This window comes from Nesoenas mayeri, assembly GCF_963082525.1.
Source record: "Nesoenas mayeri genome assembly, chromosome: 1".
NCBI lineage: Eukaryota > Metazoa > Chordata > Aves > Columbiformes > Columbidae > Nesoenas > Nesoenas mayeri.
Genome location: NC_137541.1, coordinates 4,745,517 through 4,817,605, shown reverse-complemented (window position 1 = coordinate 4,817,605; position 72,089 = coordinate 4,745,517). Strand labels below are relative to the sequence as shown.

Genomic DNA, 72,089 nt, shown 5'->3' with positions numbered 1-72,089 from the left:
GTCTGAGGCTAATAGCTAAGTCAAGCCTTGTAGGGAGATGTAGCATGTTTATTATACTAGACAATTAACTTGAGAAAAGCAGAGCTGCTTTTCAGTAGCAAGCCCTCCTACAGGTTTTATATATCTATGATACAGATATGGATATATACCCAAAGCAGTGCTTTTGTGCATGAGAACCTACTGTTTTCTGCTACTGGATAACTTGATCTAACAGACAACATCACCTTTCCCTATAAACCTGCCTAATAAAATGACTGTCTTCATAACTGAATAAAATGATCTACTTGATTATCCTCTGCTGCCTGGTGGCCAAAAATGTCTTTCAAAATATCCCTATAATATTCTGCCTTTTCACATGTATTCTGCATGTGAATGAAGTGAATGTAAGTAATGAAGTTAAAACTCTTGGGTGCAATCGAATCCTTTTTAATTGTAACTTCAGTGCAACTAACTAACTTCTCCGCTGTGTTCCCCAGTAGTGTGATACTTTACAGGGGCGGAAAGCTTTTTATGGGCTCTTTTCTAAATTTCCACCAGCGAAACAACAGTAGCAAAGAAAATGACTTCAGCAGCTGAAAGCTGCTCAATTGAGTCATGGTAATAGCAGATTATTTAGTGGGGTTACTAGAGCAGGAAGAGATAAAGTTTCACTGAACTTGCTATTAAAAAAAAAGAAGGCGGCAGAGGGGAAGGAGAAGCAGAACTATTTGCGGTGAACAGGGCAATGTTCTGACTTTTGTATTTTTTTAGGAGCCAAGTTGAGGGACCAACAAGGAGCACCAGCTCCAAGGAGGTTCCTGTCCCACCTGGTTGCGGTAGAATAGGGCTGCATTTAACTGGAGGTATCAGATGGCCTCCTGAGAAAGCTGCTTTACTGGAGCTGCCGTTGGCTGAAAACCTGACATCAGAGTTGAATCTAGATCCCAGTGCAGGGCTCTGGTTGTTGCCTTTGTCTCTTTTGTGGTGTCTAGGCTGGACATGAGACTTTGACATCCACCAGCCTTCACTTGCCAAAGCTCCCTGAGCCACGCTGATCCCCTCACTTCCCTCACATGACTTTTTTGGCCAACCCCTATGAAAACACCTGATGAATTAAGCAAATCATGCTCAGCCTGTGCAGAGGTTTCTGAGTTAAAAGTCTCTCTCCTTTAGGATGATGCTAGAGTTGCACGGGCATACGCGATGCAGAGCTTGGTTAGACCTCCCCACTTCTACATGTCTTTTGGGATCATTTTCAAAGCCCTACCAAGGATTTAGGGCCCTATGCTGAACCTCCATCCTGCACCTCAGCAGCCCCCCTGTGCCCAGGATGTTTTTGTAATCGCACCGCTACACTGGGTAAAACTTTTCTTTTCTTTGCACCTAGGAGAGCTATGAACAGAAGGTTATTACACTGCCAGGGTGGAGCTAACTGATATTTTTTTTCTGCCTCAAGTGTGTTTCCTTTCAAAGAAAGTCACTCAGTTGAGTCTCAGAGCTTCTCACGGGTACACTGTATGTCTCACCATCACATCAGAGGTGGAGGCCCTCAAAGGAAAGGCTTAGAGGGAGAGACGAGGAAGGTGGGATGGAGGGAAGGAGAACCCCAGCAGCTTAGCCTCCCAGCATGCCGAGTTTTTATTTTTCCTCCTTGGGATCTTTTCCAGGTTAGTCTCTCTATATCCTCCCACTGTGTTCTGAAGAAAGTGGTGTGGTGGCAACTTTTTGGCTTCTTCTTATTTGGCTTCTTATTGTCTAAGCTTAATTGCAAATAGCTCCACAGCGAGGTGAAGTACTAACCACCTTCCAGGGCTTTGTCAAGTGGGCTGCTCTATAGGAGCCGCTCTTGGCTTTTTTTTCATATATATTTGTGGATCTCAGTTAAAACACTAGGCTGCAAATTCTGCTGTCGCTTCCCATTTTGCTGAAGCCAAGATTTGTGTAAGCAGAGTGTTGTTCTTTGCCTAAGCTTTGAAAAAACGATTCTCAAAACAGAAAAGGAAGAGAAAGTCAATACGTTAGTATGAACAACCAAAACTTATGTGTGAAAACATCTGTAGGGTTAACCAGAGCCTTGATTCTATAATCACAGGTACCTACAGCTTAATGTGCATGAACACATGGCCCTTGCAGGGTCACTGATGTGCCAGCTGCCTGTTCTCACATAGAAATGTTTGCTGGATGGTGTTTGTGTTGGCCATCAGAAGGCAGTTGGTGTTAGCCTGCGAGCTCACCGTGACGCTTTGTTTCCATTCCATCGCATTGTTCTCTGTTTGCCTGCACTTGAATCCTCACCAGAGTGTCTTACTCCTGGTTGTAAGCCTGTCTGGAAGGAAAACATTGGCAAACGCAGCATGAACTACAAACCCTTCTCTGTAGCCAGTTGCAAAGTACTTTATGTGTTTGCTTGTTTGTATTAATTTTGTGATTTATAAGGCTTGTTGAAGTTTTTTGTCACCACCAACCAGATCACATGCAGCAGCACAGATAGGGTTTATTAACTTTGATGATATGTGTGGAACAAATGCATGTTGTTTTTCAAATTAAAAGCAGCTGTTTTAAGCAACAGATAATTCCTCTTGTTTGCGTCGTACCTTGTAGCAACACGACTGTTTTTGAGCAGCTCACTGGGGCAGAATTGTGCCATCCCATTTTGGTGATGTTTTTAGTTCTACCTATGTGTAAGAATCCTTTTGTGTGTTTGCTCCTTTTGGGCAGAAATCCTGCATGGAAGAGGTGTATGGTTGTATAGAATGTACCCAAGGCTGGACGACAAGAAAATGGTGCAGTTTTCACAGAACTGTACCTTATCTCTCTTACCACGGTGTCATGTGTGTGGTGCGGATGCAGGGTTTAGTTATCTCTGAAGTGAATTTCTCGATATTTATCTGAGCCGTAAAGAGCCCTGCGATTTACAGGTGATAAACTCTACATAACATTTTTCTGATTTTTGTGAATGGTCATTTCCACATCACGTTTGACCTGTTTTGGGCTGGATTGCTTCTCAGTAATCAGCTGTCTCGACTATTATGTCTTTTAATTTGCTTGTATCCCCTTTTTCTTATCGTTGTCAAGTACAAATGTCCCACTTATCTTCAGGAGATACAATAATGTAGTCACAACTTAGGCATAGGAAATACCAACCCTGAAAGACAAAAAAATTTCCAGTTGATAAACGAGTCATAACAGGGACATTATGAATCTTGTGGCCGTCTGTGTATAGTGCTGAGTCCCATTCTGTTGCTCCTGTGACTTCTGTTATGTCTCCTGAAATTGCCATTTAATCAGAGAAGTGAAAGGAATCTTAATGCTGAGACTAGTTTAGGGCATCCTCACCCTGCCAGGTTGGCAGGGACAGAAGGGTTGGTGGGTACAGCTCAGCATGTGAGCACTTTGTGCTGGGTCCTCTGCAGTGTTTATCCTCCATGGGCAAGTATTTTAACCTGTGATTGTTTGCCTGGCGCTCTGTCACTAAGCTGTCAAGCACTTGACCTGCATGTCAGTCTGGACCTGGCTATTAAAGAGGAGTAAAACCTCCATGCTTTACATCAAGATTGTGGAGAAAGTAGCTCTGAACTGCCTGGGAGGTACTTGAAGGTGAAAAGAGGAATCTCAGCCAGAAGAACAATGTGAAAAACCCCAGGATATCCACAAACCAGGCCATGAACTTGACTGAGCGATGTTACTGGGGCTGGGCGTAGATTTCAAATGAAACAGAGCAGAAAAGATTATTCTGGCCCGTTCTGTTGCCCAAGGCCAGGGCACTCATCAGGAGATGACACCACTTCATGGGCAGAAGAGACTTTTTGTGGAGAATCTGTACCTTTCATGGCATAAAAGGGTTGGACTCGATGATCTCTGAGGTCTTTTCCAACCCAGTCGATTCTGTGATTCTGTGATAACTCTTTATTTGTATCTCATTGGTAATGCCTGCTGAATATCTGAGTTTAGAAAAAGAATAAAACCCTGCATTTTACCCCTACTGATTATGAACTAGAAAAATAGGAAAAAAAAAATTACAAGAAATGTCATTTTTTCTAAGATAAATGTGTATTAGTTTACCAAATTATTGTTGCATTGAAATCATATCCTAGCATAGACAAGATACCTACAATGATGAAAGATTCAGAGAGTTTTCATCCAAGGTTGCCAGACCATGAACAGTTAAAGGAAAGAATTTGATGTGACATCAAAGAGAGGTGCCTATAGGACGTGGTTGGAACATCCTCCATGATATGTAAAGGAATTCAAAGGTGGCAATAAAATCCTTTCTGTACTTAGCACATTATAATTATCAGCAAACATGACAGTAGGAGAACCGTCTCCATAATTACTACTGCCCTGACCAGGATGAGGTAGTGCATGAATGCATAAAAGAGTTTGAACCTAAGCGGTTTACTATTTACATAGGAACGAGTTATAGCAAAGGTAGCAACAGCATGGTACATATGGAAGTAGAGATGGTGACAGAAGGGAATAGAAGGAAGGAAGAAGTCGTGCAGCCTTGTGTGTTGCAAGACCATAGCTCTTCATGGGCATCGTGGTGTGCTCCCAGGTAAGGTGTTAGAAGAGCAGAGTCTAAGCTGGAAGCTTCAGGTTGAGAGATTCAGTTGGTTTTAGAAGACAAGAAAAATAAAGGTGTTTTCCTTTCCAAGACACAGTTGGTTTTTTTTTTAGTTCTTTAGTTGAAATATTTTGGTCCATGACAAAAGTTGATTCTGAACGCTGTTATCCTGTGTCATGAGAATTCAGTTAGAGATGGCACACGCTTTTCCATTCAGTTGATTTCCTGGAGCTTCCAAGATGTACCGTGACCCTTTTACATGGTACAGAAAGGTGTTGGCTCCACCGCCAGTGTCCATGGCAATAGTGCTCATGGAAGATGTGGTCCTGTGGATAAGCCTGGTTGACAGAAAGAATGAGGAAATGAGGGAACATAATCTATAGTTTCTATAAGGCAGTATGGTAGGTTGGCTGAATCGAAACATTTCAGACTTTGTGCCTCAGTTTCCTAGAGTGAAACCTCATTTTTTCTTCAGTTTTTTTTTTAATTGAAAAAGTTGGTTTATATCAAATATTTTTGACAGAATATTCTATGGCAACAAAAGACACCTACTCACCACCTGCTGTGCATGGAGGGTTTTATCATTTAGATAGGCAGGAAAATGATGTTTGAAACTGATTTGAAAAGGTCATTCCAGGTACTGGGGGTAACAGAGGAGAAGATGTGAGCGTGCCTGCTGCAGAAGTGGATCAATGAGTGGAGGTGGTGGAGCAGACCTCACGACAGCAATGTGGGGCAGGAAAAACCCAGTGTAGGTAGACAGTCTGAGAAGAAGGTGCTGATTGCAACGAGGTGGGCAGAAGATAGACAGGTACATGGTGAGAGGTGGGTGTGGGGCTGGAGACAGCTAGCAGATTCCTCCCTACTGCAGAAGGGTGAAGGTTTAAGCTAGAGATTCACCTGTGTTTAGGTCTAGCACACTGTATGGAAATGATCTTCAGTTTTCTTGAAGCTTTGCATCTTTCCTTGGCTTCATTAGCCTAATTCCCAGACATGAGGATTCATGCTTAAACACCTTGCCAGAACAGCTAATACAAGAGCATCTTTGTTCTTTGCTCCTCATAACAAAGAAAGGGACACTTCCAGAAAATGTTCCTGGGACAGACTGAGCTAATTACATCCTGTTTGGTGATAGTCAAGGCATAAGACCTTTCTACCTGCCGCTTCTTTGTGGAAAGAAGTCCATGTAGCCTAGAACCAGAGTGGACTCACTTGGCCTCTGCCATAGTGCAAGCGTTCCTTTTCCTGAAAATCCCACCTTATGGGCAATATGGAGCCACTGCTTACTTTCTGGGTGGAAGGTGAGGTCTCAGGAGATCCAGGTCGACTTAGTGAACCCAAATGTTTATCTTAGGTAGCCCAAAACAAGTCACAGTCCAAACTAAAACAACCCTGCATGATCATGCTTCCACAGTGATCTTTCTTTTCCGTGCTGGCACATCTTTGATGTTAAGCAAAGTATTGGGGCCTGCTGCCCACCCTTTCCTGATGGGCAGGATGCACATCTCCACCTGATAGCTGGTGCAAGCCACAGGATGTGCTTCTGAGAGCAAGCGTGTCCCACTCTTTATTGTGTGTCTGGAGTTAGTGGCTATGCTGCTAAAATAACAGGGCTGAGCACTGTGCTGCCATCAGCAAGACCATTTAAGTGTCAGCACAGTCTCACCTCTGGTTGTGATCAGTTTGAGCAGTACTCTGGCAGGCAATAGCATATGATAGGGACTGTTCCATGTAGGCAGGATGGATTAGGATCTTCAAGGAAGGGAGATATACCAAAGGGATAGATGTGCTTTTGCTCTTGGGACCAGGGAAGGTATCTTGGTCTACTTAGTGTGGGACATGTGTGTCCATGTTCTGCTGATCCCAACAGTATTGCTTCATTTCACAATATCAAAATGCCTAGTTTGGGTTTAGTAGGAACTTCATGATGTTCTACAACTACCTGAAAGGAGGTTGGATCATGGAGGGTGTTGGTCTCTTCCTCCAAGTTGCAAGTGATAGGACTAGGGGAAACAGCCTTAAGTTGCACCAGGGGAGGTTTAGATTGGATATTAGGAAAAATTTATTCCAAGAAAGCGTTGTCAGGCATTAGAACAGGCTGCCCAGGGCAGTGGTGGAGTCACCATCCCTGGAGGGGTTTAAAAGACGTGTAGATGAGGTTCTTAGGGATGTGGTTTAGTGCCAGTGTCAGGCTAACTGTCAGACTCAATGATCTTAATGATCTCTTCCAACCAAAATAATTCTATGATTTTATGACACTATGACCTGAATCACCTGCAGCCTGCGTACTGGTCACAGGACAGAAAGCAGACATACCTTTGCCCTCAGGAAGAGATGTAGCCAGAAGCAGGTAATGAACCTAATGAATTGTCCTTGCGTGCTGCATATAGCAAGTTTTGGACCTCAGCAGAGAAGGTGAGAAGAAATGGCTCTCCCTGGTCACCAGCATGGGCCTGGTCCTCACTGCTGTGTCTGGGCCAAGTGTTGTGGACTAAATCACAGTCCTAAAAAGTCATCTATGAGGGCACAGACTCCTCTAGACTCCTCTGTTTCTTATCCCGATAAGCATGAAGCATTCAAAAGATCTGCTAATGGTACAGCAGACAACTTATAACCCAAACAAATTTTGCTCTAAGGCAAACACAGATTCCTCTTCTGTCATCACACCTGGATATTTCTTTGCAGAGCAACCACTCACCTAGGCCAGGAAATGCAATTCCTGCCTCATATGCCATTGTACCAGAGGTTTTCTGGAAAAAAACAAGTAAACCCAGTCCATCCCAATAAGCAAAAAGGCTATTGCACCACTATAAACGCACACATCTGCTGAGAGTGTGGATTTAATGTAACTCCTCTCGGGGATGCAGGGATCAAGGGTGAAAGAGTACGTGTTCTCAAAGCAGACTGGCTGTAGGGCTTTGGCTGACTCATTTTGTGAAGTTACTCTGGTGTTTTCCAGGAGAAGAACCCCTCTAGCAAATGTACTTGTAACTTTGGACTGCCAGTAAGGTTTTCTTGGGTTTGGTAGGTGTATATTTTATCCTTGTCTGTCCTCATTGGTGCAGTAACTCAACACTTTGGACACAGTTCTTTCCTTGGGACCAAACATGTGGCAGCAGTAGCCTCATTGTCAGCTAAATGTCTCTGTCTGAGAGGCTGAATTTAACCTGTAATCTAAATAAACCACCCAGGTATGTGGCCTTAATTTTATTTTTTAATTAAAAAAGAAAAAAAAAATAGAGAGAAATGCTAGTGACAGCAGGATTATCTGCAACTCACACATGTAAGGTTGGAGTAACTTTACTGAAACATTGAGGCTTGTTTCAGCTTTGCCTTGACACAAGTGAAGTACTAATTCAGCTTGGTCTTTTAATAACCCTGTGATATTTAAAGCAGCAGATAACAATCTACAGGGATACACAGGGACTCCACAACCAGCAACAGGACAGCACATTAATGAAGAGGCCAAGCTTTGGGTTCATTTAGCACTGTAAATCCCCATGAACTTCGCACTGGATTTATGCAAGTGCACTGGGAACAGAAATTTATATTCTATTTTATTGCAATATTAAGCTTGCATGTGACTAATTTTTCACTTGGATTTGAGCCTTTTCTTTTGAGAAGGTCATTTGATTTTGCTATGGAGTTTCTGTGTGCTGGCGAGCCTGCTTCTCTCCTGTGTAAATCAGCCATGGAAGTCAGGAATAGCTGCAGTGGGGGAAGAATCAGTCTCAGCGAAAAAGGAGACATTTTGGGCCTGATATGTTGAAAACAGAAAAAGCAGCTGGGGCTTATAGAGATTTGTTCTGGCTTGTGAATGGGATTTAGACAAGGTCATACCCTACTTATCCACGGAAACCAGAGAGACAAATGCTGATGTGGGAGTCACTGTTCTTTGTCTTGAAGGACTGTGTGCATGCTGAGAGCTGAATTTACCCAGGTTTTCCCCTCCCACCCTTGCAGTAACACTTGCTATTTATGTTTTGATTTATAACATTGGTGAAATAGTGAAGAACGTGCATCCTCCAACTTCCGTTTTCATCGCCTCTGTCCCCTCCTCCCCCTCATACAAGGGGAGGGAGTTTGTCAGAGCAACTACAGATGTTGGTATTAAACCATTTGAGCAAATTAGATAAAGTCTTTTGAAAATGTCTGTCTCTCCCTGTCCCCACCCCTCGTCAAAGCAAGGTGGTTCTTTGTAGTGTGTTTTCTAGAGAAAATGGAAAGGATGGTGCTTTTACCAAATCTTATAATTAGAAAATTCAGTTATGTAGCTTGTGTCATTTTTTCCAGTTCCTAGTTATTAGCATTGTCCTTCTGCCCTGTTTAAAGAGTTCAGAGTCTGTTGCGCTTAGGCAAAGCTGTAGAGCATCATTGTGTCTTCAGCTTATTCATCTCTCCTTGCACTACATATGTCAGTTTACTTGAGTTTTGATGCAGATAAACACCCATAAGCTGATCCCCGAATTTGTTTAAGTGCTGACTGGTGAGACATCATAGCTGGGAGCCAGTCCCTCTCGTCTCAGAAACCTAAATGCCACACATACACCTGAACTATCTGCCTGGTCTCTGTTGGCTCTTTCTCAAGAGGCATTTGAGTTCACCAGGCATTTCACCCATTTTAGTAATTTTAGTTTATATGGGGATAATGAAAATTGAAAACCCATCAGGTCTCTTTCTTTCTGTCAATTATGAAGCGAGCCTGGGTTGAATAGTCCATTTGCAGTTGTATACGAAGTAGTAGACTGAATTTCTGAAGTTAAATGTCAGGAATCCTAACTGTACATTGGTTTGTTTGGGCAAAGAAGAAAGAGGAGGGAACCTCCAGTGTGTCAGGATCAATATGGACCCATATCAATGTGAGAGAGGTGGCCATAGGCTGATTCATGAAGACTGTGAGCCCTTCTTTTGGGCAGAGGATCCCAGCAGTAGAAGCATCACCAGCTACAGCTCATGGGCCTCTCTTGTTAATCACACAGAGGGAGACCATGGTGGTGGATGAAGAGTGAGCAGTGGGCAGGGTCATGGTAGACAAGCAGGACAAGCTTTGGACCACAGTACTGATGTGGGTCTCTACGACCACATCTGGAATATTTTGTCCAGTTGTGGCCCCTCCATTCCAGCAGGACAGGGAACTGCTGGAGAGAGTCCAGCGCAGCCACCAAGATGATGGAGTGGAGCATCTCCTGTGTGAGGAAAGGCTGAGGGATCTGGGACTCTTGAGCTTGGAGAAGAGGAGACTGAGGGGTGACCTCATTAATGTTTATAAATATGTAAAGGGTGAGGGTCACAAGGATGGAGCCAGGCTCTTCTCGGTGACAACCAATGATAGGACAAGGGGTAATGGGTTCAAACTGGAACAGAAGAGGTTCCACTTAAATATAGGAAGAAACTTCTTCTCAGTGAGGGTGGCAGAGCCTGGCCCAGGCTGCCCAGGGAGGTTGTGGAGTCTCCTTCTCTGCAGACATTCCAACCCGCCTGGACACCTTCCTGTGTAACCTCATCTGGGTGTTCCTGCTCCATGGAGGGATTGCACTGGATGAGCTTTTGAGGTCCCTTCCAGTCCCTGACATTCTGTGATTCTGTGATTTTGTAATTCAGTCCTTTCAGGGAATGCCATACATGCTTGCTGAAGTCCCAACAGCCACCAATATGCCCCTTCATGGTACAGCTCCCACTTGCACAGCCTCTCTGAAAAATCAGGCTCTGCACTTCTACATTAGACAACAGCTATGCCATGACCTCAGAAAAATGGACTTTCCGCCTTTTGGGAGTGGTGAGGAATGGGTGGTAACTGATTACAACCTTTGTCATTGCTAGAGCAAAGCACCACCTTGATTTCTTTTGTCATCCCTTCCTTTTCTGATCATAGTAAAAAGAACCTCATATGTCTAAAATAAACAATCATCTGTTGTATCTTTGCAAATGCTGCTATGACTGTAACTCATTTCGTCACACGGAGGTGACTTTAGAGGTGGTCCCTCTTTAGGATTTTGTGAGTGCACCAACCAGGACTACCCTCACTATTGCAACTGGATATCTGAGTGTATATCTGAGCTGTTCTTTGGCCAGTGGTGCGTGCAGGAGGGACAGACATCTTCATTGCACGCTGTGTTGATTAGCTGAGAGTGATGCTGAGATGAGTCCTTCATGGTTCCTGCACATCACAAGCCATGGTATTCTCATCTCAAGATAGCTAGTGTAGGATGAACATTTGTTTGCTTTATGTGAGGTTCTGTGCTACCTCCAGAGCTCAGGGGACAGTGTCAGCTGATTAAAGGAGAAAAGAGTATGAGTTTTGGGGAAAAGAGAAGCAGATACTGTCTGCTTGATCTTGAAAAGGCTCTGGGAAGACCTTATTGTGGCCTTTCCATACTTAAAAGGGGCCTGAAAGAAAGATGGGGACAGAGATTTTAGCAGTTTCTGTTGTGACAGGACAAGGAGTGATGGTTTTTAACTAAAGGAGGGAGATTCAGGCCAGACACGAAGAAGAAATTTTTTACAGTGATGCTGACCAAACACTGGCCCAGGTTGCCTAGAGAGGTGGTGGATGAACCATCCCTGGAGACATCCCAGGCCAGGCTGGACGGGGCTCTGAGCAACCTGAGCTGGTGAAGATGTCCCTGCTCATGGCAGGGGTGGCACTGGATGAGCTTCAGAGGTCACTTCCAACCCAAACTATTCTGTGATTCCTAAAATCAATCTCCAAAGTCCCTTGTGTCACACAGAAGGAAGGTGTGGATGTCCAGTGTGGACTTCAGTTACAATTTGAGGTTTCTCTGACAAATTCGTCCACTTTTTTGAGGAGTGTGTGGTAACACCAAGCACACAAGAAGCTTTGTTCCTGACAGATGGCTGGACAGATCTGTTAAGGATGATGTAGACGTAGTCTGCCAGGAGGCAGAGGGATGAGCAAAAAGCTCTTTTCCTGCCCAACATTTCCTTGATTCTGTGTCTAAATATCTTTATCAGATTTCCAGATTAAATAAAGACATTAAACACCTCTACTGCTGAACAAGGTTAACTGCATGCATTAAATTGTGCCTGTAGAAGGAAGGATATTAATGTGTCCCATTATGGTCCTGCCTCTCTCCTTATGACTTTTTTATTTAAGGTAAAATAAAAAATAAGTGCAGACACTGTCACTAGCAGGAAGTTAAGTGCATTAACAACCGTCCTAATACAAGATAGTGAAGTACTTGAGGCAAACTCCACCTGTGTCATTAAATATATATATGTGTGTATACCTATATATATATATATATGTATATATAAAACAAGAAGTCTGTGAACTAGTGCCAGAGTCTTACAGAAATACAGGAACTGCTGGGCTAACGAACAAGAGGCCAAAGGAAAGGAGATATTGTAGCTATATCTCAGTTCAAGATATTTTTATTTCCCTCACTGAGTTGAAAACCTCTATGAAATAACTTTGTGTGCAGTACTTGAAGAACTGGGTGCTAGTGCTTCAAGTTTGTCCTGTGTTTGTTAGAAGGCAACTAAAACCTGAAAAGAGAATTCAGTATTTAAATACAATGGGTGTAATTATTTTGAAAACATTTGGTTTGATTTTGTGTCACCCAAGTGTTGCAGAAATGGAACGATACAGGAAATTAAATTAACCAGAAGTTCTCTGGTAAAATAGGAAAGCAATATGAATAAGTTTTATAAATAATCTGAACCCAAAGGGAAAAAAAGGCACAAAAAAAAGAAAATATTTATAAAGGGGAGTAAACTGAATAGTTGTGCATGTTTCAGATGGGACAGATGAGGGAGCAAGTTTGCTTTCTTTCAGGGCCACACAGGACAAAAATTAATTAAATGTGAGGAAAAAATGGGTTATGGCCTAGCTTCAGGAACAGGACCTGGAGGGGTTTATTCCCAATAGCGAGTCAGTGGGTCTGCCCTGCTTCTCTTTCCCGTTTGTAGAAATAACAAGGATTTTAGCTTTCAAAATTTTACCTCTCCAGAGGGAGGTAAATTCACTTTGTTTACTGGAAAACAAGAGGCCTATCTGAAAGATTCTTCTTTCGATGGCTTCTTCTATATGAGTAAACTAATAAGTGTCAAAGAGTGTCCCTGAGCATTGGGCTCTCTTTCCACTTCTAGAATGACTTTCAGAGCAGATGACCCTGGACAGGTAGGACATGTGGGGTCCCCACCTGTATTTTACTTTATTTTTGAGCTATCATAACTGTTAGACTTGAATGCATCTGGTTGTGGATAAAACCCTACAATCCGGGTCCTTTTCACTGGACATCAGAACATCAGCTGTAGATCTTACCTGATTTTGACCATCTTTGGGGTAGACGTATTCACAGTGGGGAAACAGAAATTCCAGGATAGGATTGGTTTAACGTGTTTTAGATGTCTTCTTCAGGATGGAGTGATGTACACCCTACAAGTACTCTTTATCAGATATGGTGGGAGCTGGGGTGATATGTGTGCTGCCTATATTCATGTGAATTCACCCTTAATCTCTTCACTGACAGTGAGGCCACAATTTCCCAGTCCCTTTATTCCAAACAAAATGCAGTTGCTGCATGTCATCCCCCATGTCATCATTCCTGCTTAGTGCAGGCCCCTGTGGCCATGTTGGGACAGTTGAATCAGGGAATGGATGCAGCTACAAACTTGCTTGTCAAGTAAAGAAGAGAGGGAATGTTTTTAGAGAACTGTGTTCCCTGATCCCATACCATACACAGACACAACATTCCTGGAAGAGGTTGAGAACTTGAAGTTTGAGAGGGGGTGGAGAGCTGAACCATATCTTTGGACATAGCCTGCAGTTGTTTTGTGGAGACCTAAGGATAGCAAGGCATGAATTCCCTCTTTTTAAGACCCAGCTGTACATGTGTCTGCCAGAATTGTTGTAGATCCCATCCTAGAGTTCAAGGATGTATGCCATGACCACTAGCATTCCTAGCAGCAATTTTCTGCAATTTCCCCAGTAGGATGAATACTAACTCTTTAACAAACGTAAATCTGTTCACCTGTGTTAACTCCACTGCAGCTAAATAGCTTTACAAGATCTGAAGATAATCCTGAGGCTCCATTCTTGTGCACAACAAATGCAACAGGAAGAAAACACTCAAACACAGCAGATTCCAAACAGTCATGTTTGTAGGCTATATATAAAAGACAAGATCCTGTTACTGATAAATGTTACTTGCTCTAAATGTGGCGTCACAAGATGGCCCGGAGACTTTTAAAGAGAAATATCCATTCCAGTGCTTGCCATTGGCCCCAGAAAAGTCTGAAAGCCCCATTTCCACATGGCAGAAGAAATGCTTTTCCTGGCTCTGCTGTGTCTGCAAGTGACGGGGAAGGGTTTGCATGGACAGCATCACAGTATGTTTTGAAATCAAGTTGTCCCATGATGTTTTGGAAGGCTCTTTGGTTGCATGGAGTCTGGGGTTGTACCAATCCCACCAGAGACTGCTGGTCCTGCCTTTCCTTGTCCTCTCCCTCCACTGCCTTTGCAAAATGCTTCAAATGGGGTGAGTCCCTTTTATGAACTGGCTGGTTTGATATCCGTTGAAATAACAGGTGATATGGGTACCCAAAATGGAAGTCAGTTGAGAGTTATTTGGATTCCTGTTCCCTACCATATGGTCTGTGGGATATGAGGAGTCAGGGGGCAGAGGAAGGGATCTCAATCATCACTGTTGGCACTCAGTGTCACTCTCCAAGAACACCCTGAGGTGTGTTGGGTTATGCTCATGTGCAGTTATCCTTCAGCTGTATAAACAGATCTTAGCAAGGTCAGGACCTGTTTTTTTGGCTGGGTGGCACCTTTCAGGAGGTGAAGGCAAGTTCATACCCTTCAGCTATAACTCCTGGTTCCTTTCCCTCTTAGTGATGCTGATCCTCAGATTATTAACTCAATTTGTGTGCACAGCTTTGCCTCAAAAATTGAAGAGAGTTGGAAATATTCCCTCTGACCTCTAGAAAATGAGGGTTTAGGAAAGAAGCATCTCAAATCCAGAAATACTTCCCATCCCCTCTCAGCTGGACTTTATTCAGTAAACTGCCATCTTCACTGCATCATGCATCCATTTTCATTCAGCAAAACACAAAAACATAAATCCCACTAAAGGCAGCTGTCCTTAATGCAGTTCTTCCGCTGACTAGGAGAAGGAGCTCATTTCTTCCTCTGTCCTTAACCACAATTGATTAAGGATATTAAGGAGTTTATTACTTCCTAATGTCATCTGGGAATTATTTCCATACATTGCATTATTCTCCAGAGTGGGCAAATCACTTGCAAAGCAGGGTGCAGTACTGCCAAGCCCCAATTACACTGTATTTGGTGCTTTATTGGAGAAGTTGCAGGTGGCCCTTTATACACAGACACGTTTCATCCTTAGTTTTCAGATACCTTGTAGTATCCTTTCCACTGGGAAATTAAGCAGACACTTTCCATATCCATTGCAGCTGCTTCTAGTGTTAAATTAAACTGCTGCTATTACAGCGAGACATTGCTGGAGCTGAGTTGTGTTGTTCCTTAATTGTTTATGGCTGTGGATTCCAGCCAAGCAGCAGTCCTGTAGTGGCAAATGCTGGAGATACGACCTGGAAAACAGATGTTTGGGCCAAAGCCAAGGTGGTTTCAGGAAAGACAGTGAGAGGGAAGCAGGAAACCAGTTATCTGTCTGATTTATTGGGCAGGGTGAAGAAATTCACCCCAGGGCAGAGTGTTCACACGAGACTGGTACAACAGTAAAGTCCAATTTTAGCTAGGTTTTAAACCAACCTTTGCAAGGCTTAGGTGGACAGCTGTTAATTTGCTAGTGCTAGCACTAGGTGTGCCAAACCTACATGCTTTGCAGCTGGGTAGAAAATTCTCACTTGTTTGCCAGTGGCTGGAGAACATCTCACACAACATACTGGTTTATGTGAAGTTCCAGCATAAGTCTTCTAGATCGGATACAATGGAGGGGACTCTTTTAAGTTTAATGGCTTGGGGAATCTCATCAATGCCGTATCTCTACAGTAGAGGTGCCCCATGTGAAGAGATCATCCTCAGGCATTCCCCTTTGCTCTCAAGGGAGACAAATGAGCTCAGCAGCACATGCTAGCAGTAGGGTCTGAAATAGGTCCAGCTCATGATCTAAGGGTGTCATTTTCTCCCTGTTCCTCTGTCAGGAGCCCGGGTAACTGCCTTACGTGGAGACACCGATGCTCTACGCATCTAGGGTTACATGATATCTGTCCCACCCATGTTTTCACAGAATCGCAGGCTGGCTGAGGTTGGAAGGGGCCTCTGGAGGTTATCTTGTCCAAGTCTCCTGTTCAAACATGTTCACCTTGAACCAGTTGCCCAGGACCGTGTCCAGACAACTTTTATTATGTCCAAGGACAGAGACTCCACAACCTTTCTACACAACCAGTCTAGAGCTTCCTCACAAGGGGAGCAGGAGGGCAGGGCTGAGCTCTTCTCTGTGGTGACCAGTGACAGAACCAGAGGGAATGGCAGGAAGATGTGCCAGGGGAGGTTTAGGTTGGACATGAGGAAAAAGTTCTTCACCCAGAGGGTGCTGGACACTAGAACAGGCTCCCCAGGGAAGTGTCACGGCCCCAAGCCTGACCATTCAAGAAGAGACTGGACAACACCTTCAGACACATGGTGTGAACTGTGGGGTTGTCCTGTGAGTTGGGGCAGGAGTTGGACTCAATGATCCTTGTGGGTCCCTTCCAAGTCAAGACATTCTTTTCTGGGAAACCTGTTCATGAAACGCTTAATTGCACAGAACCAAAATGGAATGTCATGTTGTGGTGGCGGAGGGGAGGTGAGGGGGTGTCCTGCTTAGTTTTTCTTAGTCTTGAATGACACTCTTTAGGGAGCCGATCCACAGATCTGAACAGGTATTTTGTAGCATGTCAAATGAGTGACTTTGGGAACAGTGATATTTGTATTTAGCAAGACAAGATGCTTTCACAGTTTTAACTATGTTGTAACTACATTTATTTAACTGAAATGTGCCAGGCTCAAACTTTTAGCCCTAATTTTGTTTCTTTAAACTTAAGCCAGTTAGTGTTACTACATATTGGTGCTGAGGAGTCATCAGAGAATGTTTGGCTTCCTTTAGCAGCACTGACGTTCTCAGATACATGGTGTGTTGGCTCATAATTCTGGCTAGCACCCTGAATTTTTCAAGCTGAGTTTCAAAAGTCCTGGTAGGGGAGCACTTACAGCCCTCCCTGCACCTCCTCCTCCTCCTGTCTGTGGAACAATAGGTTCTTAAAGCCAAAGGTATGGGAACTGGGGATTTGGAAGAGGATACATAATCTTCTCTTGCCCATCCGTCACCAGAAGAATTAATGGAATATGGTAGAGGCAGAGAGAACACATCTTCTTTCACACAAGGGTCCTGATGCAGATGTTTTGACAGCTGGCCTTAGTCTTTGGGTCTTGTTAGCTTTCCATACTGATGCTACATTGCACAGACAGAACATGCAACTACTCAGATTCCACTCCTGCTGTCAGAGACACTTTGGTTTGTTTTTCCTTTTGTCTTTAGACTCAGCAGGCTCCTTATTTTTTTTAAACAAAGGAAATGTCTAAACAAACAGAAGGAAGAAATATATATGCATATATATTTTCCTGTTAAAGAGATTTTTCCTACCTAATTTGACCAGATTTCTCTGCTTCCATCAGTCCAGGCAGATATTTCAGCCTTTTTGTGCCATGGACCACTCATAGACCATTCACTGTACTGTTGTCCAGTGCCACAAATGCCTGTCCTCAAAGAGCTATCTGTGCTTCAATATCTAAATGCAAGTGGCTTTCCAGAGCAAATTCATCGGACACTTGGCTATCGTGTATCTGAAACATCCTTTGGAGTGATGCCTCTCTCACCCAGAGAACAGGATTGTCCTAATCCCTATATCCAGTCCCAGGTGGTGCTTTGCCTTTCCCACCAGCTCTTGTAAAACTGCAGAAGTGCTGATGTTTATGCAGTTGAGGGCAATGCCACATGCAGAGGTCCCCAGACAGCCTTCAGAGGAGATCTGATAGCTGCTGGTGGCCCATGATCTGTGCTTTCCTAGGGATACACAGCAGACATGGGTCACAGGATTTCCATCCTATCCTGTTGTCCCCAGAAAGCTGATGGTTTTCTTATCTTTTAAGCACAGTATCTCTATCAGACAATAGCTACAGCTAGCTGCGTGGGCCGTCTGTTTGCAAAAGTAAGAGAAAGTGTTATAGTGTGAGTGCTCATTATTTGTGAGTATTCGGTCTAGAATAGCTGGTGTTGCAGTCCTACTGCTAATTGTAGCTGTTTATCTTCATTTTGTAAAACAGGAAGAAGGAGAAGATCTCGCCATCTCCAGGACACAAGCAAAACAACCTGCTGCGACCTGAACACATACTAACAAAAAGGTGTTCCGACTTTTACGGTTGCTCTAGATTTTTGCACAGGGGGGCTGATGGAAACTCATCACTCCACACTGCTGGGTAAGAGAGAAGACACTCAAGCAAGGGTCTATGTCTTGGTTTCTCAAGTTTTCCTCTCTACTTGATGGTCTTGCCTCCTGTCTTCTTAAACAGAGAGTCCAAGTTTTAAAACCAGCACAGCCAGAGGAGCAGTTATCCTCATCCTGTCAGCTGCGAAAATCCTTTCCATACTGTCCACAACTGAGATGAAAAGAGAAGCCCCTCTTGCCAGAGACTGAAGTTGTCTGTCAGGAAAATACCATTTATAGGTAAGAAGGTGCACTTCCCAGCAATTAATCTAGATCTTCTTCTGTGGAGGATAGAGAAGATGCTTTTGGGATGGAGCATTTTATGTAAAATAAAGAGAAAATGTGCAGAAGTCTGCATTCCACATCACACGTCATTCAAATTTTTGCTGTTGTATTTGAATAATATATTGTTGTCAATATAGTTGACAGGTATCAGTTGGAGATAGGGCTCAAGTCTTTTAACTTTGGTGGTCCAAGAGGCATATATCTGCAGCTGAGTTCAAAGTGCTTCTTGCTCCCCATTGACTACACAGGGAGCCGGGAACCACATGCTCAGAAGTTGACACAACAGTTGGGTGGTAAATCCCTGTCCTTCGGCCAAGGTGGCACAAGAATGGACATCAGCTACAATAGTTAAGAATTTTAACTTCTGGCTTCACTAGGTCTTCTCTGTGGAAGCTCTTTAAGAGTCTATAGAGAAGACCAGCCCAAAGTCTTTGTTGTGTTTCTTGGCATCGTGATTTTATCTGTTTCTGTTTTCAGCTGTGTAAAATTATCCTGAGATCCTTTTTTCTTTTTTCCTCCACTCCATACACAGTGTGGATCATATGATCTGAGTTTTCTCTTAATAGCTTCACTATGAATATGGGTCAGCACCCTGGCAGTTGAATGCTCGAGATCATTTCCATGCTGTATATAAATAGTACGCAGTTATTTCACAGTTTCATGTTCAGCTTGCAGGCTTCCAACAGCCTTGTATTCCCGAAACCCTTTCTATTCTCATAGCATTTGGGTTCTTGAACACATGGCTCAACATAAATTACAGCAGGGGCAATCCCCGCCAAGAAAGTCCCGATTTAGCATTTGTGTATTGTCCTTCTCATTCCCGACGGCTGGTGTCGAGTCACTAGTACTCGAAGCTGCTTTTACGGGTGTTTCCAGCCCTGTGATGAGTTCAGCTACACGTTTAAGCCAACAGCTGAGTTACGGTACCTTACGCACGTTAAATGGTCGGTCCATCATCTTGAGAGACAGTGGAGGAAGTCAGAGAGTCTCCAGTTGGATGGATAACTAACAGTTGGCGTTCCCCTGCCCGACGGAGATAAGAGGCTGGTTAAAAACCAAGGGAATTTTTAGACTCTTCCAAAATATCGCCTGTCTTTTGTTTGACACAGGACTTGTCATGTCTCCCTTTCTGCGTATTGGTTTATCCAACTACGACAGTGGCCCTTACCTGCCATCCCAGGGGGAGGTGATTAACCCTTACTGTGCTGTGATGGTGAAAGAAGCCGTGGAGTCAGGTAAGTGGGGAGTTGTTAAATATGCACGTGAGCTTTTATAAGTCATATATGCGCCTTACTGTGTCATTACTGGTGTGCAAGAAGCACACAGGTTCATGGGGGTTTGTAAAGTGATTTTTGTGTCTCAACACAGTGCGAGTTCGGGGTTGGCATGGCCTGCAAGACAATCTCATTTTAAGATGGTGCCTAACAAATCTATGTCTTCAATTTGAGATTATTACCAACTGAATTACAGGTCCCAGCATGTGACAGAGCAGATGAGCTGAACTGTATTTGGTTTCACTTTTCTATGAGCAGTTGTTGTCAGTGGGACTCCAGACAGATGAAATCCGGGCGTCCTAGAAATATCCTGGGAGGACTGTTTTTGTTTATCATTTATGTTTGAGGGACTTACACATCCAGCAACTTTCATTATTTAAAAAAATAAAGCTCTAAACCAGCCCTAGTCTTTGCAGGGAGAGTAAATTTCTCTGTGTGATTACTGTACCATGTAAAATATTTGAAAGTGAAACCTGCTGAACTGTTTTTTGTGCCTGAATATATGGACTGTTGCACAGTTTTCCTGACTGAACAACATTCATGAGTCCTCATTGGGAAAATGTTTCTTATATGCCTGATATATGAACATAGTCCCAGTGAGAGGATGAAAAGTTCTTCAATTCTGCTTTTCAAGAAGCATGAAGATTGAGACCTTCAGTGTTAGGGAATTCCTCATATTGGCTGTTATTTATCTTAAATATTTGATAAATTCCTAACTTGACTGCTGTGATTCTTCTAAAATTTAAGTCAACTCAAAATTTCTTTTTTTATAGCTTGAGAAACCCCATTATTCTAACCTCCAGAGAGTGTTAATGTAGTCTTTAAAGAATAGAATTTTAAAACAATTCATTATTTCACTCTTTGCCTGTTTATTTGGAGTTTGTTTGTTTGTTTAATTTTGTTTTGTTTTTAAAAAGAGTCAGAATTTATGACATTGAACTTTGTCTTGGCTTAAATTACACTTCAAATGATTCTGGCAGATATGTTACTGGTAAATTCAAAAGGAAAGAAAATACTACATTACAAGATATCCCTAAGATCTCACTTTTTACTGAAAATATGTCCTATTTCAGCTCTGTGCAAGGCTTGGCTGTTTACTTTAATGAGTCCTTTGAAAGCCATAACTCAGACTGAAGTCTCTGTTAGTTCAAAAGTGAATAAAATCAGTTTGGACAGAACAAACCTATATTTATTTGTATTATGCAAAGCTGAAGGCGTTTTCTGGCATCTAACGAACAAAAATGTACTAACTGTGCGGTATAATTTTTGTGCTCCTGAGGTCCATCATCGTAATCATAATAATGATAATGATATAATAATGATAATACCTTTACCAACAAGAAATTGAAAAGTGTGTTTGGGGGAATTTTTCTCCATTAGTGAGAACTGAATATAGGAAAAAATATGTCCATCTATTAGAAGATTTCTGTTTGCTGAGGTGCAATTGCGCTCATCCAGCCACTGTTCGGGGTATGGTGGGGAAGCCAGAGGGACTCCTCATCATGTCAGTGACAGCAGCAGGAACCTCCCAGGATGGATTCATCTCTGACTGCCCCCTTATAGTGGCTTAAATCACCCATGGGAGGTGTTAATCTGCAGCTAGTGGAGGTTGTTTAACTGTGTAGATAGCTAACTTTACCTTAAGGTGACTAAGAGAAGATGAGACCATGGTAGGACCCATCTCCCCTATCATTCCAATCTTCTGCAAGGATATTGATATCTGAGCAAGTCAGCTACCCTTGTGTTATAACCCAGGGATTTCCGCCGTGGGATTCACCTCATCTTGAGGAAGAAATCCATAATGGGTCTGATGAATCACACCCTAGGAAAGCCCAGTGCTCTCCACTGACTCCAAGGGCAGTTTAGACAGTCCGCTCAGACGTACACATCTGATGTTCAGTGAGATAAGCCTGACTCTAAAAGCCAGAAATGGTCTCAACATGACCATCTCAAGGAGCTGTTGTGCTCAAACAGGCTTAGAGAAGAGAAAAGGCAATGCAAGTCTCAGGACAAATATTAGCTGAGAATATTCAAAATAGTTGCATCCCTGCTTTTTTATTTATTTGATCACAGTTTTCTCTCCAAATCCCTGGTTTCACTAAGCACTTGCTACTCAATGGTTATGGGATTAAAAGAAAAATTATATTGATGTCCTGATGTACAAACTTTGGCTAAAGTGGTATGTTCGAGTAGCAGGAGTGAATCAGCTGCAGAGCTGTAAGAGATGCAAACAATCCTGACTCCCAGCCGTGGACTCTGACGCGTGGTTATTAAGATTTCTTCAGGGCAAACCTTTGCTATATAGCGGTGAGTGCAGAATGCAGGGCAGGACATGCCTAAACCCAGAACTGAATCCGGGATAGATCTAGTCCCAAATCCCTGCAATCTCTGTGCTGGAACCATTTTGATAGATGACTCTGCTCCCACTTTTGCGATGTCATATTATGGATCAGATATATACCATGTGTAGCATTAGCGAAGCATGAGAAAGTGGGCCTATTTTTTGGGTAGGAGGGTTCTTCTTTTTTTGCAAATGGAGCATCAGTAGGTGGTAGATATGTTTGGTTCCACCAAAAAGGGATCTTCAGTCTAACTTTGGGTTCATGCAAAAGGCTGTCCCTTGTCAGCCAGACATGATGTCCACTAGTCATTGGGACGGAGGGCTGCAGAGTTCTGGGGCTAATGCACATCATCTGTGGACACAAGGGTGTCACAGCAAGGGCATCCTAAGAAACTTCAGAAGCTCAAGAAAGATATTGGGCAACCTTTTCTTTTTTTTTTATTCCCATTTGTTCATTTTTTAAAAGGGATTCTGGTGGTTTTTTTATTATATAATCTTAAAACAAACAAACAAACAAACCCTCCATGTGGTTAGAAGTGTTTATTACTGAAGAGAAACCATTTCAGAGATCATAAGTGCCTCTGAGGTATAAAAAAATCTGCCCTTTAAAAACGGCTTCTGCCTTCACGAGCCACCCGGCCCGGTGCCATTTCACCACCTGCCTCGGTGACATTTGCTTTGTGAAAGATCCTGCTCCGTGTTTGAACTCAGCAAAGCCTCCAGGAAAAGTGCTCCCAGCTACAGTGGAAGCTGCTGCCTGGGAAGGACAGATGCTATTTTATTTTTCAGGAATACAGGGTTGGGTTAATCCCTGGCAGAATTCCACAGGTGTCAGCGGGGATGTGTGGGGGGTGACTGTCTGATCCCATATATTGGCCAGTTCATTCACATTGCAGGGTTTGTTTATTTAAGCTGTATGTTTTGGAGTGCGATGCAAACCAAAGCACTTATTTTGCAAGTGCTGTGTTTCACATCTGTGGAGTTTCACTGATGTAGCAGAGAAACAACAGTCCTTACTGAGATTTCTGTTTTCCGTGATGCTGGGAAGTTCATGTCTCATTTTCATGACTCTTTCCATCTGCTTTTGTTGAAAGAGTGCCTTGAATATGTATTTGCAAGCTTGATAGGAATGAATTAAGCCTACAGACAATGAGCTCAGTATATGATTGCCTAAATCTGCTCTTAATTGATAGAGACGGATTCACCTTAGTTTGAGGTGCTCTAAATTTTGGCGAAACTGAATTTGAACCTAAGATTTAGCTGCACAACCGCTTGTCATACGGGGCAGGACAAGGGTAAGAAGTGATTTTACGCTGAAGGAATGATCTCCACTCAGTTTTGCGACGTAGAGCGGTGCTGATGGTCAGAGCAGACTGCAGCTCGAATCAGTTTTACATGATTGAACCAAGTGCAAAACTGCTTCGTGAGAAGCAGGTTGTCAAGTGACATTTCAAAAAGTCAGTATGGGTGGCATGATCCTGCATGCCTCTCCTCAGGAAGCTGCTTTCTCAACCTGAATTTATCCAGTGAGTATAGTTTACATCAGTGGCTCTGGCAGTTGTTTCTCCTTTCATAGGAAACCAGTGTATGCAGTGGTAAAGGGAAATTTTTGTTATAATCTCACAGCCCTGATATTTGTTTTCTCCCCAATAAACTTTCATTTCCTGAGATGAATATTACACAACCAGGAATCACTGTTTCTTTTTTTTCTCCCGCCTCAAATAACTTTGGAGTTTGTTTACCGATTTTAATCCATCCTGAAGGTGTAGTACAGACCTCAGAAATCCCTGAGTTCCTGCTTGTGTAAGTCAAAGCTGAGCAGAGGACAGAAACCTGAATTAGTTCTCCAATCTCAGGGAAGGTTTTCTCCATCACATGTCCTGTTCCAGGCCATCAACTGTGTGTGCTTTTCCAGCTGGATAGGATGAGGGAAAGGCTGAGATTATTGGAAATAGGAGCAGGGTCTTTAGGACACAGGAGTCACAGGTCTGCTGATCACTCAACTGCTTTTTATTCTCTTATTTCACCAGCTTTGGCATTTTATGAGTTGAAAATTCACAGAGGGTAACTGTGACATAGAATTTGCCTTGAGTAAGCATCCAAAACTTTTATGTGGATATATGAAATCAAATAGGTTGCATGAGATAAATAAAGACAGCTGAGACTCTTTTGAGAGAGAAATAACTAAAGAGAGAACTCTCTTGGCAGCTAATGCTTGATCTCAGAGATACCCTTCATTGTTCCTTACTATGAAGTAAGAGGAGCCCTCAGCACAGGAAGCACATGGACCTGTTGAAGAGAGGCCAGAGGAGCCATAGAAATTATCAGAGGGGTGGAACAGGTCTGTTGGGATGACAGACTGAGAGAGTTGGGGTGTTCAGCCTGAAGAGCAGGCTCTGGGGAGACTTATTGTGGCCTTTCTGTACTTAAAAGGGGCCCCTAAGAAAGATGGGGACAGACTTTTTAGAAGGGCCTGTTGTGATAGGACAAGGAGTGATGGTTTTAAAGAAAAGGAGGGGAGATTCAGACCAGGCATGAGAAAGAAATGTTTTACACTGAGGGTGGTGAGAGCCTGGCCCAGGTTGCCCAGGGAGGTGGTGAATGAACCATCCCTGGAGACATCCCAGGCCAGGCTGGACAGGGCTCTGAGCAACCTGATCTGGTGAAGATGTCCCTGCTCATGGCAGGGGTGGCACCAGATGAGCTTTGAAGGTCCATTCAACCCAAACTATTCTATGACTCAATGATTCTATGAATTAATGAATGCAGAAGAGGTGCAGGAAAGTTTGTTAGGTTGAAAATTATGCATTGCTGTGTATATGATTACAGATCTGCCAGACAGTTCATGTATTAACATCCCTGAGTTAGCAGGGATGTTCTAACTGACCAGACGTGCTCCAGCAGAATCTAATCACAAAAGTGCATCCAGCTTTTGGGGTATTGAAGCAAACCTGTTTCATTTTGCATTGCCATGGGACAGATGATACATGTAGGTTGTCATCTATGAGAGGATTCACGTGATTACAAGTGGATATCCATTGTGTCAGTGTCTACATTGGAGGTCTGCTTCATAGAGTTAATAGAGTCAAGAGTGGAAATTTCCAAGGTAGATGTCTGTATTTGGTCAAATGAACCCATCCTAACTCCTTTGATTTATATTGATTACATTCTCTTCACTGGCTTTGAATGGAGTCAATGTTCAGACAGCTCAGATGTGGGCATACTACATTGTAGACACCTAAAGTTACATGAGATGAATCCCATCCCAGGTTTAACTTCACACAGCAACCTCCTAAGGCACTCTAACACCCCTTACACACTGTGCCAGGAGAGATACCTTAAAATGGGTAAATAACACAGACCTCTCTCAAGGGCTATAGAGTGGTGGCCTTAGTGCAGATGAGAATCAAGTCCAGTCAATCGAAACCACTTCTTGTTGACAGAAAATGGCCAAGTATATGTGCAGAAGAAGCCCACCATGTACCCACCCTGGAACAGCACTTTCGATGCCCACATCAACAATGGCAGGGTGATGCACATCGTCGTCAAGGACAAAAGTGCTGAAATGGTTTCGGAGACCACGGTGGAACTCAAGGTGCTGGCGGAGAGGTGCAAAAAGAGCAACGGGAAGACGGAGATATGGGTGAGCATCGTTACCTCCTCTTGCAGGATGTGATGGGGAGAAGCTGTGGGTTAGGAGAATGTCTTGTGTCTGTGCCAGGATGTGACTCTAACAAGCAGGGCAGCAGAAACTGGCTGCGATCCAAAGAACAATGGCTTAAGTCTAATTGGGCATGACCTGAAGGAAAGAATCACATGCATATCAGAAAAAGAAAAAAGCATGGCACATTTGTATTACCTGCTGCTGTTACGTTAGCAAGGATTCTGGTTCATGTGAGCCATGCCCATATATTAATCTTCACTTAGGAAACCCATTGGGGACAAATGGTAATATGAATTATTTTATGTGCTCTGGGGAATCAGCTTTAAAAATTTAATCTAATATCAAGTAGTTGATTCACAGCTGCCTGACTTGAGAGTTATGCCAGAGGAACTCCTTTAAAATCACTGAGTTATAGTGGAGTAAATTTGAAGTAACAGTCTTCCTAAGGATGCTAAATGTAAGGTTGTGTTCCCTGGTAGTCCAAGCAAGAATGTTCTTGATAGTAGTCTTTAACATGTAATATTCTGTAGCCATGTCATGAATAATAATAAAGTGGAAAGACATTTGGAAATAAGCTGATTTCCTGATTTTTTTAAATTTTGTTCTATTTCTCATGCCAGTTCTTGGGCTAAGCTACTTGAGATAAGCAGAGAGTAGAAAAGTCAAAAAGATCTTGGTCACTTAACAAACCTAAGAGCAAGATTAAGTTGAGATTTGCACATTTACCATATAACATGGAAAGAACTGAGGTACATAGGGGTGGAATTGTAAACGAAGAGGCTCTACTCAGTATCACTCGAACTTCAAAGGCACAGGAAGCAGTAGCTTGGTGGAGAGGAGAGGGAGCACATAGGCTGGGGTGCTGCTTTCTTGCAGCAAGGGTGACAGGACCAAGATAAGTGGAATTGCAGGACCCTAGTCCTGTTGTGTCCCAGCCTGGTAGCATCTCCTAAGATCATCTCTCGACTCACTTCCCAATTCAAGTCATGACCTAGAGAGCGTGGTCCCAGACATCCTGCAAGGGTCAAGAGGGGAGAGAATGAGATTTTTCTCACTTTCATGGGGATGGGAGGTGCTTCACCTGGAAGGTGAAGGTCACCTTGCTCAGGCTGTGCTGGAAGTGGATGGGGAAGGCACAATTGTAGTTCTCAAGCTGAAGAAATCCTTGAATGTAGGTCTCCTTTTCTGAGGCAAGTGGATCTGGATTTACAAAGGCACCTATGGATGGAGTTTCAGATATGTGGGAATTTCCGGGTGGGAAAGTCCAAAAAACACCCGAGTAGTCTTATAGAATCACTCCCATTGACTGTAATGGAAATTCAGACTTGCAGAACCAAGCTCTTAAAAGATTTCAGCGTCTTTTAAGTACTTGTCTAAGTTGGCTGGGATTTTTTCAACATACTCCCACTTCCTCCTTGCAAGATCCACTGGGAATGACAAGTTGTCTTCATAGATACTGATGATCCTGGGCTGGGGTCTAAAAACCTGCATAGAGCTTCTGTAATTTAGTTACATTTATCTCTTGTATCATCCGCACAGGTATGAGCAACCCAAAGATTTGCTTTCATTGGCATTCATGAATTCCCAGTGGGAAAAGGGGATAGCTTGAGTCATCTGAAATTATTGTTACTTCTTTGAATAACTGTTTAATGGTTGCACTTGTCTTTTCTTTTTCTTGTTTTCCACCAGCTAGAACTGAAACCTCAAGGCCGAATGCTGATGAATGCAAGATATTTCCTGGAAATAAGTGGTAAGTGATTTTGTTTGTTAATTGATAGATGTCATTTCTGGTTATATGGGGCAGACATGGTGTCTTCACTGAAACCAGTGCCTATGTTATCTTCGATTTATTCATAGGAACCTTCATAAGGGTTTGTCATGGTTTAACCTGAGCTAGCAATATAACCGCAATAGCCGCTTACTCACCCCCCTCCCCACCTCACAAATAGGGGAGAGAATCTAAAGGGAAGGGAGAAACTTGGACTGAGATAAACACAGTTTAATAAAATAACAAAATACTAATACACTACTAGTAAATATGTATATAAAATAGAAATATAATATAAAAGAAAAGATACTCAACGCAATTCTTCATGAACTCCATCCACACTGAGCAGCCAGTCCCAGGAAACAGCACCTGGTCCCAAAGCTGATCCTGGAGAGAGAAAAGAAGAAAAAAGGCAGAAAGTCCCAGAGACCTCTGCAAAAATGGCAGGATGGCAAAAAGCTGAACTAATGACATTCCCAAACAGAATTCCCCTGAACAGGTCTCTGAGAGCAAAGAGACCACAAGAGAGACTGGAAGATCCCGACTTTCTTCAAATATGAAGCATGATGCTAATGGGATGGAATTTTCTGATTGATCAGTCTGGATGTCATTCAAGTTCTACCCCATCCATCCCCCCTTCCTCGATGCCTCACACCTGTGGGCAGAGCTCAGAATGTCCTTGGCTCTCAGACCAGAGCAATTAAAAACATTAACTCTGTGCTGGGGTGTTATCTTCTTGTCTCAAACTAAGTCCAAATAATGTCAATGTTAGTTATGAAAAAGAAGGGTTTTTAACTACATGAAGAAAATTAACTCATTTTCAGTTAAACCAGCACAAGGTTTTAAATGAGCACTCCAGAAAAACAACTTTTATTGCATAGTGGGGGATGAAGATTGATTATTTCTCTGTGGTTTGTAAGGCAGATTTTTGTCCATTTTACCACCAAAATTGTAGATTTTCTCATTATGCTAAGTAAGACAGAATAGATACATAATGAGTCAGCTCACTCTGAAGTAATTCTACTTGTACATGTACATGCAACGTGTGCTGTGCTGTGCATTATAGTGCAGATGTAAAGATCGGGATACAATTTACAGTTGACAACACCTCTGTATACATGTTAGTTGGGCTTTTAAGATCAAGAGCAATCTAGGCAAAACAGGAAAAGAACCTAGAGAGTGATTCATCTGATCAAATGCATGTTTGTGCAGCAAGGTGGGCTGAGTCATTCACTGAGATCCATCATCTGCTCCAGCTTGATCTCCAGGGACATGCCAGCAGCTTAGTCACACTGAACAGGGGACATAAAACCATTATCATGTCTCCACTGGGAACAAAATCCCACCTGCAGAGTTTGATGTCCATGTGAAATGCATTTTGCTTTATTGAAGAAAACGTGCTGCGATACAATGCTCAGTCTTCTGTCTTTGATGCCAAAGTTCTCGCTGCCTTTCACAGATGTGGGGTGAAGCTCTAAGGTGTAGGTATCTAGAAGGACCTTCCATTTATAGAAACACAAAAGTACTGAAAGCAACTAATAGCATGTCCATACTGATATTTCCTTAATCCATTCCTGCCTTTATTATAGAATAGACTATTGTTGCCTCCTTGTACGTTGTAAGATATCAGCAAGGACAAAGCATAGAAAACACAAGCTGCGTATATATCGCAAATAGCAAGATCAGCATCAGATCACACAGGGGGCCAGTTTCCACAGAATACTTATATAACTTGCTATATTATGCATAAGTAAATCACACAGATTGAGAGTGAGGTATTGTGTGCACATCTAGATTTGTAGACACAAGTAACATATATAAGTGCCCACGTGCATGAGCATGTGCATGTGTAGTCAGAATTGGTTTGTTTGCTGTTCTAAAAAGTTTAAACATGAACTGTGAATAATGGTTTAGACACAGCAAACAGCAAATCAGTTGTTGGCATGAAAAAATAAGAAAAATAATATCCTAGGAACATATATATGTGCTTGCACACACACATGAACATGCACACAAAAAAGCTTCAATTAAATGCCCACATATATACGTATTTGTGTTTATGTGCACACATAATTATCATTTTTAATGTAATTTCTTATTTTTTTAAGGCATGGTTCTTCAGTGCTATACAAATTTAGAATTTTATGTTTAACTGCAAATTATTTATCCTTGGGAATTTTCTGGTCTATGTTTCAAAAGAGGTGTTATGAATATTCAAGGAAGATAAGAGTCCCAATTTTAAAGTCATTTTAGTGTCCCTGTAGGAATGATAGACAAAAAAAAAATCCAGAGAAGCCTTGTGTGGGTTTCATAAAACTGTATTTCTTAAAAATATTCATTCAAATGAGTAAATCATCAGCTTCAAGCACTTAGTATTTTGGCAGCTGCGTTTTCTCGAGGTGCCTCATCAAGGTAGGGTACCCTAATAAATCTTCTGTTCCCTTTCCCCCCAGATGCAAAGGACCTATCTGACTGTGAGAATGAAGGCTTCTTCTCCTTGCACCAGCGCAGGGGAGCCATCAAACAGGCCAAAATCCACAATGTCAAGTGTCATGAGTTCACGGCCACCTTCTTCCCACAACCCACCTTCTGCTCTGTCTGTCACGAGTTTGTATGGTAAATGAAAATAGATCTGCGCTTTTTCCCCGTTTAACTCTAGGGACCAGTTCTGCTGCTCCAGTGAATATCTGTGCTTCTGCTGTCAGTAAAGGCAGCAGGACTGGACCATTGGCATCTTACATGTAGAGTTATTGCACCACTTCAAGGATGTGGTTCGCAGTTGTAATTCCAACTGTGAAAATTCCCTTCATTTTTTAGTTTATTTTTTATGAATATTTTTGTCTTGGGCCAAATCCACAGATGTTTTCCATCAGCCAAGTTTGCTATTTGGATATTGTGAAATTTGGAATGTGAGTATGTGCTGAAAAGGCTGTGAAAACCAAAGAAAAACACTCCACAGTTATATTGAATAAAGATATTTAGATTAGAAAAGCACTATAAAGACTGTCAAGAAAACAAAGCTATTTTATTCTGTTTCTTTCATAAATGTTGCTGTCCTTTCTTCTGTGGAGGCTTTCAGAAAATTCAGAATTAACCATTTCTCTGTTTGTTTCAGGGGTCTGAATAAACAAGGCTATCAATGCAGACGTAAGAAAATTTTTGTTGTTGCTACTGTCATTTTTCACTTGATCTTTCCTTAAGGCATTATTTTTTAACACCATGTCATACTTGTTCTTTCAGAATGTAATGCTGCCATTCACAAGAAGTGCATTGATAAAGTAATAGCCAAATGTACAGGATCAGCAGTCAATAGCAGAGAAACAATGGTATGTATTATTATTTGACTGCTTCTAAAAAAACTGAGCATCATTCCGATCTCTCCTACATCACCGTGAAACAATTTCTGAGGTAGCAAAAGGTGCTATTGAACTAAAAGCAAAAAGTTCTATTGAACTAAGAGCTGTGTGATCTGATCTGCGCCTTTTGTTTTTCACGTTCCCAGTGGTTTCGTTACCTCCCACTTGCAATTTACTCAAATGCAGCCACTGACTAAGCAGTTGCTGAATCAGGACTGACATTTTTCTAATGTATTACGTGAAGCATTGCTCGGAGGTAAGTCATGGACATGAGGTGGAGATTTACTGGAGGAAGTTCTTCACTGTTGGATGCTAGGCAGGATGTCACACAATTTTTAGAGCAGTACTTTAACATCCCACTCTGTGTTATCTGAAATTTCCAAACAGTCAGTGGAAGATCTAGCATCTCCACTATTGTTTATTTTGCTTTTCTCATATCAGTTTATAATAAACCTTCCTTTTTGGTGGGCGAAAGTGAAACTTTAACTCTTAATAGGACTATCCCCTTTCTCTTAATTGTGTCCCACAGCTTCTGTTTGCTCCCAGTCCCACTCTGGCTCCTGTTCTCCTTTTACAGTCTTTAGAGATGAGATTCCTCTCACTTGCCTTCTTACATCTCCAGGGTAGATGTATCCAATCGTGTCATCATCTTTGATTCCCTGGATATTAACAGAAGAATAACACGATCTTTCAAGGAGCGGTTCATGGCAACATATATAGGCATTCATTTCAGTATGAGATTAAAATCATAGAATCACAGAATCACAGAATAGTTTGCGTTAGAAAGGACCTTCAAAGCTCATCCAGTCCACTCCCTGCCATGAGCAGGGACATCTTCACCCAGTTCAGGTTGCTCAGAGCCCCATCCAGCCTGGCCTGGGACGTCTCCAGGGATGGTTCATCCACCACCTCTCCGGGCAACCTGGGCCAGTGTTTCACCACCCTCACTGTAAGAAATTTCTTCATGTCTGGCCTGATTCTCCCCTCCTTTACTTTGAAACCTTCACTTCTTGTCCTATTGCAACAGGCCATGCTAAAATGTCTGTCCCCATGTTTCTTATCGGCTCCTTTTAAGCACTGAAAGGCCACTATAAGGTCTCCCCGGAGCTTCTCTTCTCCATGCTGAACACCCCAACTCTCTCAGCATGTCCTCATAGCAGAGCTTTTCCATCCCTCTGGTCACTTTTGTTGCCCTCTCTGGGCAACCTGGGACAGTGTTTCACCACCCTCAGTGTCAAAAATTTCTTCCCCATGTCCAGCCTGAATCTCACCTCTTTTAGTTTGAAACCATAGCCCCTTGGTTAATAATATTAGAAGTACTGCTGTTTTTCCATTGACCATTAAAGGACTCTGGGTGTCTAGCTGAGATGCAAACAACTCTCTGGTCAGATATTCAAGTCCAGGGATTACCTAATTGCCACTGAACTGCACAGACATTATAAATCAAAAGTTGGCTTTGTATATCTGAATGATAGTTATCAATAGTTTCTTCTTTATATTCATACCCAAGGATACAGGGGCAGTAGGCTTCCCATCTTCCATGGTACAAATCTGGGGGCTGTTGTTTTCCGTGCAGAGCTGAGATGGAGAGGAGTGAATTGCCAACATGACTTTTCTCTTGCAGTTCCACAAAGAGCGGTTCAAGATCGACATGCCTCACCGCTTCAAAGTCTACAACTACAAGAGCCCGACTTTCTGTGAGCACTGCGGCACTCTCCTCTGGGGCTTTGCACGGCAAGGACTGAAGTGTGATGGTGAGTTCCTGATGTCTGTGGCACTAGCTGAGCATGGGAGTGGGATGTTGTCTTTAGAGAGTTGCAATCTAAAGAGGCAAATCTCATTGATCACATTTGTCTGTGAGACCTGTATGAAATGGCATCCCAGGTGGTTGAATGGTTAAAGGGACTGTTCTTCAAGGAGAATCATTCTTCAAGGACACCACTGTCAGCATATAGAAAGATATGTGGTCTATGAGACTGAAGAGTCCATTCCAAGAGAGGCAAAGAATATCTCAGTGCCCACCTTTGATCTTCCCAAATGACTTCTGGTATTAACTTTCATACTCTATTTTCACTGTCAAACAGACCCAATCATCTTCATAATCCTATACTAACAAGGAGATTCTGTTCTGTGATTATGGTTTACCTATGAACTAACAGATGTGGAGTTTTGGTAGCCTGTCAGCAAAGGCTGACAGATGTGGCAATACGACCTTTTGCCCAGAAGAAGATATTAAAAAAACTTTGTTTTCATAGAGAACCAAAACCCTACCTGAGTGACATCTTATGAGACATAAACGGTGCCCAAGCTTTGAGCTGTTTATGCAGCTGATCTTCACCCTTGGCTCATGTTCCTGCCCAGCCTACTGTCAAACCCTCTACAGCGTATCTATTCTTTGTTCTCCTGACACCTCTTGTTCTTTCTTTCAGCATGTGGCATGAATGTCCATCACAAGTGCCAGACGAAAGTAGCAAACCTTTGTGGAGTCAACCAGAAACTAATGGCTGAAGCTCTGGCAATGATAGGGAGCACCCAGCAGGTAAATACTTCTAAGCTATGAGTGACCTGGAGAAAGGAGGATCGATTATTCAATGTTTGTTTCAGTGCAAGAAATAAAGGCATTGAGTACGGCACTGTGGGTAACAAGTTGAAAGCCAAGAATAGGAAATGAGACCTTCATGGAACAGGTAAACTCATCGCAGCAATTTGTGGAGGCCAATCGTTTTCATGGGTTCAAGTAACAATCGCCAGTGTTCATGGAGCAGAAATCCATTCAGGATTAATAGAATAATTAATTGTGTTAATAGAAAAGTACTGCCTTTGAATCAGGAAATCTCTGAGATGCATATCTTTGGAGTTAGGGAAAATATTCTGAGGAGATGGCTTTGCATGCCTGAACTCTTCTCATGTCTTTATCTTGACCTTCACTGCGCTGCAGAGAGGACAGGACCTGGATGGATCTCATCCTGTAGTTATTAATACATTTTTTTTGTAACTGAGGTTGTGTAACATGGTTCAAGGCAGAGTGAGAGAACTTGGTAGTCACATAGCAATTTCTCCTGTGACTCTGTGATCTGTTTGGAATGAAACTCCCCAGATCACGGACTCTCAGGAAGAAACATGGTCCCTGAGGAGAGGATCTAGATACTACTGTCCTATAAACAGTGTATGAACACAGAAAATTTAATTAAAAAGAAGGAAAAGTAGTTTGTCACAAGACCAAACCCATAAAATAATTTAGAGACACTAGTTCAAATTAAGGATTGTTAGGACACCTCTCAGCTCGTGAGTAACCTCAGAGAAGGACAATATCTGTAGGTACCCAGTCTACCATATTTAGGTTACTTGGGTATCCCAAGGCAACATCGTAATCTATACAGCAGGTATTTTTCCAGCTATACTTTCCTGAAGGGCTCTCTACTAGGCTTAGCTCTGCAAATTTCTCACATTTATTTGATAGGTAGTGCTACCAAATCTCCAAAGATGAGTTTTTTCTACTCCTGCTTCTTTATTTCCTACCTGCTGTCTCCCTACAGCTCCTTGCACTGCATGCTTTCAGTCACCATTGAGAGGTGAAGAGGGTAAACAGTAGACACTTTCCACAAAATAGTTTTCTAATCTCCAGAAATTTAGGCTTTGGGGACTTCTTGAGCCATAGCTTCAGTCTTAGTAGTCCTCAGAGGATTTATCTTTCATGCTTTTGTCTCATCACTCATGAATCCAGACAAACTCTTACCCTCCACAACATCCTGCGACAAGGAATTCTTCAGAGTGACATGTGGACACTGTACAGGGTTGAGGTCACAACATGATCCAGCTTCTGGCATTTTTTCCAGATTTCTCTTCAAAGAGAGCTGTTAGGAAGGAAGTTGTTAACTAAAATGCCCTTTGTGTGGATAGCCAGGGACTCAGACTCCTGTGTGAAATAGGAGATCTCTATACTGGCAGTACTAACACCCACACATATCTCAGAAGACTCAATGAAGGCTGTGGGTTCCTCTAAAAGTTAGGTGCAGAGATGCTTTTCTCATAAGCAAAGGCCTTTTCTAGACCTTGGCTTCTGTGACAGTCACACTCAAGAAGCTGCAATGTCCATGAGCTCAAAATAATGACGTTTGGCTCAGAAGTCATTTGCTGTTTTCTGTAATCCAGGCTCGATGTCAGCGTGACACTGAACAGGTCTCCAGAGATGGACCTCTTGAAATTGGCTTCCCAGTTCCTGTGAAGGAGGTAACACCGCTTCAGGCATTGCCGGCATCTACAACAGGAAAAAAAGGTAGTTTCCCTTAGTGATGTGGAGTGGCAGTCTTTGATAATTTTTTTGTTTGTACGTGTTTAGGTGGAGGTGATAAATCCTGCATGCATTTTTCCAGGCTAGAGCAGGACATATCCTTTCTTATCCCAGGATATCAACAACTTTTCCAAGACACATTGCTTGGGCATAGCAGATATCTTGGATCCCAGCCTAGTTCCTTCCTTCTCTATAAATCTGCCCTTCCACCATGACATCCCGTTCTCTGGTGGCATGAGGCACCAACCACCACTCATTCAGCTAAACCCTAAACTCTCTTTGTGACTCAGCACTTGAGCACACCTCATTCCTCCACTGGCAATAAATAATGTGTTTATTCCCTTCTTGGGACTCATAGACTGTAAAGTCTGAGAGTTTCAAAGAGCAACCAAGCTCTGAACAGGAGATTGGGAAGTTCTGCTGATCACCATGGCCAGTTCTCTTTGATTTCACTTTTTTGTGGGGGGGTTGATATCCAGTACTTTTGAAAACCATCGACAAATTCCCACTTCATTCACTCAGAAGCTGATTCAGGTGTCACAGCCATCTGTGCTGCAAAAGCAGATGTTTAGGAGGGTGAATGAGAAATTGGGGTAGGGTGGTGATTAACAGACCTTGGACAAAGCTACTGGGGGCTCAGGGGCCTGAAATGAAAATTACAGTCTCTTGGGGGGATCCCTTGTTTGTCTGGTTTGTGCTTGGGTCAGAGAACTCTGAGTATTAGGAGAAAAAATGTCACTATCTTTTATTAGACTCTTGTGGCCTACATAAAAATTCATTTTAAAACCCCACCAGCTTTGTGGTTCATGGTGCTTCTCCAAGCACTGTACTGTAACTGCAAAAGATCTCCAATGGCACAAGATTTATCTGCTAGAAAAAGGAGGGAAAAAAGTACAAGTGAATCAATACTTGAACCTAGCAAGGACTTGGACAGTGAGACCTCAGCTCCAACCCTAACCTGGAGTAAAGATGAGAGCCCAGACCACACCATCATCTGCTTTCTCAATGAAAGTTAATACTTTCCTGTGTGGAGATAATATCCCAAAACCAACCTAGAGAAAAATGTCAAAAGGCACTGGCAGAGCCACATTGTACCAGTGCTCTGGGTTTGACCCTGTGCAGCACCAGGCTACCAAGTCTCAGAGGTTGGTTTTGATACCATCTGAGCTAAGAGGACAGTGTCCTTTGGCCCCCCAGGGGAAATAAATGTTGTCCCCATCTGTGGCTGTTTTCTTTCTTTTCATCAAGTAGAACTGGCTATGATGATGTGAATCAGTAAAGCTCCAAATGGTTTTCACATCTGGCTTACATGTGGGTCTGTTTGTCTACTGAATAGTGTTCTTGCTGTTCAGCAATTTAGAACAGTACAGCAAATATGCATGGGATAAATCCAGTAACGGACAGGATCCCTTAGAAGCTCATGTACATCCAAGTGAATGGAGTATTGAAGAAACTCTGAGTAGTTCCATTCCAGGACAGCTGGAATATTTATCAGAGCTTCACATCCAGGGCAGGGACCCGAAATGAAAGTGCTGTCAGATCTTTTCATGTGACAGATTTTCCAAGGGTCTTGAAAAGGCCTTGAAAAAATGGGACCAAATCATAAAATCAACCAGCAAGATGGAATGAAGAACACAGGAAGCCAGAAATGAAGGGTTTGGTCATGTTTTTCTGCCACAAAATATAAAGACAGATGGAGGAGTTCGTAATGCCACTGAAAGTGGAGTTATACTGGAGTAAAATTTCCTCTGGAGAGAAAACAATGTGGGAGCAGAGCCATTCTAATCAGTAGATGTGGCCACCTCATTTCCATTTACTCGAAATACACTTTTAAAACTCTGAACACAATACCTGTAAGTGTTCTAGGGATTTTCTGCTCATTTCCAGGAGTTTATTTCATAGAATCACAGGATCATTTCAGTTGGAAGAGACCTTCAGGATCATCGGGTCCAACCATGACCTAACCTAACTCTGGCACTAAACCAGGTCCCTAAGAACCTCATCTAAACACCTTTTAAACACCTCCAGGGGTGGTGACCCCACCACTTCCCTGGGCAGCCTGTTCCAATGCCTGACAAGCCTTTCTGTGAAGAATTTTTTCCTAATATCCAGTCTAAACCTCCCCTGGCGCAACTTGAGGCCATTTCCTCTTGTCCTATAATTTTCCTCTTGTCCTATAATTTTCATCTTTTCCTATAACTATTTGAATGCTGTGATGTGTGTTGCAGAGCCACAGGGCATCTCCTGGGAGACCCCGGTGGAGGGCACAACGAAGGGGGAATCTCTGATAGAGTCAGACTCAGCAGAACGCACCCAGGAGCAGCCGGAGCACCAAGTGCAGCTAAAACTAACCATTGAAGATTTTGTCCTGCACAAGATGCTGGGGAAGGGCAGTTTTGGCAAGGTAAGCATCAGGGGGCTGAGACAACACTGCATATAGTTTTTTATGGCACTAAATAGCATATTGTTTAAAGGTCACTTATGAATAAACATCTCCAAGCCTTCAAAGAACTTTTGCACTGGCATGGCTGAATCTTGAACTCAGTCTTCTCCTTGACTAAGACAAAGATCTTCCTTGCCCTTTCCTCCATCTCATTAGTTGTTGTTTCATGAGAAGCCATGACAGGAGAGGAAATTAGCAAAGTAAAACTGCAGCTTTCCCTTCTACACAGGTTGAGAGGGTCTGGGCGTCCACAGAGAGCCGGTGGGAAAGAATCTCTGTGCTGTCCTCCTCCATGCAGCTACTCTTGCCAGCTTGCCAGCTCCATGGGAGGTGGAAGCATTAGTTGAAAAGACGAGTGTGGGTCACCTCCCCTCTCCAGAGCAGCAGGTCCCCAGCTGGGAATGCTAACTGCTCTTTCCCAGCTCCGATCTGTGCTGGAGCGTGAAGCAAATTTTGCAACAGCCAAGAATTTGTGCTTCTGAAACAAGAACCACCTGTTTTCAGTGGATTAATTAATCTTGATGAATTGTAGATTGTTCTTCCTTCTTGCAGATGTCCCCTGGAAGGGGACTCATGTTATTCAGTGCCAGTGCAGAGCTGCGTGAAGTAATTTCAGAGAAACTCACCATTGTGTTTTCTCAGCCAATACTAAGAATGAGTATCACTATGTATCGCCTTGCTCAGATTCCTGAACATTTCCAAGATGGAAACTGTGCGTTAACAAAGGGCTGCTTTTTGCTTTCTAAGTGATCTAGAGGAATTGCTGCAGCCAATTCTTAAATTGGTGACATATTTGCCATGTTGGCTTTCCATACTTGAAAACACTTGGCATATCTACACTCTGCATGGGAAACAGAGCTGAGGCATCTCAGTTAGACCTAAGCCAGAATATCCCAAAATCCACAACCCAGACTAACCTGGACTCAAGAGCATAGATGTCACATAAACATTTATGTTGAAAGGACATGTGAAGTTCATCTAATCCAACCTGCTGCTCAAAACAGGTCTAATCAGATAAGCTTGCTCAGGGATTTGTCTAGTCAAGTTTTGAATTCCTCCATGGAAGCAGATTCTGCACCTTGTTTCAGCCCCCTGTATTAACATGAACTTTCCGAGCCTGCAAGCATCTGCATCTCTCTGCAGTGCACCATGTGGGTGTGGAGAGGATGGGCTATTTCGTGCCCTTCTGCAACAAACATCACCCACCAGTTTCCTGTGTAGGTGTCGCTCCTGGTGCCCTTATTTGCCTGGAGCAAGATTCACTTCCCCATAGAGGGGACAGGGTGTGCAGATATTAGAGCCTGAGGGGTTTCTCCAGCTCTGCATGGACCAGGGAGCTTGAGAGACAGACCCGTAAGAAAGTCCCCTCTGCATGATGTCTGGCATTGCTACCTGCACCTTGGAAGTCACAGCACAAGTCAGAAATGTATTGCATTTCCCAGTTTCCCCAGGAGAGCAGTGCCCGGCACAGAAGCGTGCATTAAAAGGGTGTTTGCAGCATCAGCACTGTTAGCATTTCTGGTCTTTCACTGCAGAGACAGAGGAAGGCTCTAGGCTCTACTCTCTGTCTCGTGCTACAAAGTGAAATGCAGCAGTAGCCAAAAGAGTAAATAAAAGTTTTGTCAGGGCTGAAACATGTCTGAGCTTACTCAGTAAATAGTGTCTGATAGAGAACTTCAAAGGCCTTTTCAATGAATCTTACGTATTTATTCAGTCTATGGGAAACAGCATCGACAGGCTGTTAGTGTAAAGACCAGGGCTGGCACTGCCTTCCAGTGGGGACTTAATTGCCTTGTAGTCTATAGAAAACCCTTCTCTACTGCCCCTTGTCTCACTTTTCCTGCCTATTAAAAATAGAGAGAGGTGCTAACTCCTTTGGGACATGTTTTGCTCATCTCAGAGAAGCTTGCAAAATCATGGGGGTCCCATCCTGCCTGCTCAGATGATGGAAGGAAGGGGAGAAATTCATATCTGGTATAGATCATCTAACTACTGGTATACATCAGTTTACACCTGCTGAGGATCTGGTGCAGGATATTTGCATTTCACACGTTGACAAAGCAATATTCTATGTTTTATTGTTTAAAGTTAGAAAACAGGAAATGTATCTCATGAGGATTTGCATAGAGATAGTTTCTGTTATCAGAAGTGTTTGGTTTTCTGACACGTCTTGTCCATGCAGGCATGTAGCCCCTGCTTTTGTAATCACCAAGACCTTCTTCATCCTTCCCTGGGGTTCAGCTTCATAAAACCATTCTGGGTGTGGGGAACAAACTCAAAGTCTACAAAGTCTTAATGATGGAATTTGGCCTTAAACACTACCTTTGTTAAGGCCTACCCTAGTGAATTCCCCAGAGCTCGGCTTCCAGCCTTGCATTGCTGTGTTACCAGTGATCTTCTCTATTCTGAGAGAAGAGCATTGCTCTTTCTGAGCAGCTGTTTCCACTCTAGGTGTTCCTTGCTGAGCTGAAGAGCACAGACCAGTATTTTGCTGTGAAAGCCCTGAAGAAGGATGTCGTGCTGATGGATGATGATGTTGAATGTACGATGGTGGAGAAGAGAGTCCTCTCCTTAGCTTGGGAGCACCCATTCCTGACTCATGTCTTCTGTACGTTCCAGACCAAGGTAAGACAAGGATCTGTCACCTTCGTCCACGTGATGAGGATGGTTTGCTGAGATATAGATACTTAGCAAAGTGCTAAAGTCTCCTAGATGTTAGGGAGTAGCTTGGACATGAGGTGGCAAGGGATCTTCAGATTAACCACTTGGGAAATGGCTCCAGAGATTTCATCTGCCTTCCTCACATTAATGTGGGGGTGCATTGGAGGATAACGGCATCCAAGACTAATTGAGGTGGTTGTGCAGAGACCAACTCTTAAAATCTGCATCTTATAATGTGCAAAGGCCACATCCACAGCCAGGGTGTAGATGTGCCCACACTGGTGTTATCTCAGCCTCCTGGACCACAAAGTGGTCTGCTGCAGTGACTAGCCTGGATCAGAACTAACTCAAGAAACTCTGTTTATGGAGAATAAACATACTGTCATTCACTTTGGCAATCTTTTGTCCCCAGTTACCGTTAAATTGCATTGGACTCTTCCTAATTTGTGCAGGACCACTGGTGGTGAAGGATGCAGTTCAGAGGGGCAGCACAAAGCATTTTCATCTGAAATCCTGCTTAAGACTCCAGCCCAAGACTGAAGTGACATTTAAGTGGTTTATATATCTTCATGGCCCTACATTGCAATGAACCACCAACTAATTAGCTTTCCAGAGCCTTTTCTATAGTCACAACCAATCATCTTAACACCAAAGCACACACAAGGCACAGAAATAAATTATGGAAGGAAATCTGAGAGATTGTCTTATCTGTTGAACTTAACAAAACCACTTCTGAGAGATGTTTGCTATCCCAAAGCTCAAATTCAGAGGAACATCACTCTCTCAAGGCTGCTTGTTCAGGGTTTTGTTAGGATGTTCTTGGTCCCTGGTCAGTCCCAGAATTTAGTGATACAAAATACTGCTTGGTATGAGGTTAGGACCTGCTCGGTAAGAGCCTTGCTGCTTCTGCAGTGTCAGGAGAAACAAATATAACCTCTGGGGTATATCCCAGTCACCCATGGGATGTGGCACCTGTTTAGAGACAGATTGAATTTATAACAGAGGACGTCTGGGAACTGCTGTGAATGATGTGACACTAAGCCCAGGCATTCATGTTTAACCCCTTCAGGACTGTCAGCAAGTACAGTATGTCCTGGGAATGGATCTTTGCCTGGAGAGGAAAGGAATTAATTCCTTTATTTTTTGGGGGGGAGCTAGATTTCAAATTAATTCCTTTATTTTTTGGGGGGGGAGCTAGATTTCAGAGGAAAATATAAGTGACCCAACTCTAAAACCAAAGGAAATCAAGACTTAATTACAAAGACAAAATATTCACATCAGTCAGGGCTCTACAAGGGAGCTTATACTTCAGGGATTGCTGCTTGTGCTGCCTGTAACTCTGGGTGACCAAGTGAATGTGGACTTGTTTGTGGTCCAGCCCTGGTCCAATGTTGATGTGGGAGCTGGAGGTCAGGTTTGGGATGGACACAGCAGTGACAGCCTGCAGCTCAGGTTTCAGTAAGTGCCTTTGTGCAAGTGTCCACTTCCCTCGGGAGACCACAGCAAGAAGCTGACAGACCAAAGGGAGCCATGACAGGAGCCAGATGAGATTTACTGATCATTCAGGGGGTTAACTGTTCTTCTGGTTGTGGCTGAGGCAAGGAAAACCTGCAGGATGGAAAAGCAATGAGTGCCAGGCTCAAAAACCTAAGTGGTCTTTTGCTACACTGTCTTATGGGCAGCATCACAGTATAGCCCTCTTGTCATACAGAAAGACTCTCCATCCATCTCACCATTGCCAGCATTGCCATTTTTAATTTATTTGATCTCTCATTTTGCCCTCAAGTTCACAGATACAAAAGCCAGAATGTGGCCATTGTGAATGATTTCTAGCTTATGTTTTTCTCCTCTGACCTTTGCAAGCCAAGGGGTGATGGCTCAACACATGAAAGTCATTGAGAGCAGGAGAGCTGTGACAAGCCCTGGACAGTCTTTTACAGCTTATAGGACAGCACAGTTCAGTTGTAATGTCTTTTAGAGCAGTTATTTAAAAAGCCAGGGCACTGCTGTGTAGTCCCTCTCTGGACTTAAATATTGAAAATTTGAATTTTAAATTGAAAAATTGATATTTTTTTTTAAGGTTTCACTCGATAGATAAGTAGTTTCAAACAGAAATTCACATGTCAATGTCTGTCTGAATCTCTAACGCTTTGGCTTGCAAGGTTTCTGAGCTGCTTCAGTTATTGAGACCTCTGCAAAGGACAGTAAAAATAGGAATATTCCTGCACTGAAACAAGAACCTCAGTATTCTCCATGTCTCCAGAGGAAAAAAAAAGAAAAGTCATATAATTTGTTGACAGTTCTTTGAGCTCTGAGATGAGTTTCTTCTTGGCCTCAACCCAGGTAATTAGTGAATGCTCCAAAAATATATAAAGCTTGACAGCCCTTCAGACAGGTTTTTATAGGCACCAGGCACCTAATGCTCCTTTTTATCCTGCGGAGGCTGAATGATCAGTGCTTTGGAAACTCAGAATACTTGTCATGTTTTGCTACATGAGAACAAATTCAAATTCATGAGGGTTTTTTTCCCCAATCTGTTTCTGAACTTGACTGTTTTATTTCACTGCGGTAATCTTTGCATCCAGATATTCAGCTAACATAATTATATGGTGTGAATTTTAACAACAAGCTCAGAGAACTATTCTGTTGTATTACGCTTAAAGGGACACTGTTATGTTAAAGAGGAGGAAAAACATATTTATCTTTCTGTGAAATCTCAAAATTGGTAATGCCAAAACAGCGACTAGCATCCCAGTGTTTATGTTTTATTCTTTTTTATGCATTTCACTGATCTTCTGTGATAAAACTAGGATATTCCTTTTTGAAAGTCACTTTTGCTTCTGTTTCTTTATTTCATTGACACATTATTCACACCTTTTACCTAAATGCAAATTAAGTCCTTAGGCATTTTGGCTTGTAGCACAAAATAGTGACAGGAAAGCCTATCTCAACCGAAAGAGAAGTAATCTTTATAGCAATTTAGAAGGCAGTGTTACAGAAACATTTCATTCTTTTTTTGCTAATGTATTATGTCTTTTCAAAGTCCTGGTGATGAACCATTTTCACATGCTGTGCTGTTTTGATATACTTAATACTGACTTCAAAATCTCTTACATTGGAAGGAAGGAGAAAAGATTTTAAATAAGGACTGTGATCCTCATTTAAAAATTCTTAGGCTCTGAAGTGTTTTCCATTAGTATTTTCAGGAGATTTCTCATTAAAATATCTCCTCGGAGGAAACTGTAATTCCTACAAAATTTTCCAAGGGCAATTTCAGTTTTCTTCTGTCTCTGGCTTGCCATTAAAAGGATGGGGCTGAATTATTTGACCTGAATCAAAGCCTGTAGGTTGACACATGTGTGTTTCGCACCCATTTGATGTTCAGCTCTATTGCCTTCTGTGCCATGGACCCTTTGAGCAGCCCTGGATCAGGCCCACCTGCCGTCCCCAGGCAGTGCAGGATCCTGTCTGGCCACAGCATGGCTGCAGGAGGCTGATGGATTGCAGGAGAATCATAGAAACGTAGAAACATTTTAGTTGGAAGACACCCTCAAGATCATTGAGTCCAACCATTAACCCAACTCTGGCACTGAACCATGTCCCTAAGAACATCATCTACGCATCTTTTAAACCCCTCCAGGGATGGTGACTCCACCACTGCCCGAGGCAGCCTGTTCCAATGCCTGACAACCCCTTTTGGGAAGAAATCTTTCCTAATACTCAATCTAAACTTCCTGTGGTGCAACTTGAGGCCATTTCCTCTGCTCTTGCCACTTACTACTTGGGAGACCAACACCCTCCATGCTACAACCCCCTTTCAGGTTGTTGTAGAGAGCAATAAGGTCTCCCCTGAGCCTGAGAAGTCATCCTGCAGGGAGATGAGGTTGTAAGCCTGGACTTCCAGCTCTGATGAGCCACTGAAACACAACAAAATATCATAGAATCATAGTATAGTTTGTGTTGAAGGGACCTTCAAAGCTAATCCAGTGCCCCCCCTGCCATGAGCAGCGACATCTTCACCAGCTCGGGTTGCTCAGAGCCCCGTCCAGCCTGGCCTGGGATGTCTCCAGGGATGGTTCATCCACCACCTCTCTGGCCAACCTGGGCCAGGCTCTCACCACCCTCAGTTGGACTGACTAAAGTAAATGCATGACAAAAATCTTGATCACAGGATGAGGTGTTCTATGGGGTCAGACCAGATACCTTTCTAGCCAGCATCCAGTTTTTGGTGTTGACCAGGAAGGAAGGGTAAGAAAGTACAGGGCAACATGGTGATTTTTCCCTTGTGCAAACTATCCTATGTCTTGGTATTCAGCCATTTGGGAGACCTGATCTTGAAGCTTCAAGGTTTCTAGATCTCCATCCTCCTAGTATTTTGTGAGAGATAAATCAGCTTGGAAATGTCTGATTCAATCCACTTGGCCAAACTTGAGCCAACTGTTGGCGAAGCTGGGGAAGAATGGGGAAATTTACGGAGGCTTCAGGGATTTTTACCTCTTGCAACTAGCAGGCAGGAAAATTGACAAGGTCTCACTCTATCCTGGCCAAAATTTCAACATGGTTCAGTAGAAGTAGCAGTGTCTCAACAGAGATTTGGGATTTCAACAAGGTTCTGCCAAAGAAGGTGTGAGCAGCTGTAATTATAACATCAAAAATACAAAGTCTTAGCAAGACACTTCTAGATGGTGTCAGCCCACGTGGTATGAACAGGCAGAGTATATTGGCAAGGAAAAGAGGGATCCAGCTCATAAGCATAATTTTTTAAAGTGATTAATTAAATATCAAATATACGTGTTCTAATTGACTTCCTGGTGTCCAGCTCTGTGAAAAAACAGCCCAAAATGCATTCAGCTTTGCCTGAGATTTCTAAAATTCTACAGTGTAACTGCTCCTTGTACTGAAAAAAGAAAAGTTGACTTTTCAAAATGAAAACATCACTCTTTCCCCCCCTGCTTTTCAGCTGAAAAAATATTTATGTTTCATAAATTTGACTACTTTTTGTTTAGTTTTTGGTCTGGTGACTTTTTTTATCCTTACATTTTCACTGATTTTTTTTTTCCTAGCATTAAGAAAATCAGTCTCTTTCCAAGATCCCACCCAATGCTGATAGGGAAAACCAGTTATTTTGGCAAGACAAGGCTGATAGTAACTCAGTTTACCACTGTTAGTGGTGTACTCTGCCTGCTCTGAGCTGTGAGGAAGGGTCTTGGGATCTCAGAACTCAAGTGAGTGGAGCTTTGCCAGCCATCTTTCCACCTTTATATGTATATATATATATATGTGTGTGTGTGTGTATAAATACATTCATGTGCTTTGTACCAAGTAGACGGGCACACAAAGCTGAGCATCCCAGATGAGCAGTTTAACATGCAATCAAAAATGCTGACAGTGCAAAGATTAGAATAAAAAATAGATAACGATATCAGGGACTGAATTGTTTGACAGCTGTAAGAAATGCTGCCATCTCCAGAAGATAGACTGGTATTACACAAGAGGAAAAAAGTGTTTAAACCAAAGAACGAAATGAAGCCTGAGGTTGCTTTAATCTGTAATGAATTGGCTTTGCTAGTCCCCAGGTGGTGCAAACAGCAATGTTAATACCTCCTATCGTCACCTATTAGCAAGGAGTGACCCTGTATTAGATGTTCCCTGTGGGAACGTTCCTACTAGATGGGATGATGTGATGGGACTACAGCATTTGGTGGGTGATGTGGTGGGGAAGGACTGAGAGGCCTTTGTCTCTCACCTGTCCCATGAAACCAAATAGATCCAAATCATGGATGAGCATCCAGACTGATCTGGGCTGAGCTGCCATAAATTGTGAGACAAGAATCAACTGCAGGAGTTGCATTGTGTCAACCCTTACTCTTGGCAACAGCCAACCTAATTCAATGGCCATGCAGTGGGTTTAGGTCACATAATGTGCATTGAGGAGCCTTGTCCATGTGGAGCCATTTGCTACGGTAACTGTTCTAAATACAGGCAAAGCCACGCTGCCCTGAAACATTAATTATTATTTATAATTATTCCACCTGGAAGCCCTGGGAAGAAGAATTTTTGCTCTTCAGTAAATGATGTTAAATTGTGCATTTGTATGTATGCAAGTGCTTTCAAATGCAAAGAAAACAAAATCTGAAAATCTCTACAGAAAAAGCACTCTGGAGGGCTTCCAGCTGGTTTGAGGATGTTAAGAGCCTATTATAGGATGTACCTTCAAAAAAGATCAATTTAAATGCTACCTGCTTTATACTCATTGTTTATAAAGTTGAGAGCATGTTTGATGGTGACTATTCATTCTCACAGCAGTTTTGTTCAGAGCAGAAACAGGTCAGTTTAACTCCGTCCCTGCCACGTCCTGGAGAGGCAAAGAGAGCGTGTGGCTCTGCAGAGAGGGGTTCAGGTCAGCACAGGCACTGAGGGATTGATAGGGAAAAGAACTGGCTTCTTGCAGTAATCAAGTCTTGCAGCACCTGGCAGGATCAGATTGATTTGAGAACCATGTTATTTTGTGTGCAGGATGCAATGGACAAGGCCCTGGAAGATGAGGGAGTGGCTGATACATGGATGTCCACAAGACAACTAACGCCAGCTATCCTGGGGCAATATCCATCACTGAGCACAGAAAATGCTTTTATAGTCCTCCTTGAGCTCTGTGGTTGTAAAAGATGCCCCCAAACTCAGCCAAGAAACCAGACTTGTTCTGATCTATTGTGCAAGTCTTGTCTGAGTGTTTGCTACCCAAGGATGCTCTCACGGTGTGGGGGGGTCATCTTTTATCTGTCTGTAAGGCAGGCAGGTAGGGTGATGTGGCTCTTCCCAAGCCTCCTTCAGAGCTCTGTAGGTCTCATCACTGAGGAACAACATTCCTGTTTGTTTGCTTAGCATCCTGGAGCCAGGACCATCATAGGGGAGAAGAATCACAGAATCACAGAATGTCAGGGATTGGAAGGGCCCTGGAAAGCTCATCCAGTGCAATCCCCCCATGGAGCAGGAACACCCAGATGAGGTTACACAGGAAGGCGTCCAGGTGGGTTTGAATGTCTGCAGAGAAGGAGACTCCACAACCTCCCTGGGCAGCCTGGGCCAGGCTCTGCCACCCTCACCATGAAGAAGTTTCTTCTCAAATTTAAGTGAATCCTTTTGTGTTCCAGTTTGAACCCATTACCCCTTGTCCTATCACTGGTTTTCACCGAGAGGACCCTGGCTCCATCCTTGTGACACTCACCCTTTAGATATCTGTAAACATTAATGAGGCCACCCCTCAGTCTCCTCTTGTCCAGCTCCAGAGCCCCAGCTCCCTCAGCCTTTCCTCACACGGGAGATGCTCCACTCCCTTCAGCATCTTTGTTGCCCTGCGCTGGACTCTCTCCAGCAGTTCCCTGTCCTGCTGGAACTGAGGGGCCACAACTGGACACAATATTCCAGGTGTGGTCTCACCAGGATAGAGTAGAGAGGAAGGAGAGCACATCATCTCAGCTGCCACATCTTGAGAAATACCCACTTAACCCAATCCCATCTGCTCCAGGTGCTGACAGATTTCAGAGCCTGGCAGTAGCAGACAGGAGCCATCAGATAACTTTCCAAGGACAAAAAGAAGTGTAGGTCAGAACCTGCCTGCAGACGTGCCCCCCATGACATTCTAACCCTTTAACCTCTAGCACACTGTTGAATTTTTGGTGGTTTCAAGCGTGAGTTTTGCCACTTCCCATTTTTAAAGTGTTCTGTGCCTCTGTAGATCTCAGGCTCAGGAAGCTGTCTCCAAAAACTGGTTGCAGCTTGTACTGCCTGATTGTATCTTGCTACTCATAGTGACTTAGGGCTGATCTCAACTAGTTTTTCTCCATGATCCATTCCAGTTAATTGACCTTTGTAAGAAGCAAGGGGAATTTCCAAGTCTCAGAGCAAAAAACTCGAAGTGATACCGTCTTCCTTTTCAACAGCATTTATGTACCACTCTGTAGCACCTGGTAGATCATGAACTTCAGTATTAAAAATGCCTAAGCCAAGTCTGTAATCTTCAGCATCATAGCTTTAGACAGTTGAGCAACTGAGTTCACATAAAGGTCTTTGGATGGTAATGAATCTGAGAGGCTGTTCACCTTTTCATTCCTCAGAGGGCAGAAGGATGCTGCCAAAGTCCCCAGTTTCAAGTTAGGGTCAGTTCAATTAAAAAGGTGCATCAGATGGTTGCTCAAATCCATGAGCAAGCAGAGCATGACTACTGAACAAATGTGGACTTCAAGTTATGCTTACAGATGTGTGATAAGTTGCAGCCAAACTTGGTGGACTTTCAGGAGAACCCAAGTGTTTTCTCCTTCCCAGTCCACTGAAGCTGAATCTGGACCATTTGAAGACCCATGAGGTTTCTTCTGTCCCAGTGTGATACATGTGGCTGCTAGTCTGTCATTCACTAAACCTCATCACATCCCTGTGCACCTTCATGAAGAGCATCTGTTCAAGTGTTTTTCTGAACGGGCTCCTGAGCCCACATCGCTTCCATGATTTGTGCATTTCTATACTAAATTGCCCGTCTTCACTTGGCCTTCTTACTCACTTAAACCAACTTATCTACAGAGACCTCTACAGATGCAAGACCTTCAAACTGAAAACCTGCACCTATGTGGTTTATTGGAAAGATCTGTATTCTTTCCCTGGGAGGCCAGATCTGGCCCTGTGCTTTTTGGATAACAGGTGGGGTTTCTAGCCAGACATCCATTTAAATAAGAGTACTCTAATTAGAAGGATCTGGCTAAAGAAATTGCGCAAATTAGAGCAGGCAGCTGTTATTTGAAAGGAACAAACCCTGCTGTTTTTTTGAAATAGCCAGCTCTTGGCTTGCTGCCAGACATGCTTACATTAGAACTTATGGATAAAAATCTTCCTTCAACTGTTGAAAATATAAGTGAATAGAACTCTATTTTCCCCATTAAAAAAAAAATGTGATGGGGAATAGGCAACAAAGGGAAGATATTCATAAACTTTAGCAGAGCCTGGAGATGACAGACTTCAGATGGGTACAGAACAGAGAGAGGCTTTTGAGGGAAAGAAAAAAAAAGTACTGCATCCATTTTATTTTATTCATCCATTTATGCACAAAAGCTGAGATTCCCAAACAAAAGTTTAAGGTGGGAACATAACTCATTGCACAGTTACTCCTCTTCCAGAAAAAGGTGCCCTTCCAGCTTTGTAGGTGAAATTCAAAGTGAAAGGGAATGGTCTGAATCTGCCTCCAGCTTCAACCAGGGAAGTGGTTGAGCCACCATCCCTGGCGCTATTTAAAAGATGTATAGATGAGGTTCTTAGGGACATGGTTTAGTGCCAGAGAAGGTCTCTTCCAACCAAAACGATTCTGTGATTCTGTTCTATGATTCTGCGGGGGCCTGGCAGTGAAGTTATGGCTGATGAGATAGCGAGAGTATCAGTGTTGTGTATATCAAGAACTGGAAAGGAAAACTTGGTGATTGGTTCTGCTCTTTATTCAATACAGAATTTTTCCCCCATTTCTATGTACCATAAGGAGAGTTTTCCACTGCCCTGGTAGAACAGCTGGTGGTTGCATTCAACTTGGGACAAAGACAGGATCTTTCTCCGATCTTCTCTCACATGCAAATACTCAATGGATATCTAGAAATATGATTAATTCATTAATCTTTCCTCTAGTCCTGCCTTATTTAATAGACCAGCCTCCAGGCTTAAAATCAAGTGTGTGCCTAAAACAGGTCACTGCATCTGGCCGGTGCCTCTGATAACCTGACAAAGTCAGACTTGTGTCCCTCCCCAAAAGATAAGCAGGAATGCAGGTAACACCAGCTTGAGATCACTGCATGGGATGGACAATGCACTGGGCTGAGGACCAGAGGAGACCGGGAATTTATTTCTGCCTCTTCCATTAGTCCCCCAGGAAGCATGTTCATCCGTCCTTCTGTTACACAAGCACTGTAGAGCTGCTCATCACCTAGGGAGCCTTTAGGTCTGTTGGTAAAAATCAACGGCACCAGCTGGTTATTAAGCGGATTTGCAATGTTCACTAATGCTGTTTATACAAATAAGAGCAGAGAGGGTGAGTACGGGCTTAGAGGACAAAGAGAAGAAATGAGGAATCTGAAAAAGAAACTGCTTTATTTCCAAAACCTTTGCTGTAATCTTTTTCTTCCTCTTTTTGAGTACTTCCTGGGTGATCTTTTTTTGGTTTTTTGACTTTTATCTTGCCCGTCCCCACCCCTTATTGTCATCTTGTCTCATTCTCTAGGAAAACCTCTTTTTTGTGATGGAATACCTCAATGGAGGAGACCTCATGTTCCATATCCAGAGTTGTCATAAGTTCGACCTTCCCAGAGCAACGTAAGATGTTACTATTAGTTTTTGGCTGGCAGTTCGCACACATGGTAGAAGCAAAGGCAGCACCTGGAAACACGGGGGATATTCATTTTGTACCCAGCTCAGCTACTGTCCTGTAGAGGAAACCTTGAGTAAATAATTTGGCCTCTCTGCTCCTTACTCAGCTGCAAAGTGGTGATAATGCTTGTGCTGGAAGCAGCATCATTCTCCATCCCAGCTCTCTCCAAACTGAACAAACCAGACATGCAGGTTATCACGCTGACTCAATGATGGACATGGAGCAAGTCACTTCCCCTTCCTGACCTCTTTCCCCTCCCACAGAAGACTTTTTAAAGCCCATCCGCACAGTTGTTTTGAGTCAGATGTGACCTTACTTTGCATTCTTGGTCAACCAGTGAAGCTATTTCTGTCTGGAAGCATTGCAGATGCTGCTACACCCTCATCAGCATTGCACTGCCTGCAGGCTTTTCCTTTCGCCTGCAAAACAGGGATCTCCTTCTAGCCTGTGATCTGACTCCTGTATTTTGCACTAACCTCAGCATAGTCCTACAAACAATTGTTTAGACTCAAGAGCTGGGCTGGATAGGAACTGTCCCTTAGGCTGCCCTGCTTGCTGGATCAGTCCCCTTCCCAGGGCTGCAATCCCTCAAACAGAAGGGGGCTCCAGAAAGGCCATTCAATCCACCTGAGATCATGGAATTGTAGAATAGCTTGGGTTGGAAGGGACCTTCAAAGCTCATCTAGTCCAACCCCCCTACAATGAGCAGGGACATCTTCACCCAGATCAGGTTGAAGCGCCTGCACTGTCCATAGCACAGCCACAAGCATGCCTAAAATCTTATTTGCATGGCCCATGGTTGAGGTGCCTTTTATTGCAACCTACAGGCACCTTCTGTGGATTACAGCAGCCCTTGGGTTGTTCTTGCTCAGCCCATAACTGGAGGCCCAAATAATTGTGGACCCAACCTCCGCCCTAGGCTTACCACCATCAAAGACATCCCACAGATGCATTTTCAGGCATTTCTGGAACCAAATATCTCATTCTTTACAACAATGCATGGCCTATAGCCAAGCTGCAGACCTGCTTAAGATGAGCTTCCTAGTCCAGCGGTCAGATGTGAAGCTGATGTTTGTTAGGAATAATGGGATTTTCCCTTTTTCCCCTTAAGGTTCAGGAGGAGGAAAAAACAAAACAGAACAAAACAAAAAAACCAAAAACAAACAAAAAAAAAAGAGAGAGATAAAACCTAACAAAAATGGAAAAGGTAAATTTAAACAAAAAGCTAATACACCAACAGGGAGTTAAAATTTTATTTCACTTTGATTAAAGTAAATAGAAGAATTAAATTAAATGAAAGGTGCTTCTAATCCTTCCATGAGCAAAAGGTATTTTAAAAGTCAATATTGAAACCACTATATGAATTAATTTTTGTTTAATAATAAAAAAACCCGACACCCTAATATAAATCAGTGTTTAATTTGATGATTTTTTCAAAAGCATTTGAATGTTCAGAATTAAGGGCCAATGCACTGAAGACTGAGAGAGCAGAACTGTACAACACTGGAGGGACATATGACCCCATGGTTATGTTCCCATCTGGGAGAAAACTAAAATAGTGCAGCAGTGCTTCAGTCTTATGCTGCCTCTTTGCAGCAGGATGTGGTGGTGTGTTTTAGGCAGAAACACGTTGAGAACAAAGATCTCAAACTCAAAAGCACTCCAGAGAAAAGCTGCTGAGCTGCTAGTTCACATCTTGGGTAAAATCTCCAAAGCAAGTCATAAATCTGAGCAGTGAAGAGGTTTGTTTGACAAGCCAAGGAGACTGTGGTCCCCAAACCCAGGTGCCCACCTCCCTGTCCCCTTGCTGGGGCCACTCCAATGTTTGTGTAGCAGCTACTGAACATGGCAAATTATAGCTTCTTGTTTGACATCTGAGGCATTAACTGTAATTTGCATTTTGCAATCTGGTGCATCTCTGTAAATTACTGATTTATTTTAAATATGTAAATAAGGCAGAAGGATAGATATCACCCATTTTGCCTTCTTTGCAACAGGGATGATATCTTGAGGTGAGGCAGAGTAGGCTGTAGGAGCTGGATGATGGTTTTTTGCTCCACAGCTGATCTGGAGACATGCTTGGGCACTGAAGGAAATGTCCTCAGAGTCAGTTACATATAAAAAAGATGCAGCCAGCCATGCAGTGTGGCTTCCAAATCCCTGAAGACGAGTAGGCTCCAAATCCTTACCATTTCCAAAGTGATTTCAACGGCAGTTGGGCTGCTAGCTGTGTGGCATGCTTTTGGGAATCTCATATCATCCATCAATAAAACCCAGTTATCCCCAAGCCTTCTGGAGGCACTCCACGCCTCCTGGGGACTTAGTGAAATTTGGGACAAAGTTTCCATCTTTTTGGGTCTAGTTGAAAGCAACTGTTCTGAAGCATCCATTCTAACTTGTGCCTTCTGCCACTCAGGTTTTATGCTGCTGAAATCATATGTGGGCTCCAGTTCCTCCATTCCAAGGGCATAATATACAGGTAATTTTATTTTGTAGTGTCTAGTACGTTAAACCTTTTCTGCTGTCCTTGCCATCACTAATGATAACTGAGAGGCTGTTGCTTGGATGTTCTTACTGGTATTTCATTTCTATGCAGATTTCTTTTTTACAGAGTCTGGCTCTTTTATTTTTAAATGTGTGAAAAAGGCAGTTTTGAGCCCTTTTTGGGAATCCACTCCCATTTCAGTTAGCATTAAAGTAAGTCCTTTGATGCTTTTACACTGAGTCATTCATACAGCACCCAGTATAGGAACCCAGTTGGAGTTTTCAATGTATGAAGGTATATAAAGTCAAGCTAGCCATGAGAAATTTGGTATACCTGCTGTGCTGGTTATCCTGGTGACAAGCTCAGCTTAAGTAACAGCAGGGAGACAGTGATATACCTTAATCCAGAGTTATTAACAGGTTTGCTGTGTGCAGTTCCATGGGGAGATGGGACTCATCTCACCTACTATCATTAATCTGATCTAGCCACCCAAGCTTTTCATGTAGTAAGCAGATTGGGCTTTTTAGGTCCATCAAACCTGTGTCAGAGTGCATATGAGCAGGGCCCATCTCCACCAGCGGGCTCTACAGGGAGCAGATGGGGACTAGGTGGGACAATGCAGGCAGCTGCACTCAGACAGAAGAGTCCTCTCCTGAAGTTACTGGTATGAACTTAGTCCACAGTACATCAGTCTACCAAATCCTGAGAAGTCCTCTATAAAATTGCCCATTCCAGCTTCTGCTTGATTTCCCTAGGAGCTTCAAAATTATGCATGGATCCTTCGAACTGATGCATAATTGTTGTGCTTCAGACTTACATAAAAGGACAGAGATAAGATAAGAGCAAGAAGTGTTGTAGAAATCAGGCCATAGTCTTCTTTCCCCTAACACAGGAACTGAATTTCTAGGGAGTTCTGGTCCAGGACATCTTCATGGCAAAATTTAGCTTACTACATTGTAGCCTTCTGTAAAAGCAAAAAGAAAATAGCTTGTCAAAAACAAATGAGAAAGCTCACTAGAGCAATGATGTTTGCTGAAACCAAGATGGGCTTATTTCAATGTTTGTCATGTAGTGTGAACATCAGAACAAATGCTAAAAGTGGATGAGTTGGTTACAATCCACTCTGCCATTAAAATGCAAAATTAATTTGGAAAACTCTCCTTATTATTCAATATTGGTACTCATGTGGGAGCCATTTATAGCCTTTATTGATCAATGATGGTGATTGCGTAAACATGAGATCAATATCATTGGCACTAAGCTAAGATAATCCTTGTGGTCTTAGCAAATTTTGGGCTTTAATTATTGTTCTGGAGGACTCAAGTGGAAGAAGCATTTTCTGAAGTGCCCAAATCACTTAGCCATGTCTGTCATTATAATTCAGGCTTCTCAGAAAAGTTGATTAAAAATATCTGCAGGACATTGTGAGTTTGTGGCAGGGCTATTGACGCTGACATTTTGTTTATAATTCATATTTTTATTTGGGATTGCTGCACCAGTGGTGTGTCAGGGTTTGGGACCAGTTGCCTTGTGAAAGGAGAGAGATGGTTAAGAGTTTGGAGCCTTGGGAAACGTGGTCAAATTGGTGTAGCCAAACATTGGGCAGCATGGCGACAGGAAGAAATAGTTCATTCTGAGGAGTCAGTGCAGCATTGCTTTGGGTATCGAGCTTTCAGAGAAAAGATTTAACAAGTCCTACTCCCTTATCGTTTTTTCATTGAAGACAATGACAACGAGGTCAGTTGAGAATGCAAAGCCATCAGTATCTCAGTCAGAGCTAACTAAGCACTTAGGAAAGTGAATAGAAATCATTTTTGAAACTACATCACTTGTGATGTAGTGAGAATAATGAATCCAGCTGTTCTGTCTCACACACCCACATTTGGAAATGTTGGCTTAAATTTTAATGAATGAGCTGAGTCGTTTTTGGCAGGAACTCCAGTCCCTGGAGCCAATGAGTTTGAGACTCATCAAAATAATGAAAGTGAACTGTAGGTGATGGGTTTTTTGTTTTGCTTCGATCTACCAGATGAATAAAAGCAGTGCTGGCAGCCAGAGATTGATCTCAATGGTGTAACTAAAATAAGTCATTCCAGCTGGAAATTGTGACATGAGTGTCTGCCACTTGGAAGGCAAATGTCTCAGTTGTCTCTGTACTTATTTTTGATTGATGACTCCCACTTTTTCTTGGGCCATACTCTAACAGCAAAGAACAATTGCTTCATGACAACAATTTAGTGTTGAGACACTACAAGGTCTCCCACCTTGATTGGGACCTGGCTGAAGCAAGATGAGCTTTGCATAGAGGGAGACTGAACATCCTTCTTCCCTGCAATTGTAGGCGATCATCTCAGGATCATCATATGTTAGAAATTACCATCTTGGATGGAATCAAAGCCATTTCTGAAAAAAAACACACTGTAAACCAGTTGTGACCAGGAGGGTGGCTCTATAGCAGCCTTGTGGTTAGGACTCTTGCGTGAGAAGTGGAAAATGTGCGTAGGCTGTGAATCAGCAGCGGTTGGAAAAGATCAGTTGTATCCTCAACTGTGGGCACAAGCAAATGTTGTGTCTCTGTGCTTCAGGAGCCCTGAAAAGGAGCAGTGATTGATAGCACAGGATAGGCAGTGCAGGAACATGGGTGTTCTGAGACCCCGTAACCCAAATCCTACCTGCATTCCCAATGAAGTGCAGCATCACTGATCCTAACACCTCCCCGAGTCATTATTTCAATGAAAAGCAAAACTTTTAGGTAAGATATAAATAATTAAACATAGAAGCCATGCCAGCCTTCCTTTCTTTATGCCTTTTTCTTTCTTTCTTTACAAGCTTTTCTCTCCTTTCAGAGTTTGTTCCCATGTGAGGACCTCTTTGTTCTCTGTCAATGGCCATGAGTCATCAGCTAGCTTGCTTTTATTTCCTGCTCTGTGCATTTCTTTTCTCTCCCCTCTCTAGGCTCTTTGCTTCCCACAGTAGCTCAGAGCCTGAAACCTCTGACAAGAGCTTGGCAGCTCTGTGTGAAGGGTTTAGCGAATCCCTGGGGCTCAGATAGCGCAGTCCAGCAGTGAAAAGGTGGTGGGTGTTCTAGTGGTGTCTGGGATTATTCTGACCTTCTGCAAGCCATGCAGGCCTTGTGAGTCCTTTCTTCTTCCAACATTTGTAGAGCCTGCACTGGGAAAGAGATTTGGCAGCAGCTTCAGAGAGAGTCCTGAGACTCCCAGTGAAGGAGAAAGGGACCATTAGCTGGTCCCTTCTTGCTCACCTTCTCCAGGTTGTGTTGAGGCAGAAGCACCAGCTGTTGCAAAGCCCTTTTTAGCTTCATTATTCTGTATCCTCGAAGGAGACAGCTTTTAGAAGATGTCTTGGGTAAAATCTTCACCAGCAGGTGAATCAGTGCTGGGACAGGAGGAATGAGGAGGAGGGATGCTGAAGTCCAAGAGAGCAGATCCTCATTCGGCCCTCAGCCTTTCTTTGTGATTGCAACATGTAGGCACTACATGGAGGCAGATAGCACATTAATAAGTGTATTCTGCTAAAATAACTTCTGTAGCTCTGCAGCAATTTAAAAGATAGGTTTCTTTCTCTTCCTCCGCAGAGACTTGAAGCTGGACAACGTCCTCTTGGACAATGAGGGGCACATCAAAATTGCTGACTTTGGGATGTGCAAAGAGAACATGTTTGGAGATGCAAAGACAAGTACTTTCTGTGGGACTCCAGACTATATTGCTCCTGAGGTAGGTGTGGGGTCCAGGGAGGCCAGCAAGCTGCTGTGGGACAGAGAACGTGTTTTAAGACATGACTGCTGGTCAGTGGTGGAGGATGCAAAGAGTAATAACCTGCTTTTGAGCAGTTCCAGGCTAGAAACTGGATTTCAGTTTGACTCAGAACCTGCGTTGCTGTCTAGCATTGCGTATCTTTGTGGCTAATTCATTTTTTGTGCAAATAAGCCTTGGAATTAAGTGGTGCTTGGTTTAACCAAGAAACAGAATGCTTGATGGAAATCAGTTCAGATCATGGCAAAGAAGCTCCAAGAGATGGGTCCTGCAATTCAGGGACAGAAACAGTATGAGGAAGGGGAAGCATGTTCCCTAGGTATCTAACAGGCTTCTATGGCCGTACAGGCTCCTTGATAGCAAATAGGGAGCTATGGGCACTTCTAAGGGATGTTGTTCATCAGAATCTAAGAGAGAAAACAGAGAAAAGTGGGACAAAATGCCCACCTGGAGCTGATTCTCCCTTCTCATTGATAGAGAAGAGAGGCTGGGTCCATGATAAAGCAGAGATTGGGGTTCACCTTTCCTCTGGGATATGTTCTGATGCTTGAATAGGGATGGTACCCATAAGCTTGGACTTCCATAAGGTCTTGCTTATGAAGTCCTGAACTTCTTCAACTTTCATAAGCTCTTGCTCAAACAGGTTCTTAGCTGCCTGCAAACACAACCTGCATCACGAGCATCCTCCCAGAGCTGAATAAGGCACTATATGCTCTGAAGAGGCTCTGCCATCAGAGGCATAACCTTAAAACTGAGCACGGGCTTGAAGGTCTGGGTAGGTAAAGAAAAACCAAAACCAATAGCTGCTTTTAAAAGGGATGGAGATACTTGGGGACATAAACGTGAGAGTGGTCATACATCCCAATTTTTCCCCTCTAAATGCCAGTAGTCAGAGGATGGGTCCCAGCTGCCTGGAGGAGAACTGGAACCCAATGTGCTAACCTTGATCTCTGGGCTACCTTTATCTCTGCTTTGGGTCCCCACAGTGCCAGAGTACCTAATATCCTTGCACAAATCCATCCCTGGAGGACATGCCTCCACAAATTGTCTCCTGGTGAAGGAGGCTCTCAAACTAGAGATGATGGAGTTGTATCACGACCACGCTGTGCTTGAGCCAACAAGGGCAAGGCAGAGCTTGTAGCTTGTGTTAAGGTCCTACTCTGCCCTCTTGGCTCAGGAAGGCTGGGGCTTACATGGAGATAGTCTCCAAGATCCATGCAAAATCACCAACAGTTCCTCTTCTTCTGCAGTTGATATCTACTGATAGATGGTGGAAAGAAGGTGAACCTGGCCTCCATGTGCCTATAAAATAAAACTAAGTGGTCACAGACACCAGACCACAGCTTTCCCTTGGGGAGATCTTTTGCCCTTCCCCTTATTTCTTTCAATTATTTTTCCTAGACATAAACCTGTTCTCTTTTATTTTTTCTTCTTCCTTTTTTTTTTTTTTCTAGTAAGTTTAGATGTTTTGGACTAGATCCCTCCAGAAAAGAGAAAGCTCCTTTAACACGGTGGCTTCACACAATGATAGATCTTACTATAGAGAGGCTTTGACTAATTAGGTGGCAAATCTGGGCCAAAGAAAACATTTTTCAGCTCAGAGAAGACCCTACGAGTCATCCATACATCATGTCTGACATCACTCTGAAATTGATTTTTTGACTTTCAAGATCCCATTTCCTAATTTTAGTGTTTTCCTGATGGATATTGGTACTTTCCAAATAGCTTTTAAAGCTTTTTTTTTCCCCACTATAATTCATTGATCTTTTACTGTGCACCAAGGGCTCAATTCTGATCTTGGTTACACCACTGACACAAGGACTGGTCTCTTCAAATCAGTTGGATTTGTATTGCCTAAGAGCAGGTCTAAGTGTGCTTTGCAATCAAGTTGCAATTGTCTTTTATTCACCTTCAATATGCTTTTATTAAAAAAAAAAAAAAAAGAAAAGAAAAAAAAAAAGCTATTTTCTGATCCTAAAAAAAGAAAGAGACAAGTGATAATCCATTATCTGTGATTTTACTTCATAGAAAAGAGAAAGACTAAAATAGCTCAGGGTTTTATTTCTGCACTATCATTTATTTTAGAGATTCAACGAGTGCATATAAAACATTTTACCTATAAATTGAGAGCACTACTAGAGTTTATGGATCATCTCTCCCACCAGAGGCAGGAGCACTGGACTTTTTGTCAGCATTTCAATGCATCTGCTAGCACCGTAATTTGTTACAGACCCAGGACCTTGGCTACAGCCATGCAAATAGGGGGCTTTGGGTCAGTAGACAAGCAATTTTTTAATTTTAAAAGATTATTTGGAAAAAAATTATATACTTAACTTGACATTAAATTCCTGAGTTTATTGATTTTTTTCCAGAGAACTGCAAGGCTAATACATTTTTTTCTCTGACTGCCATAAACCACCTAATTTCAATTTTCAGACATTTTATACTTTAAAAGATAAAGCTGTATAAAAATAACATGTCTTTTCAGAAGAAAAGGTTGGGATGATTTTGTTCATAAGTGGTCCAGAAAAATACATTAGGGAGTCTTGCTAATTCAATTTTTTTTTTAGCTCTGAGCAAAACACATTGTATATATTGCATCTTATATTCAAATAGGTCTTTTGCCCTTTTTGCATCTCCTCTTTTGGCATTTTTGGAGACAGAGGTGTTAGCCATCAGCATTCTACATCAGCTTGGGTTTAGATCTTTGATATTAAGGTCCTGCTTTGCTAGATGCCACAGTTGCATCAGAGGGGGATACTTCTCACCTAATGTGCGAAAGTTCATCAAAAACTGAAGCATTAGATGACACTTTATAGTGTGGAAGGACAAGCATCCCAGAAAACAAGTCATCCCTTCCAGTCTTAGGTGTATAAGTCAGTTAAGTCATCATTTTCCCTCCACTGGCTATAGAGACACTCTGGATAATTAAATTAATAAGGCACGTAACTTAGGCAATAAGATGAATCTAGACCTGTGTGGTAATTTACAGGCAATAAAGACAAGGTATGAAAATGGTCAAAATCACCTCTATAAGTCATAATTTTTCACTTATCAGCAGTTTCATATATTCTGATCTGGATAGTTGTTTTCACTGGTATTAAGCTGTTTCGAGGACTTATCATTGATACCTACACCACAGCTTTAGCATAGCAGATCACATTGCAACCAAGCTGTGGGGTCAAGAGTAAAGCCTTAAAATGGATTATTCCTCTCTCCAGCTTTAAAATCCTGGTAAGGATCCTAGACATCATAGTCATCATATGTACATTTAAACATCTGCAATGTAGATATCTGTATATGAGCAAGTTGTCTAGGCTCTGTGGTAGCCAAAGGAGACAAATATGGGTTGCATTTTACAGTAGGTAGATACTTGGCTGGATGTTTAGTTGATTTAGTTGAAGATGTCCCTGCTCTTTGCAGGGGCGTTGGACTAGATGAGCTCTGAAGTTCCCTTCCAATCCAAACTATTCTATGATTCTATGTCTAAAGTTGGACTGATTCTTTTCCTTGATTCTAAAAGGAGTTGATGGTAACAGGTTCAGCTCTAGGTATCTCCATAACAGATATATAAAGGCAAGTGAGATTAATTTGGCTTTCCCAGAGGGGAAGTTTGAGAACTTGGTGGTGTGTGGCCAAGTGCGTAGGGGAGGAAAATGCCACAGCCCTTCTTAGCGAAGCTAATCAGGCCAACCAACCCTCTCTGGCCCCCACACATTGAATGTAGGCTTCTCTTTATGGCTGACACAAAAAGGCACCAACCAATGGACTGACCAGGGACGGATTCCCATTCCTCTACTTATAACTCAGTTGGCCTCCAGCAGACAGATCAGCAACTGCTTCATCATGCTTTTCCTGGGGCAGATTTTTTCTACTGTCTGATAGTCCTAAAGTACCCTTACACTGCTATACCTGTCATTTTAAAATACAGCTTGTGTGAGTTGAATCAGTCCCAAAACACCTAACCATTTGTCTTCTTGGACTTCACAAGCCTGATTTGAACCCTTGGGATAACTTGGAGAGCAGGCAAAAGATGATTTGCCTCACTTTTTATGTTTGAGATCTCTCCAGTAGCCAAGGATTTGTTCAAGTAATTCAAGAGTTACATGCAACCTGTTATCTGTAGTGCAAAGGCCTGGTTTGGCACCCAGGTGTGGCTGTGACTTGGACCTCCTGAAGCCACAACCTCTGCACATATGGCAGATGATCTGGCTCATGCTGCAGGCAGGGGGAAGAACTTCTGGTATTGCACTCAGTGCAAAAACAACTATTGAAAGGTCAGGATGTGGCCGTTCTTCTGAAGCTGAAATATTCATGTCAGACATTTTTCTTGTCTTTGTCACTCCTCTCTTTGGGCAGATATTGTTGGGGCAGAAGTACAACACCTCCGTTGACTGGTGGTCCTTTGGCGTCCTCCTGTATGAGATGCTTATTGGCCAATCTCCTTTCCATGGCCAAGATGAAGAGGAGCTTTTCCAGTCTATCCGTATGGACAACCCGTTCTACCCTCGCTGGCTTGACAAAGATGCAAAGGACATTTTGGTGAAGGTAAGAACTACCACACACTGAACGGAAGCCTTTTTGCCAGAACTGTCATCTTTGATTTGTGCATCTCCAGCTGTTGTTCAAAAAAAACAAATTTAGTGTGTTAGGACCAGACTTTCTTGTCTGTGGACCTCAAAGCACACTTGACCGAAGTCATAAGGCCGTCTTTATGCATTCTTTCTCTTGAATTGTGATGATAGCTGCTCACACCCAGCAAGCAGGTTCACAGGGTATCAGCTACCAGCAGAAGTCAGTTTCTTTGCAGAGCAATCCCTAAGGTGCAAGACATACTAGCTCCTGGAAAAGATATTCTGCCGGGCTTCAAACTAAGGTTTACAGTGACCCACTGCTGGCCAAATAGAGTAGCAAGAATCTTCTACCATATGTAACCCAAGTCCCTTTTGAGATGACCTTCAACAGTAAAGTACTTTTTAAAATTTGCTCTCACTTCTGAAGTGAGACATATTGGCTGTATTCAGGTCACCTGCTATCAGGCGTGTTGCCACTGTTCATCTCCATTGACTTTAGAGGGATCTAGGATCTGGCACACTATGGGCCAACTGTTCTGGAGGCCTCAGACATTTTACTGCAGATGTAAAGATGAATTTTAAACTATTTACACCCACTATTACAGCAATATGTCAGCACTACATCCTGTTCATAAATATTAAGGGGAGCTCTGAAGCATTTAGTGGTCCTGGAGGTGTTTAAAAGATGTATAGATGAGGCTCTTAGGACATGGTTTAGTGTTAGATTTAGGTTATGGTTGGACTCAATGATCTTCAGGGTGTCTTTCAACCAAAATGATTCTATGAAACTCTCCCCCAGAAACCCTTCAGCTGCTTCTAGAGCCAAATGGCTCCTGAGTCACCATAAAAGCATCTATGACTAAACAGACTATGCTTATACTAAACTTAAGAATGGGCTCAGACCTGCATGTAGCTGATGGTGAAAAGATATGTCCTCACTTCTAGCTTTTCCTGGTTTTTGGCAGAATTAGTTATCCACAGGACTTGTAGCCTGCAGTGTGCTGCAAACACACTGAATTGGGAGGGAATTGAGAATTGGGAGTCTTCTGATGAAAGTAGAGGGTTATCAGTATCTGAGCTAGTCAGTGAAGAGAAGAAAGCACTTCTAAGGTATCTTTTATCTCACCTTTAAGTGTGTAAAGAAGGTCAGACAATTTGCACCCAAGATGGTTCTTTTTCTCTATTAAGGAGTCAAATACTGACACTCCAAGTGTCCAAAGGTATAGGAGATGAATGCAACCCCACATAGGCTAAGCTAGTATTTTCACAAATTATGTTTATATTTCAACCATAAATATTTTTCTGACAACAAGAAATTGTCCAGATAAAACCACACAAGTGTGATCTGGATATTTCACCTGTGTAGTTGCACATTCGTGTGCTCAGACACGTATATTGTTGCCGCTGTAACAAATGGTCCTCTCTGTCCCACAAAGGAAAAATATGGCAAAGTTCTCTCAGTTTTGGCATGTTAGGATAAGAATCCAAACTGGTTCTCCAATCAGAAATTTAGTAAGGTAGAAGATTCGTCATACTCTCACCAACCATGTTTGAGTTTGAAGTCTGAGACTCCATGTGGCAGGACTGTCCTAATGAATATACTGTCGTTTATAAAAAGGTTAAGGTATTTCTCTTTCTTCAACATTCTAGCTTTTTGTGAGAGAACCTGAGAGGAGACTGGGAGCAAGAGGGAACATCCGCCAACATGCTTTTTTCCGAGAAATAAACTGGGAAGCTTTAGAAGAAAGAAGGATGGAACCTCCTTTCAAACCAAGAGTGGTAAGGATGCATCTTCTTTCAGTTCCACCCATCTCTTGTCTTTCTCTCCTGCATCATTCATCCCCCACATATTTAAACCCTCCAGAACATGCCAGCAATAAACCAAAGCCAGGACCCACAGTAATGTTATAAACCCATCTCGTTAAGGGTTTTGTCCAAAATCTTCAGACACGGGTCTTTAATGTCTTTAACTTTCAGGGTTATCTACTGGAGTTGATGTGCACATGTGGTTTCTCTGCCTAAAAGTAGATGGAGGACCCTGGTCTTGGGCAGTCAGAATGGCGAGTGTTGACTCCGACTTAAATGTCCAAATGCAGAATAAATTGTTCACAGACTGTCTGGTATGTCGTGTGCATCAGATACAAGCAGCTGAAACCATCTACAATTTGGATCTAGCACAGCCTCACTCATTGTACAGTTGTTGGAAAGGCAACTGTGAATTACGTATATTTATTGATTGGGCTGCATGACCCGATCATGATAACTCCTGTTTTCTGATGGCTATAAGCCCAGGTCTGGTGGGCCCACATCTGAGAAACCATAAATTACTCGTCACTTTCCCAGTTTCCATAGCACGGGTCTGGATGCCACTTAAAAAACCTTCCCTTAAACATGTAAAAGTGCAACCCATTCTGTAAGGATTATCTTTCACTGCACTGCAGAAGGTAAAGGAAAAGCAGTTTAGGTAACCAGGTAGGCAGCTAAGTTAGGATAGTCATGAGCACTAGTAACAGTCCTATAAAATTATTAAAGTCCTATTATTAACAATAATATAATGTGATAAGTGCATCATACTTTCATTTTACAATCCTTCACAAGTGTTGTTTAATTGATGAGTCCAGTCCACTGTGTTACAAAGCAGCAACATCCGTGCCTGGCGGAATTAATGGATCACAGGCTCAGTGCCTACTATATAATATTTATTCCCATTACTACTTCAATAGGATGGTAATAAGTGATTAATTACCACTGCTTGCTGGATATTAGGAGCTCACACAGAATTTCACTGCAGTTTGACATGTTTCTATGCATTATTTAGGCTGGAGAAACTAATCATTGTGCAAAAGGCCAAGAGCAAGGTGTTTTGGGTTCCCTGGCTGAGCTGACCTTGCTCCCAGCTAGTTGACCTGAGCCCATAGGAAGCAGCCAGATAGGGCCAGTACTATTGTAATGAAGATGTGAATATTAGTGGTTTGACTTATTTTTTTTCCTTTTCTTGAAGAAATCTCCGAGTGACTGTAGCAACTTCGACAAGGAATTTCTAAATGAAAAACCTAAACTGTCCTGTGCTGACAGAGCACTGATTAACAGCATGGACCAAAATATGTTCAGCAACTTTTCTTTTGTGAACCCTAAAATGGAGAAAATATTTTCCTGAGATCTGCCTTACGGAAGGCATTTGAGTTTGAGTAACACTTTGTCAACTGAAGACAATGCATGGTTATTTTTATCAAGAACCCACCAGAACAACACCTCATTGAAGGTCTGCACCATGCCTGGAGGCTTCCAGCTTATTCCAGTCTGTAGCAGATGCCAGCCACTCTTCACTAATGATATTTTTTCATGGTATCTTTTGGTCGCTCTTCTCTCTGTTCCAAATGTTCTTCAAGTTGAGAGCACCTGAAAACAAGGAAGTGAAAAAACCTGTTCCCCACTACTCATACACACAACCAATGGGTTTCTATATAAAAAAACTAATATATTTGAGATTCTGGTGATGTCAGTGCCCATTTCTGCAGTTTCCACCCCAGCCCACCTTCCTTCTAAAGGACAAATGGTTTTCTCAAGGCCTGAGGGCATCTGGAAAGACTTCAGGCTGGATGCTTGGGTAACCTCCAATTGTACACGTGGAGAATTGTGTGTGTGTGTGTGCACAGAAGTTTTGAAGAAGCAATTTTGCTCCCTACGCACCTTAAAAGTAGCATTCACAGGTGTTAGGGTTCAATTTTGCTCCACTGGGACAAAGAGACTTTACAGGTGCCCATTCCAGCATTCATACATCTCAGAGGCCCTGGAGCTAAAGACTCATCCCCAAAGGAGAATCGTTGCCATGGCAAGTGTCAACATCTATACGGAAAACTAGTTCTTTACACTTAGTACTTGATCTGAAAGGATGGGAAGTTGCAGTCCAGCAGAAAGCCTTGAGAACCCCTGTTGTAAAGCTTTAACTGTCCTCACACATACCAGTCTCAGAGCAAAATTTGGGCTTTCTGGAGTTTTATCCTCAAATGGCATGAGAAAGGTGGAAAAAGTTTCCTCAAACGGCATGAGAAATCTGGGAAATGTTTCCTCAAACCATTGTTTAAGCATCATAAAACCGACCTTCCAGTCACAGCGTTGGCATGTTTTACTTGAAAAGTGGTAATCAGTCTTTAGAAAGGCTTATGTATTGTAATTTATTTTGTTATGGATGATGTCCCAGCTCTTTGGCATGCATTGCAGACATAGGTCACCAAGTTGAACCAAATGGACACAGAGCAGGACAGCACATCAGGTGAGGGTGGGCCTCTCCTTCACCTCATGACATTGTGCTATGTGTTCTATCCCTTTGCAGTCTGTGGAAATATAGAATTTTTATTACTCTTTTTTTAAAAAAGAGTATTTTCTGTGATTCTTTCTTCACGGGATCCTTTTAAATAAAGATTCACTGTTTTCTGAGGTTGGAGAGATGTAGAACCACCCAGTTAATGCTTGTCACTGAGACGCCAGTTAAATACTACATGAAAATTAAGTCAAAGCCCAAACAGAAGATTCTGTAATAGCTTAGACTTAGGCAGTCACCCCAGCTGGTGTCAGGCTCTAATTGAAGTGTATACATTTGGAGCTTCATTGCAGGACCTCCTCCAGCCCACGAAGAAGAGAAGCTCTAGAAGGTGAGTCATCCCCAAAATCAGATTCCCTTCAGAGGTGCTTTTCTGGTTCTGCTGGACCAGGCTGTTGACTTGGATGTCCCAACAGAATGAATGCAGCCTTGCAGGCGGTGCTGGGTTACCACTGGCAGTGACCACAGGCACCGAATCCTGCAGGACCAAGAGCAGTAGTGCCTGATGTCAACAAGAGAAGTAGAAGGCCCCGGAAAAGGTTTCGGTCCAGTGACTCTCACAAAATCCTCGTTTGTGCTGTATGAAACGCAGAGGGCATCTGTGTTCACAATTTGTGCAGCTGGTCATCGTGTTTAATTAGGACAGTTGACATGAATTTTTTAAATGCCAGTGCTGTTTGTACAGTTTAATAAAATGTTGTGTACAACTGGAAAACAGGAATTGAAGTGATTAAATAGGGACAAAGAACAGAGGTCCTTAGAAAAGCCATTAAAATGGCTCTGTGCTTTCTGTGAGAAGGTCCCCATGGGAATTTCAACCTATAAACACACAGGATCAGCAAGCATTTAAACAACTGTAACTACTACACAGATCAGTATCTAAACCGACAATTTGGCACTGTGCAAAGGTATCCAAGAAGAGGGTAAAATGTTCTTTTTCACTACAAGAAGGTGACATGGCTATAAATGGGGTCTGGTATCTCAAAGGCACTGCAGAACCAGTTGTACAGAGGTCAGTAGCATTAGAGAATGATTTAGACCATTTTCCTTTGGCATCTGAATGAGACTGGATCAGCCAAGTCCCGGAAGGGCCTGACTCTGTCCATACAGAATCATAGAATAGTTTGGATTGTAGGGGACTTACAAAGCTCATCCAGTCCAACCCCTGCCATGAGCAGGGACATCTTCACCCAGATTAGGTTGCTCAGAGCCCCATCCAGCCTGGCCTGGGATGTCTCCAGGGATGGTTCATCCACCACCTCTCTGGGCAACCTGTTCCAGAGTTTCACCACCCCCAGCGTAAAAAATTTCTTCTTCATGTCCAGCCTGAAGTTCTCCACATTTAGTTCAAAACCAACACCCCTTGTCTTATCACAACAGGCCCTGCTAAAAAGTCTGTCCCCAGCTTTCTTATTGGCCCCTTTTGAGTACAGAAAGGCCACAATAAGGTCTCTCCAGAGCCTTCTCTTCTCCAGCTGAACACCCCAACTCCCAGCCTGTCCTCCCAGCAGAGCTGTTCCAACCCTCTCATCATTTTTGTGGCCTCCTCTGGACCTGCTGTGGATGGAGTCTGGATGGTCTAATCAAGACTAGAGATTGCATTTCTAAGCATTTGAACATTGGCAGTATCCCACTCTAAATGCTGCTTTGCAATGGCACAGTGGTTTGTATTTAACACTGATGCAGAGACATCCCAAGAGTGTAGACTAAGGAAGGAAGGTGCTGAATCACCTCTTGTGGTTAAGTAACCTAAAAGTAACTGGGTTTAACACCTCTCTGACCAGATGCAAGGCTCACTGCACTCCAGCTGTGGTCCCTTGTAACTAGAGCAGCCAAATGTAAGAGTGACATGTAAAAATGCACGTTTGAGTAACTGCTAGAGCAGACATGGTGTTAAGCTTACTGTTGGGCTTTTGACGCAAACCACAAGAAGACGTGCCTGCTTGTCTCTGCAAGGTGTCTTCAGTTCAAAAACCAAATAAACCCACTGAGAAGATGGAGGGAGGTGGGGAGAGGTGGGCATGAGCCACCACCAACGTGCGGTGCTGTGTGTCTCACCGGTGCCACAGCCTGAAAACCCTTCCAGCTGTGCCTGTGGTGTGCAAAGAGTGACGTGGTAAGCAGCGTTTTCCTGTGGTGGCAGCGATCAAGAGATAGGAGCTGATAAGGGCTGATAGCCCAACACCCACACGGAAATGAACCCAGGCACTTAGAGAGATGCTCCTTTGCCTTGACTAAACCTGGCATCTCCACACTCATCTTTTCTTCTTTTTTTTTTTTTTAATTTCTTTCCTCTCCTCCATAAAATGTTCGTTTTATGGCATAGTAGATGTGGCTTGCCAGGTCTGTTTATTCACTCACTGAAGGCCCAATCCTGTTCAGGAGACTCGTGGGATTGCAGCACTGCTGTAGGAACATGGCATCTGCAAACATCAGGATGTGACCACCAGCACCACCTCCTTCGATTCAAGTTTTGGGAGCCCTCACCACCCAACTGATCCTTCCACAGGCTTGCTGCTTCCTCAACAGATGCACAAATTCCCACTTGTTGGCATTCACCAAACTAAACCTCAGGCTGATAAACAAGCAGGAGTCACCAGTGAGTGACAGCCCTGATTTCAGTTCTCCTGCAAAGACCTCCAGGGTTCTTCTAGAGGAGGCTGGTTGGTCTCATAGCTCTTCAGCATGCAGCCCAAGTATATGGCTGCCTCTTCCACAGGGAAGACCACACTCCATCCTGTACACCCCCATGCTCTTTGCTGCCCATGCAGAAAGGCAAGGCAACTTTTCCTGGTGGTTACCAGTCACATCTTGCAGTGCAGAGGTATCACCAAAAGTCCCTGTCTGCCAGTACAACTCCAAATAGTGGGTACTGCAAGTAGGTATGCTCCTCCCTTTATGATTGTTTTTGTACCTTGTACACTTAAAACCCAGTAGAGCAGCTAAGATCATAATCAATACACGGCCCAAAGTGTGCCTTGCGGTGTTGTGAAGCCAGCAGGCATCTCAATGCAGACCACAGGAAGCATTTCTACCTTCCTTGCTTACGTAGTTTTATCTTTTCTGTATCACAGCAGCCAAGACAGCACATCCAGAGCTGGTGAAATACAGGAATTTATGTACTTCTGGCTCTTCTGTAGCTGCCACTGGTTGCAAACCACTGGTCCTGTACATCTCAGAGACTGTACTTGACAGGATGGGGTCCAGTCTACTGTTTGGTAACAGGTGTGATGGAGTCCTTTGTCCTCTATATTATCTTTATGTTTATTTACAAAAGGAGATGAAATAATTGAAAAATAAAAAGAAAGTGAAACAAAGAGGAAACATCATTGAGTTGAGGAAGATGAAACAAACACAGAAAAGGAAAGTAGGGAAGAAAGGAGTGATACAGGTTGGTATAATCTTATGCAATACTTCATTCAATGGTTTCAATTACAGCTCTGCTGTTTTATTTCAAAGCCACCAATACCATCCCAGAGTTGCTTTTGCAGCTGAAGCACAGAATTTCCAGAGATTTCAGAGGATGGGAGAGCCTGAGACTAGATGAATGTCTTTAATCTGGTCTCCTGGGTGACAGAAAGCAGCCACTCTTAGCCTGACATCTCACCCAGAAATCCAGGTATTTTTTTCCTGAATCTGGATTCAGATTCCAATTAAAATAATTGAATTCAGCTGTCTATGGCATAGGAATGCAGCTTAAGTGCTCACCTTTGGTCATCTAGCATCACTGAGACATGCTGGGGTATCCCAGAGGAATTCCACTGAACATGGTTCTCTCCTACAACCTGTGGCATATCCCACAACCCTATTACCCCCTGACAATCCCCAATAGAAGAGGACACCTCTGCAAAAGCAGCTGAATCAAGCCCGGTGGTTGAGTTCATCCTGCAACAGACACCCACACTCAACCAGCCAAGTCACTCCTTGTGGTGGGGACAGCATGTCACAGCTCAACACATGCTATTTTGGGGGGGTTTGGGCTTTTTCCTTGGTTTTGCCACTGGGTTGCAAACTTACAATCTTCTTGACTGCTGTCCTGAAAAGCACCAAAATCAAGCAGCCTTTGCCATGGTGCTCAGCATCCTCCCAGCCAGAGGAAACCTGCAGCTGGTGGCATCAACTAGTTTGAGATCCATGATAGGCACACTGAATCTACATGTGTGAGGTAACTGCTTGTGGGACATTTGCTGGTACTGAGCTACTAAAACAGCCTGAACTAGAGGCTGGCAATGTCATCATGCTTTGACCTTGTCAAGGAAGAGCTCTGTAAGAAGAAACTTCAAAAATTAGTCATCAACGTGTTTTCTGCAGTTCCTAAAGAAACTTTCCAAAGGAAATTCTCGATTCTCCTGGTCCTCGTTAAGGGGGACCAGAGGGCACTACATTCCCATTCTCTTTAACAAGCCTCTTCCCTTCTCCCACACTAAAACAATGACAACAAGAGAGGCATAAAGCTCAATGTTTAAGTTCTTTTGAGAACTGTCTTTGCTCTCAGTCTCCACAATGACACTCGGTTTCATTTTGAATCTGAGGATCTGGTGAGCAAAAAATTCAAAGTAAATATTTTCCAGAAATCTTTGTCCACCTCAATTAAAATCATACAGAAACAAATGCAAACCCTTAATACTTTTTGAGATTTCTTCAAATGGTCAACAAGGTCTAGATGATCTCTCAGTGATGTTAAATTGAGGCAAAACTGAACTACCAATATTCAACAAAACTTTGCAGAGAGACATGATGTAGTGGAAAGACAATCCTGTGGCTGAGGTGTTACTGAATCTTCACAGACCTAGATTTATATCCAGGTTCTAATGTATATGTTTCTTGTGGCCTGGTGCAAGGTATCTTGCTAGGTTTTGACTTTTCTTCCTCTGAATTGACACAGTTCATAGCCTGTTGTTCTAAGTAGTTCAGAACAGAGGCTCATGGAATAGAATTCAAGCTCAACTAACCAGACTTGACTAAAAGTATGTAATATTTAAAGTTTATTAGAATTTAACTAGCTGCACCCAAACTAGTCACCTACATTTCCTCTGTTACCAGTGGAAAGGGTCCCATTCATCCCATTCTAAGACAGGTAACCAGAGATGTCCACTGAGCTTTCTCTCCCTCCGCTTTCTTAGAAAAATAGGCAAGCACTGCCCTGTGTGAATTTGTGCATCACCTTGTGCATCACTTTGGGGTTCAGTGGTGTCTTACTCTCAGGTAGATATAGTAGTGCCAGTGTATAAATAAGGAGAAGATAAAAGTGCCTGGCTGTGAATAAGGCTTGTTTCTCCCAGGACTGGTGCTGAATGACTGTCATGATACTGAGGTCTCTGTTGTGCCACCCTCATTTGATAAATAGCGACAGGAACATCCAAGGATGATCCACCCCACCATCCACCTAGCTAGTCTAGATTTCATAAGATTGTTACAGACTGTGTTGAAAGCTTTGGTAAACTCAAGATAAAGAGCATCAACTGCTCTCCCGTCTTTCACCAAACAAATAATTTCATTGTAGAAGGCTTTTACACAGGTTGGTAAGACATGATTACTCCTTCATAAATCCGTGCTGACTACTCCTAATCATCTTCTCATCCATTACAAGTTTGGAAATTGCTTCTCAGAGGATTTTCTCCATCAGCTTTCTCAGGGATGGAGGTAAAGCTTACCAGCCTGCAGACCCTTTAGCCTCCTTCTTGTCCCACTTGAAGAGTGACACTTGCTTTTTTTATTATTCTGCGCTCCAGTTGAAGACCAGGCTCAGGATCTAAGTTTCAATCACTTCAAAACAAAAAAGCTCCCAGATGTCTGTCTATGTGGCTGGATATAGCCCAGCTGTATTCTGCCTGCAGCTATCTTAGAAAGCCCCAGCTCCCAAGCCACAGACATTTCCCACAGTCCATTGCCATAAAGAAGCTGAATCCCTTTTAGGAATAACTGGTAAGGTCCTGGGACAGTTAGGAACTGATGATGTTCCATCCAAAGCTCATGGGTTGAATGTTTGGCTAAATACCTTGAGTATCATAGGAGATGCTCAGTTAAGATGGACCTGCAGGAATGTTTAAGTGCACAGACTCTTTCTCATTCTACCTTTTCATATGTTACATTAAAAAAACTAATGTCTGTCTCAACAAGCAACTGGATTTTGTCTTTCTGGGACCCAGCTATCACTCTATCCATGCTGCTCCACTGCCTGAACAAAAACATGCCAGGATACAGCAGCTGGAGAGATTAATCATTATTTTAATAATCACCTAGAGGAAAACACGTTGTTTGAGTGGAGAGAAAATAAAAATTAAGCATCACATTTAATTTATGATGTGGCCCTTTTTTTCAAGGGAATATAAACAGAAAATATTCAGACATCAAAAGAAGAATCTCAGCTTTCACTTCTAAATTATTGTTTATTATTGTTGTTAGCCTTCCAGTAGCGAAGGAAATGAGCTCTCCGGTAATCAT

The 72,089-nt window shown here is 42.8% G+C and overlaps 1 protein-coding gene across 1 annotated transcript; it reads left to right on the top strand.

Moving 5' to 3' along the window:
* The first annotated feature begins 18,165 nt into the window (after positions 1 to 18,165).
* On the top strand, positions 18,166 to 64,848 carry PRKCQ (protein kinase C theta). The gene is made up of 18 exons (XM_080363708.1): positions 18,166 to 18,253; positions 19,408 to 19,533; positions 25,357 to 25,556; positions 27,267 to 27,327; positions 29,799 to 29,961; positions 30,461 to 30,492; positions 30,586 to 30,671; positions 32,326 to 32,455; positions 33,131 to 33,240; positions 34,854 to 34,977; positions 37,221 to 37,396; positions 39,887 to 40,060; positions 50,346 to 50,437; positions 52,909 to 52,971; positions 56,573 to 56,711; positions 61,110 to 61,298; positions 62,975 to 63,103; positions 64,326 to 64,848. Exons 2-18 carry the CDS (start codon positions 19,416 to 19,418, stop codon positions 64,479 to 64,481), a joined length of 2,142 nt encoding a protein of 713 aa, XP_080219834.1. The 5' UTR covers positions 18,166 to 18,253; positions 19,408 to 19,415; the 3' UTR covers positions 64,482 to 64,848.
* The last annotated feature ends 7,241 nt before the right edge of the window (positions 64,849 to 72,089 follow it).

Excerpts from the sequence above, each read along its gene's own strand:
- PRKCQ (XM_080363708.1), top strand. The coding sequence starts at position 19,416 with ATGTCTCCCTTTCTGCGTATTGGTTTATCCAACTACGACAGTGGCCCT. Across the intron at positions 40,061-50,345 it reads TCTGTACGTTCCAGACCAAG|GAAAACCTCTTTTTTGTGAT; the intron begins GTAAGACAAGGA and ends CTCATTCTCTAG. Across the intron at positions 56,712-61,109 it reads CAGACTATATTGCTCCTGAG|ATATTGTTGGGGCAGAAGTA; the intron begins GTAGGTGTGGGG and ends CTCTTTGGGCAG.